Consider the following 72,089-nt stretch of genomic DNA (forward strand, 5'->3'; position numbering starts at 1 on the left):
AGAGGTGTAGTACTCATTGGAGAGTACCGGCACTTCTTAGCAGAGGTGTAGTACTCATTGGAGAGTACCTGCACTTCTCAGCAGAGTTGTAGTATTCAAGGGAGAGTACCAGCACGTCTCAGCAGAGGTGTAGTACTCATTTGAGAGTACCGGCACTTCTTAGCAGGGGTGTAGTACTCAAGGGAGAGTACTGGCACTTCTCATCAGACGTGTAGTACTAATTGGAGAGTACCTGCACTTCTCAGCAGAGGTGTAGTACTCAAGGGAGAGTACCTGCACTTCTCAGCAGAGTTGTAGTACTCAAAGGAGAGTACTGGCATTTCTCATCAGAGGTGTAGTACTCATTGAAGCGTACCTGCACTTCTCAGCAGAGGTGTAGTACTCAAGGGAGAGTACCTGCAGTTCTCAGCGGAGGTGTAGTACTCATTGGATAGTACCTGCACTTCTCAGCAGAGGTGTAGTACTCAAGGGAGAGTACCTGCACTTCTCAGCAGAGGTGTAGTACTCATAAGAGAGTACCTGCACTTCTCAGCAGAGGTGTAGTGCTCATAAGAGAGTGCCTGCACTTCTCAGCAGAGGTGTAGTACTGATGGGAGAGTACCTGCACTTCTCAGCAGAGGTGTAGTACTCAAGGGAGAGTACCTGCACTTCTCAGCAGAGGTGTAGTACTCAATGGAGAGTACTGGCAGTTCTCAGCAGAGGTGTAGTACTCATTGGAGAGAGAGTACCTGCACTTCTCAGCTGTCGTGATGTTAGTGACTATGACCAAGGAACTGTCACTAACCTCGGAAAGAAGCTGTCGGGAGCGATGGGGCGCGGCTGATCCCCCCTCTACCCTGAGGCGCAGACTCTCGCAGAGGGATGGAGACACTACTGCTTGAGAAAGCCCCCCGGGGAAAAGGGAAGTGGATAAAATAAGAAACGCTGCTCTGCCGTGGTGTGTCTCTGGTCCTGCGCTGGTAGTGGGTCAGGATTATGGCCAAGGCACTCTCCCAAGGTAAACTATAGAGGGAACACAAGAAGCAGAGAGTAAGTACGCGCCTTCCACCCGCCACGTATCACAGGCACTCCAGGCTAGAACCTTCACCCTGCCACCCCGGATACTTACAAGAGAGTTTAGCAGCTGGCGTGGTACTGATATCAAGTGAAGGGTCCTAGGAGCATGACGTGGTGTCTAAAGTGGGAGACACTCTTCTTCTCCTCTCGGTTTGGTCAGAGCTTGGGCGTTGCCAAGGTCACGAAGGCTCCCCGCTAGATGACAGGCTGAGCGGGAGCGAAGATTCGTGCAAATAGCTTCAATGAGCGTTCATAACACTCAGTGTCTGGCAATATCAAAATGTACACTGAGCTGCAGTGTTGAGCGCGTTTCCTGGCATTGACGAACGTTTTACGCGCCAGGAGTAGATCGGAGTGGGCAAACGGGAATTCAGAGTTCCCAGAGGGTTTGCTACTCACGCTTTCGAGGTTTCAGAAGACTTATCGGGTGGCGGTGTTCTTGGCAGCTTGCTTCGGGAACGGTTAGGCAGCAGAGTCCTCAATACTGCCTCAGGGCTGTGAATCTGCAGGGATGTCCGCAAAAAGGCTAAATGCTCCAGGGTCCGTCGTGATGAGAGGTATCCCGCGGGGAATACCATCCGCGGCTGTAGTTTCCATCTGGATTGTCAAGCCCCGATCCTTGACAAAGGGGAGGGCTTTATCGGGATGTCGGCGGAACTGCCGGGGACCACTTCCGGGTCGCCGGCCGCAGGCATGACGGGAGTCGTAGTCCCGGTCCTTTGCGCCACCCGCGGCCTCCCTTCACGCGCCAGCCATACCTTGCTGCGCGCTGGATGGAGGAGGCACTGGGGGAGTGGTGAGTGTAGCGCGCAGCTCCCTGGCCTTGTGAGGTGCAAATCGCGACAGAGCCCCCTCGCAAGGACTGCCTTCCCGGCGGTCGACCTGGCTTTCCGGGGTTCCGCTCGTGAAATTGCGCTGCGAGAAGAGGGCAATGAAGATTACCCGCGGGTTCCCAAGTACGGTCTTCCACTCCGTAACCCTCCCAATCTATCAGGTACTGTACTCGCCCTCTGACTAACCGGGAGTCTAATACTTTTCGGACAACGTACTCTTCCTGTCCCTCTATTTCAATAGGGGCTTGCCTAGGGGGAAGTCGCATAGAATCAGGACAATTCTTCAACAGGGACACATGGAATACTGGATGTACATGCCAGGTTTGGGGCAGAGATAGTTTTAGGGCAACAGGGTTAATGATTTCGACCACTTTGTAGGGTCCTATGTGTTTGGGCGAAAGTTTACCCCCTCCTTTCAAATGTAGGTTTTTTGTGGCGAGCCGCACCCAGTCCCCTACCTGATAGACAGGTTCAGGATTTCTTTTCTTGTCTGCGAAGCGTTTGTGGGTGTTGTGGGCTTTTAGCAGCTGTGTCTAGGAGTCTTTTAACACGATCCGAAGGTGGGCATGATGTTCTTGAATCGTGGGATGTTTGGAAGTTACGGGCCAATCGAAGGGAAGCATATTCGGATGAAACCCCAACAGACAGAAGAAGGGGGAACATCCTAAGGTGGAGTGCTCTGCGTTATTGTACGCGAATTCTGCTGCCCAAAGCAAGGGATACCAATCAGTGGAGTTTTGCAGTGTGAAGCAACGAAGGTATTGCTCCAAGGATTGGTTTAAACGTTCCGTCTTGCCGTCTGTTTGAGGGTGGTAGCTGGTGGATAATCGGGCGTCTATCTTCATTGCTGAGCAAAGCGCTGTCCAGAACCAAGAGGTGAACTGAGTACCACGGTCTGTGATGAGGACCCTGGGGATGCCATGAACACACACCACGTGTTGCAAGAACGTGACCGCTAGCTCGGAGGACGTGGGAAGTCTTTTCAAAGGTACAAAGTGGCCCATCTTTGTTAAATGGTCTATGATCACGAGAATGGTGGTATATCCTTCACAGGGGGGCATCTCGACTATAAAGTCCATGGAGACTGTATGCCAGGGGAGCGGAGGAATAGGAATGGGCCTTAAGAGGCCTGTGGGCTTGGAATGACTTGCCTTGCTTTGCGCACACACCGCACAAGTACGTAGGTATTCTCGAGTGTCTTTACGCAGTGTGGGCCACCAGAAGGATCTTTCTATTATTGCGATGGTTTTATGCTCTCCAAGATGTCCTCCGAGGGTAGAATCGTGGGCCCAGGCCAACACCTGTCTTTGGAGGGTAACCAAGGGAACATACAAGGTATGGTGATGATACGCCAGGTTTTCACTGGTGAGGCGATTTTCGGGGTCTTCGTCTAGCCACTGTTGGATGTCCAGGAGGGTCATGGCTGTCTTAACGTCTGCAAGAAAGGTAGGTTTCATCAGCAGCGCTACGGTATTTCCAGAAAAGGCACTGTTGGGCAAGATGGAAGGTACGTCCGTTGTTTCGTCTGTCAGTGACTCTGCTGTTTCATCTTTTCTCGATAGAGCGTCAGCTTTACCGTTCTGGAGACCTGGCTTATATTTAATGATAAAATCATAATCTGAAAAGAAAAGAGACCACCGAAGTTGTTGTGGTGTCAGTGCCTTGGCGGTTTTAAGGAATAGCAGGTTTCTGTGATCCGTATAGATCTCCACGGTATGGTGAGCTCCCATGATCTTCGCAGGACCTTTTTATTGCTAACAGTTCTTTGTCCGAGATCGAATAATTCACCTCACTGGGGGAGAGTTTGTTAGAATAGAAGGCGACTGGGTGAATTTGTCCGGTGGTCGGATGCCGTTGAGACAACACCCCTCCCAAGGCATGTTGTGAGGCATCTGTTTCAAGAATGAAGGGCAAGCGAGGATCCGGGTGACGCAAGATGGGGGCGTGGGTAAATTGGTGTTTCAGTTCCTCAAAGGCTTGGTTCGCCTCGTCGTTCCACAAGAAGGGGACATTCTTTCTGAGGAGACGGGTTATGGGATGGATAATTTTAGATAAATCTTTGATGAATCGCCGATAATAGTTGGTGAAGCCAAGGAAACTCTGCACGGATTTTACGCTGAAAGGCGCCCTCTATTGCGTTATCGCTGAGACCTTTTCTGAATCCATTTGGAAGCCTTGTGCGTTGATTACATAACCCAAGAAGGCAATTTCCTGTGCGTGAAAAGTGCATTTCTCTAGTTTGGCGTAGAGAGAATGTTTTTGCAAGCGTTCCAAGACTGTTCTTACATGGGTGATATGATCGAGGAAGTTTGCGGAATAGATGAGAATGTCATCAATGTAGACGATGCAGATGGAATCCAACAATCCGCGCAACACCTCGTCCATAAAAAACTGGAACGCTGCTGGGGTTTGCACAATCCGAAGGGCATCACTTGGTACTCGAAGAGCCCGTACTTCGTTCGAAAAGCGGGCTTCCATTCATCTCCGGTTCGAACCCGTACCAAGTGATAAGCCCCTCGGAGGTCCAGTTTGGTGTAGACCTGAGCCCCTTTTACTTGATCTAATAATATCGGAATCAAGGGTAGCGGGTATCTGTTTTTAATAGTGATTTTGTTGAGGGCTCTATAGTCTATACACGTCCTCAACTCGTCACAATCCTTCTTGGTGATAAAAAAAAGAGGGGACGAAGCGGGAGATGAGGAGTGTCGGATGAAGCCGGACTCTAGGTTTTCGTCCAAGTATTTCTTTAGGTACTGGTTTTCAGGTTCAGTAAGGGCGTACACCCGACTACAGGGTATGTCAGCACCAGGCATTAAATCAATACGACAATCGTATGGCCTATGTGGAGGTAGTTGGGTCGCATTTTTTTTATCAAAGACCGACAAAAAGGGTAGGTATTCTTCCGGCAGCTGGGTTGAACAACACAGGTCGATGACTTCCACTCCAGACGCGAGGAACGCGGCTTGAGTATGAATGGCTGGTTCCTGGAGTATGGATTGTTTCATGCAATGGTGTCTGCAGAACTCAGAGGACAAAGATATAGTACGAAGCGCCCATTGTATCTCAGGGTCATGCAACGTCAGCCAGGGCATACCCAGAATCAGGCGAAAATGAGGGGCGTCGATGAGATCAAAACTGATGGTCTCATAATGTTCCTCGGTGGTTTTCATAACCAAGGGACTGGTCTGGTATCCAACAGGCCCTGAAGTCAGTGCCTTCTCGTCTACTGCCCCTACCAGGGTAGGAGTTGTCTTCTGGACGCAGGGAACACCGATGTTCCTAGCGTATTGTTGATCGATGAAGTTACCTGTTGCTCCTGAATCGAGCAGAGCGGGCACTCGCATGGGAGAGTCAGAGGTTATCCAAAGTGTGACTTCAACGTTCAGGTGGGCTACAGAGGGTTGAATAGTGTTCGCCAACACAAAAGGGATCGTGTGTTTTTCAGAACCCAAGTCGGAGACCCCGTCCTGACTTGGGTTTAGTAGTTTTCTGCTTCTTGTTGAGTAACTGCTTGGGTCCTAAGACTGGATCCCCTCTCGGGGCCCTTAGTTCTGGCTCTGCATTCCCGTATGAAATGTCCCCCTTTTCCGCAGTATAAGCAGAGTTTTTGTTGCCGTCGTTTCTCTTTTTCCTCTGCTGTAAGAGGACCACGGAGCCCTCCTATTTGCATAGGTTCTGCTCCGTCTGTCCCCTTGGAGCGGTCGTCGACAGTCGGTCGGGGACGTGGCAAGATCAGACGAGTTTCACCTCTGCTCTTATCCCCTTTCCTTTCTTGCAAACGATGATCTAGTTGCACGGTTAGTTCAATGAGTTCTTCACAAGTTTGCGGCAGCTGGACGACTTAAGAAAGAAAGTCCTTCAATTCTCCCCGAAGACCTTGGTAGAAAAATGAGGTACGTTTTTCTTGGGCCAGGTTGTTTCCACTAGGAGTCGATTAAAGGTGGTTATGTATGTAAGGAGATCCTCTGACCCCTGCCGTAGTGTCATAAGTTCCCGATCCAGGGAAAGCATGTGGGTTTTTCTATCAAACAGTTTTCGCAATTCCCCACAAAAGTCTTGGAAATTGTGGAGCACTGGATCGTTCCTTTCCATTAAGGGGATGGTCCAGTTGGAAGCATTGCCTCCCATATAGGACATCATAAAGGAAGTCTTGGAAGCCTCTTCTTGGAACACAGCGGGTTTGCAAAGAAAATGGAGTCGACATTGGTGTAGAAAGGTTTCAAATTTTTTCGGATCCCCATAGAATCGTTCTGGGGGGGCTAGTGGAATGCCAGGGTTCTGTATAACATGGACCGTAGGGATAAGCCCCGCAGCTGGCGAAGGGGTTGCTGGGGTTGAAAAGAAACCGGGTCCCTTGGGCAGTGTCGCCTAGGGATGTAACGGGAGGTGGTAATGTCCAATCTTTAATATAGGAGCTCCTCCCAGTAGTCACGGGGGTGCTAGTTCTAGAGTGTCCTGCAACTTCCCTACGTTTGGTTCCCATTTCGTTCCTGAGCTCTTGGGTCTCTCTACGGGAGGTCTGCACTTCCTGTTGGAGAGCATTGATGCTCTCCAACAGTGTGGACAGGACCGCTGCGGTGTCCATCGCTCAGGCCAGCTGATTCCGTGGGCTTGACAATCTGTATGACTCAAAGGAGAGTACTGGCACTTCTCATCAGAGGTGTAGTACTCATTGGAGAGTACCTGCACTTCTCAGCAGAGGTGTAGTACTCAAGGGAGAGTACCTGCACTTCTCAGCAGAGGTGCAGTACTCAAGGGAGAGTACCTGCAGTTCTCAGCGGAGGTGTAGTACTCATTGGATAGTACCTGCACTTCTCAGCAGAGGTGTAGTACTCAAGGGAGAGTACCTGCACTTCTCAGCAGAGGTGTAGTACTCATTGGAGAGTACCTGCACTTCTCAGCAGAGGTGTAGTACTCAAGGGAGAGTACCTGCACTTCTCAGCAGAGGTGTAGTACTCATTGGAGAGTACCTGCACTTCTCAGCAGAGGTGTAGTACTCAAGGGAGAGTACCTGCACTTCTCAGCAGAGGTGTAGTACTCATTGGAGAGTACCTGCACTTCTCAGAAGAGGTGTAGTAATCAAGGGAGAGTACCTGCACTTCTCAGCAGAGGTGTAGTACTCAAGGGAGAGTACCTGCACTTCTCAGCAGAGGTGTAGTACTCATTGGAGTGTACCTGCACTTCTCAGCAGAGGTGTAGTACTCAAGGGAGAGTACCTGCACTTCTCAGCGGAGGTGTAGTGCTCATTGGAGGTTATACTCAAGGGAGAGTACCTGCACTTCCCAGCAGAGGTGTAGTACTCAAGGGAGAGTACCTGCACTTCTCAGCAGAGTTGTAGTACTCAAGGGAGAGTACTGGCACTTCTCATCAGAGGTGTAGTACTCAATGGAGAGTACCGGCACTTCTCAGCAGAGGTGTAGTACTCATTGGAGTGTACCAGCACTTCTCAGCAGAGGTGTAGTACTCAAGGGAGAGTACCTGCACTTCTCAGCAGAGTTGTAGTACTCAAGGGAGAGTACTGGCACTTCTCATCAGAGGTGTAGTACTCAATGGAGAGTACCGGCACTTCTCAGCAGAGGTGTAGTACTCATTGGAGTGTACCTGCACTTCTCAGCAGAGGTGTAGTACTCAAGGGAGAGTACCTGCACTTCTCAGCAGAGGTGTAGTACTCATTGGAGAGTACCTGCACTTCTCAGCAGAGGTGTAGTACTCAAGGGAGAGTACCTGCACTTCTCAGCAGAGGTGTAGTACTCAAGGGAGAGTACCTGGATGCAGTCCAATCTGTCCCAGATCTCTCCCTCTATACGTGGGGCCCTCAGCAGCGAGTCTCGCTGTGCCTCTCCGGTAGGATCCACCCTCCGTAATCCAGCGAGGGAATTCTCAGCTTGAGTCAAGTCTCTCTCTAATTGTCTCCTCAGGCTCCTAGTCTCGAGCAGCTCTCCCCATGTGTCACTACCTTTAGCTTCCCATTCATGCCTCCTGCTATCAGTGGATCCCCAGTTAACATCAAAGCATGCATTGGTCACTCCCCTTATATCCCCTCTGAATGTGTCATCTTTTAGTGTGCCCGGCTGAAGTCGCCACAGTGTGACCCCGGGGTGGCGAAGCCTACACACTAACCTTTAATGTCAGAAAGAGATACCCATCTAGTGGCTCAGTTGTACAGTTTGAAACTGGAAAATCTGAGATCAATCCTGGCTTCTCTGCTTTACCAAATTGTGTGATCGCAGGCAAATGCTTTATTTCACTAAACCTCCTTTAGTTCTTTATCACACATGAAAGCAACTTCAAATATGTGAATTCAGGATACGGGGTATATACAAAATCCTCTCTGGTGTTGGATCTAATAGCCTACAGCACTGCTTTAGTCTACACAACAAGTAGCGTACATATACATGCCAACCTTTTGAATCAAGAAAGAGGTCTATTTGAAAAAGAAGTCTAGGGGCTTCATTGTCCCCATTGATGTGCAATCAAGCGAAGTCAGTTTTAGCGGGAAAATAGCTAAATTAAAGCCTTTTCTGGGTTTAAAAAAGGAGTTTCTAGCCCGAATACGATCTGTTGGCAAATATGGGCACACATGTCCTTTGAGTTGCCTCTTAGTTCACTAATAGCATTGTCATCAGGGCAGGCGCAGGAATGTTTCTCAATTCACGTTTAAAAACTCTCATTTCTAACAAATGATTTTCAGATAATCTGATGTATTATGATGAAACCCTTCTGTGTGTTTAAGAAATACACTTTTTGAATTTTGAAGTCACTTTTTCACATTTTAGCATAATCTTTGTTGGATGATTTACATGGCCAATATTTTCATAGCTGGGCTCCTGTACGGGCTCTCACAGACAGAGCCGACCTGCGCTCAGCTCTGGCTCGGCTCTCCTGGTCATTTATTGGCTCACCCACAGTGATGGAGAGTAGGTGAATCCCACCAGATCCCAGTTCCAGCAGCTGTTTGTGGGCCAGATCTTGGATCTGGCCCATGCAGGAAAACATGCTGAATTTGTCCTGGTGTTGTTTTCTGACACGGTACATGATTCAGCAGTGCCCTCCCATACTCTGCATTCCTTCAAGCAGTGAGGGGGCTTTCCTATTTTCGCTTGCAGCCTTCCCAATACAAAGGCCTGATTTAAAGGGCCATCAGCCATTCTTTTGTTCAAGCATCTCCCTGGCTGGGCTCTATCTGGAGTCTGTTACCTAGATGACTAATGCAATGAAAGAAAACAAAGGCACATAGCTAATCATTTCACAAGTACTTTAGAGAAGCTATGACTTGGAGGCAGGTTTTTGACTTTGTTCAACCCTCCCCCACACATGAAAGAGATGTGCATGCACTGCAAGAATGAAAGATTGATCTATGTGTATGTGTAATTACCCCAAAAAATATTTAAATGGCACCTACAATTTTTTTCTTAATTTTACAGCATAACACATCCCAGTGTAGATTGTCAGAGAACTTTACATTCCACACAGAGGCGATGTGAGAGGATGTGGGCTGCGGAGCTCCGTCTGCCGCCTATCCCTAAAAACATCACTCCTGAGCCCCGGGGGTAGGCATGACTGACGATGTACGCACCGGAGAGCCCGGGGCGGCAGGAGGAGTGCCATATACTGCCCCCGGAGAAGTCCGGCTGGGGGAATTGCGGCATGGCCCAGCAGGACTACGAAGACACCAAGAAGGTACCCGCCAGTATCTGAGGCGGTCGTGGGGGATCCGGCACCGGACACAAGCACTGATCTGCACATCAGAGAGCCCTGAGAGCCCAGGAGGTAGGGAGAGTGCTGCATATTGCCACAGGAGGGGTCCGGTTGAGGGAGCTGCGGTGCCGCCCTGTGAGCCCACAGAGACATCAAGTTGGCGTCCGCCGGCGCTTAAGCCCGCCGAGGGGATTTCAGCGCACACAAGCGCTGATCTGAGTCGATCTGAGCGCCGGAGAGCCCCTGAGAGTCTGGGGTGGCAGGGGGAGTGCCACATATTACCCCCAGAGAGGTCCGATTATGTGGAGCTGCGTCACAGCCCGGTGAGGCCACAGAGACACCAAAATGGCACCCGCAGGTACCTGGGCTTGCCGAGGGGATTTCAGCGCAAGTGCCGACCTGTGCCGATCTGCGCACCGAAGGGCCCTGAAAGCCTGGGGCGACAGGGGGAGTGCCATATATTGCCCCCGGAGAGGTCCGGTTGAGTGAACTCCAGAGTTGGCTGAGACTGTCTGAAGCCACGGAGGACTGAGTCTGCATTATGGCAGAGGACTGGGTGCTGAACTGCTGTGCCCTGGCGGGTGCGTACAGTGTCTCAGCGACCCAGACGAGAAGCAAAACGGCGGCCGCAGTGAGTATTCAGCGACTGCTCCCGCTAGTATATACAGATCAGGAACTTTAATAAAGACGCGCTCGGAGGGCGCAAACAGGATAGAGCGCTGTGGAAGGAGAGGGCACGGCAAGGGTTGCCATAATTGTGAGCTGCCGGTCGAAGTCAGGTGGAGGACCCGGGGAAGAGAGCTGACCGCCTACTGGTGCCCTTGTGGAATGACAGAATACCGGTTTCAGGACTTGTTTAAACCGGAGTATTGCCCCAGCGGACACACAGTGAGCCTTCACTAAGGTATACTTGAGGGGCCCTGATATGGCTAAAAAATAGCACAACTACCACATAGGGGGCTGCCCCAAAGGTTTATCGAACCAATGCAAATAATGAGGACAGTCTGATGATCGTTTCCGGTGCCACTGCTGGAGGTGCCTGCCTGTGGAATTACTGAGGACTTGTTATGAAAGCTGAACCCAGTCACTCCGTGGGGACTTTTGTTGGGAGAGTATTTTTGCACATGGAGGTGGGGTGGTCTGCAGCTTGAGGACGCGATTGAGGACCACAGGGCCTACTAAGAAGTTTTCAGCACTGACGAGGAGGGGCTGGTGTGGAGGCCAGGTTTCTAAAATCTCTGTGTCAAAGGTTAGGGGTAGTGACAGGAGTCCTGAGGCAAGTAATGCTATGAGGTCGGGAAAGTAAATGTCATCCACCATGGCCGCCGGATGGTGAGGAGCTCCAGGAGGGAGCTCCGAGGCTGAGGATTGCTCAAGCGAGCTGTAATCCTTGTTTGGCCTCGCATCCCTTACATCGGACCCCCGAGCCGATATCAGAACATTCGACCCATGCTGGGGAACCTATCTGAATGAGGACTCATTGCCAGTGGCCGGGACGCTTCAAGAAGGGACAGGAGAGGTACCCCGGCATGTCGTTGTTTTTTCGCCACATCCCTGGATCGATGGTGGTGACTGCGGCTCAAGGTGAGGCTGGGACTTTGTTTTCGAGTGTGGCCCAGGTGGCACTGCCAATGGGTGAGGGCTCGGCTGGCTGGGGTGCCCGACGAGACTTGGTCCAGGTGTGGACCTGGAGTTCGCTTGATGTTCTCGCCCTGGCTTGAGAGGCTGGGGCCTACACTGCACCCTCACCCGCCTGAAGGCACAGCAGATACTGTAAAAACATGGTTGGTGGGGCCCTGACCCCTTGTGATTTAGGAGATACACTGCTATAAATGTTTTACAGTGCAGTTAATATGGCACTTTAAAGTTTAGTGTATATACTGCATACAATTGTATGATAACTACCACCCTGCCTTATGCTTGATTCCGGACTGTGCCTCGGCATTTCTTCTTCGGCCTGCGTCCTGATTGTATCTCTGAATTTCTACCGTTCAACCATGCGCCCACCTTACCCCACCCGGAATTCGAATCTTGTGTGCTACGGACCCAACTCCTGGTCCATTAACTACCCAGACAAAATGACCAGTAATGCAAAAAAGAACTTCAAGCATAGTACTCTAAAACAACACCCGGAAACACTCATTGTAGATAACTACCACACAGCGTCCAACGGCAACACGACAACTAACTTCATTTTCTACACAAATCGCCCGGCTAAATGGAAAACCACCTTCACTCTTCACCTTCAAGTCGCCAAGTCAGTAATCATTCCCTATGGTGAAAAAATCTCCACTACCATCTTCCCGACCTTCAAAGGGGAACTCACCATCTCCATCTACAGAACTGGAACCATTCTCATACAGGCCACCGACCCGCACCTCACCACTTTTGACCGTCACTTCCCCACACTTCTTTCCTCGTTAACTCAACTGAGCCGTCAAACCATATCTCCCCAACCCACCATCACCCTTACTAATAACGTTGTTGTAAATTAAAACAACGATGTGATTAAGCATTTACTAAAGACATTAGTTCCCTTACTTTAGAGCATGCTTTCTCTGTTATGTTGACCGAAGTTCGGACTCCATTTTGTATTGTCATGCCTCCACGTGTTCACCACGAGAAGAGTCCAACCTCTGTGTTAGTTGCTCTTGTAATCTGCCCAGTAACAGTCTATAAATAGCTCCTTTGTCCATCTGGCGCATGCCCAGACTTGACCACATCTGTTATCAGTTAGCCTTGCTTGACCATGTTTTCACGGGCTCAAGGAGTGTGTTAGCTCCGCCCACATATTGATTCAGTATCGAAAATGACCATAAATGGTAATGTTCTTCGACCTCATGTTGTATCCACCCACTTATGAGCCCCTCTATTGTGTATAAAAGGGGACCATGTACGTAAGTTCTGTGTGCTACTCTATGCAATACTGAAGAGTGTTGTATGGATTGTAGGACCACCCTTAAGGGTTAATAAATGCTGTCTTTGTACTTTGCAGTTTCCGTGCCAACTTCCTTATAGATTCCATTACAGGAGAGCGAACCCTTGTGTCCTGCGGGCCTAGCTGGGGCCTGTATTCATCAATTGGCGCCCGTCACGTGGGGCTCATCGGCGACTCGGATGCTCGAAGGACTGGTCGCGACGAAGGTGAGGAATTTGGCCGGGCACGTTATCACTGCCAGCGGCGTCTTAGCCCTGGCATCCCGAGGTTTTTCTTCCTTCCCTTCCGAGCTGACCGTCTGGGTGGCACCGGTCCTCGACTGAGACCTCTTCTGTCGGTCCTGCCGTGAGAGCCGTTTGGGCGATTTTGGAGCTTGGCAGTTGGAATCTGGACTCTTGATTGGTAAGAACCGTTGTACGGTACTTGCTCCGAGTTTTTGAAGCCTGGTCTGGCTATTTGAGTTTGGTTTGTGATGACTAGTCATATTTTGTATTTGTCTTTGTGAAAATATATGCGTTGCAACACATATAGGCAGGTAATGTGGAGAGATTTCTCCGGAGCTGTGTAACTTTGAACGGCGCAACGATTAAGTGCCATTTTCTCTATAATATTGCATATTTTGCATTATTTCTGAGCATGCCTGCTTTTAGCGCACTCCGTAAGTGGTGTTGCTGCTTTGGAAACCGGTTGAACCTCGAGGAATCTGCTCCGGCTCCCCCAGAGGGGACTCCTAATAGGGATATGTACATGAAGCATGGTCTTTCTTCCATAATGTACAGCACTGTATGGAGGAAATATACGAAAAAAGATCCTGAGTTACGATGGCCTTTGTATGGATCGTTTGATATACGCAAGATTGAGTATGTGGAACAGTGTATGTGTAAGCGGCGTGCTCGGCAGGATATGTTTGAGTGTGTGCGGTTGTGGGTGAAGGAAGTGCGTGAGCGAGAGAAGCGTGAGAAAGCGCTGTTTGATAAAGAACAACGGAAGAATGATCATGTGCGAGCCCAGGAAGCGAAGCGTCGGGAGGACAGAGAGCAGACGGACAGACAAGAGAAAGAGCGTAGGCTGCAAGTTTCGGGTCAATACGCTGTTCGACAGCCACTTTATCCTGTCCTTAATAATCTTGATGATGATTTTTATTTACTAGATCGCTCTCCGCCCCCTTATGTTGGCGCATCTGCTCCGAGGCCACAAGATTCCGACCCGGCTTCGGGTAAGGTAGATACGCGGTCCATGCTGTCAGCCGAGCAAATGGCTGAGCTTCGGCAATTTTCCTTCCGTGCACTTAAGGGCAAGCTATCCGTGGATGACTTATTCCATACTTGGTGGCCGTGGCAGGAGAGAGATAAATTGTATTTTCTGGGTCATTTCGCGGAGGAAGTGATTGATGCTTTCCGGAAACGTTCTGGTGTTTTTGAGCCTGACGAAGTGTCATTGGATGTTAAAGCATTGCGTAATGGTGTTTTTTCTTCTTCTAAGGCTCCTGATACGGCTCGGCGGCTGTTCGCCTTGCGGGACGAGGTGCTGGCCTTTAAAGAGAAAGCGCGCCAGCGAGCAGGGGAGGAGAAGCAGTCGGATTCATGCACAGCAGAGGGCCACTCATCCACCTCCCAGTCAGATAAGGATGACATAGTGCATGTTAAACCAATGCGAGAGGCGGCGCCTTTGTATGTTCCTCCTAAAGGAGCGGGGACTAGCTCGGACACCTCCTCTGCCGATGCGAAGGGATATTTTGTGTATAATTGGGTTTATACTCCTTGGCATAGGGCTGATGTTATGGCGTTGAAGAATGCATTGCCCGATCCCCGCAAGAATCCAGCGGCCTTCTACGAAGAAGTCGAGGGGGCCTTGAATTCTTGCGTTATGACCTTAGCAGATATAGACCTGTTCTTTGGCCTTATCCTACCACCGGATATGTGGCGATCTGTCCGAAAGGTAGATGATATAGTTGCCTTTAAGGCTCGATGGTCTGACCTTGAGGATGAAGATAGGGAACGGAAGCCCGCACAGAAACCACCCCAGAGTATTTTAGATCTCCCTGCTGCTATTGTGGCTAAGTTGAAAACAATTATCCCCCCTAAAAAGATTGACTGGAATATGTTAGCTGCATGTAAACAGAAAGTTGACGAGTCAGTTGCAGACTTCTTCACGCGCTTTGAAGAAACGTTTCATGACTTTAGTGGCCAGTCGCTTACTGACGAAACGGGCCGCCACCTTTTCGCGGATAAATATGTGGCCAATTTGCTGCCGGCGGTTGCGGCCCGTTTAAAAGCGAGTGAGAGTTCTTGGTCCTCCGCGACCCCAACGGCTCTCCTGACTATCGCTCAGTATTATGAGCGTCAGGAGCAAGAAGCAAAGGGCCAGGAGGATAAGAAATCGAAAGATCTCAAGACGAAGGTGATGTTGGCACAAGTATATGGCCCGCCCCGACGGGGTGTTAACAGAGGTAGGGGAGGATCTTATGGTCCTCCCTCGGGCCGCTCTGATTTGAATAGGAACCAGTGTGCGTATTGTAAGCAATCGGGCCATTGGGCCAGGGATTGCCCAGTGTTGCGTGCTTCGCGTCAGGGACATATTTCGGGTGGCCCGAGAGGTAGAGGGGGTTTCTCGAACTTTAGAGGGAACTCTAACGATAATGCTCGTTTCGATACTGCTGGGCAGCACCGAGATAGATCAAATGTTTTCGATCGCCAGCATCAGTATCACGTGTCGGAGATTGACCGATCGGGGTATCATGATTCTCAGCATGCATAGGAATGCGTTGGATGGGGGTTCGAATCAGTTGAGGTGCCGGTCGATCAGACGGGTCCTTATGTATCGGCTGAGGTTTTAGGCTCTACTGATCAGTTCCTAGTGGATACAGGAGCGACACGTAGTGCGCTGTCTAAGCAATTGGTTCCGGGGGCTCCCCCATCCGGCTTAATAGTTACATCGGTAGGGTTTGACGGTACACTCTCCCGAAGCCCTCTTTCACAGCCCCTCACATTTAAGGTTGGTTCTTTTTCTGCGCCCTGTCCGTTTCTGCTTGCCCCGTACACACCGGACAACATTATGGGCCTTGATATGTTAAAGCATTTTAGGGCTACGATCCGCTGCTCTCCTGCTGGTGTGCGGGTAATATTGAATGACAACTACCCCCGGTCTGAGCGGATGTGTGCGATATCAGAGGATGCGCTGTTAGCTACCCTCCCTCGTGCTTTGTGGGCAACTTCGGATACTGACGTAGGACGAATGGTGATCCCACCGGTCCACATTAGTGTCCAGGAGGGGGCGGTGTTACCACGCCTCCCACAGTACCGTATTTCCCAGGAGGGCGAGGAGGCTCTCATACAGATTGTGCAAGATTTGATTGCAGTGGGGGTAGTGGAGGAAGTTCCCTATAATATCTGTAACAGTCCGATTCTCCCCATTCTGAAAAAGGACACGGATGCTAAGGTTTATCGGTTTATAATTGATTTACGAGAAGTGAACAAGATAGTGATACCTCAGTACCCAGTGGTTTCCGATATCACGACGTTGCTTACCTTGGTCCCGCCTACGGCGACCATGTTCTCAGTGATTGATTTGAAAAATGCCTTCTTTTCCATTCCCATTCACCCCGATAGTCGATATCTTTTTGGGTTCACTTTAAATAATAGATCTTATCGTTTTTGTAGGATCCCCCAGGGCTACACAGAAAGCCCTAGTATTTACAGTCAGGCTTTGAAAAGGCAGTTGGATTCCTTTGTTCTGCTCGAGGGGGTCGCCCTCATTCAATATGTCGATGACATCTTGCTGGCGGCTGACACTCAGGAGTTGTGTGAAAAAAGTACGGTATCCTTACTTTCCTTTTTAGCATCCCACAATCATAAGGTATTGAAGAAGAAATTGCAATTCTGTAGACCAAAGGTGACTTATTTGGGTCACCTTTTGTCTAAGGAGGGGCGTGCACTCACACCGGATCGTATCCAAGTAATCTTGGACACACCGAGACCGTCCACGCAGAAGGATGTGCGTGCATTTTTGGGTCTTGTTTCTTTTTGTAGGCAGTGGATATTGGGGTTTTCACACATAGCTAAGCCATTGTTAGCTCTCTTGACAAAAGACACGCCCATCCCGATCCCCTGGTCAGATGAGTGTGACGCTGCTTTTCAGCAACTACGACAGGCCCTTTGTTCAGCACCAGTGTTAGGGACCCCTGATTATGCAAAACCCTTTTCGTTGTATGTGCATGAGAAAGATGGATGTGCATTATCAGTTTTAGTGCAGATGCACGGCGATAAGCAGCGCCCTTGTGCATATTTTTCGGCTGTACTTGATCCTGTCGCCCGAGCATTACCAGGGTGTTTTCGCTCGGTTGCGGCGACAGCTGTGTCAATACGGCAAAGTGAAGGAATTGTGTTATCCCATAAGCTGTTGGTATTAGTCCCCCATGCTGTTGATGCCCTGCTTAATCAAACGAAGACACAGCATTTGACCAGTGCCCGTTTAACGGGATATGAGTTGACGCTCTTGGCTCCTCATATTACGTTGAAAAGGTGCGTAACGTTAAACCCGGCCACATTGTTGCCATACCCTGAGACCCAGCCTGAGGCGCGGAAAGCGCATGATTGTATTCTTGTGACTGAGGAACAAACAAAGGGTCGTATTGATCTCCAGGATACGCCCTTTCCAGATGTAGATGGAGAACTGTGGGTGGACGGATCATGCCTGAAGCTACCAGATGGTATGACTTCAGCAGCGTATGCAATTACCACGTTACAAACGATAGTGGAGACAGCACACATACCACAGAAATCAGCTCAAGCAGCGGAACTGATAGCATTAACACGAGCATGTGAGCTCAGTACAGGATTATGTGTGAATGTCTATACAGATAGCCGCTATGCCTTCGGGGTAGCGCATGACTTCGGCCTGCTCTGGAAGGAGAGAGGGTTTTTAACGTCACATGGAGTACAGATAATGCATGGAGAGTTAGTTCACAATCTTTTAACTGCACTGACATATCCAAAGAAAATTGCCATCGTTAAATGTAGTGCCCATAGGAGAGTAGTTGATAAAGTTGGGGAAGGGAATACGTTAGCGGACCGAGTAGCACGGGAGACTGCGATGCAGCCCGGTGCTACTGCCATGTATGTAGTAAAGTCACAGGTGGAAAGATGGCATGATGCGAAGGTGGAAGTGCGAGAAATGCAAAGGACCGCTTCTGACAAAGAGCGGGAACAATGGGCTAGAGAGGGGGAACTGGATGACGAGGGCTGCTGGAGAAATAAGCAGATGGATAGATGGAAATTACCCACGGCTTTTGTACAGCCTATGGTTCAGATGGCACATGGGCTAGCACATGTTGGAGCTTCCGCAATTGTAAAATTGCTTACCCAAGTCTGGGAGCATCCAGAGATTGCTAGCACGGCAAAGAGGGTGGTGCAGACCTGTATGATCTGCTTGAGGTATAACCCAGGAAAGGGTACTCGAACTTGAGCGCTGTAACAATTTGAAGTATGTTCTAGTAGTGGTTTGCGCCTTCAGTAAATGGGTTGAGGCGTACCCTACGAAAGACAATACTGCAATGACTACTGCGAAGCTGCTGTTGAAGGAGTTCTTCCCTCGATATGGCGTTTGTAGGCTTCTGTGGAGTGATAATGGGCCTCACTTTGTAGCGGATGTTATAAAGTATGTCTTGAAGGGCCTAGGCATCACTCAGAAGTTCCACGCCGTGTTTCACCCTCAGTCTGCAGGACTAGTCGAGAAGTATAATGGTACACTGAAGCTTAAGATCGCCAAAATTCAAGCTTCGACGTCTTTGACTTGGCCCGATGCTCTACCGCTGGCGTTATTGTCAATTAGATCAGTGCCACACTCTCGAACTGGCCTCACACCGTATGAGATTGTCTTCGGACGCCCAATGAATATTTGGGGTCCACCAAAACCTAAGGCTGTGTACGATGTACCTTGTGTAATGATGAACGATTATCTGGCACAGTTAACGGATAACCTGATTTCTATTCATCAACAGGTCCGAGAGGCGCTCCCTGATCGGTCTACCGGTGAAGGACATGGTCTCCGGCCTGGTGACCATGTCATGGTGAAAGTCTTCGACAGAACGAACAGTTTGGAGCCGAGATGGGTGGGCCCTGAGCAAGTCCTCCTCGCAACGAGGACGGCTGTGCGAGTCTCAAACAGAAAGAATTGGATCCATTCTCTGCACTGCCGAAAGGTACCGCCCGGATTGGTGGAGCCTGCCGTGCTGACCGATCAACGAGAAATCCTGGCTGCAGAGACAGGCCGTGCTGCGGAGCCAAACGTCACTGAGGAGCTCTTTCCGGACCACGCGACTCCTGGAGGAAGGCGATATCATCTTCGACCAAGGAAGTGAGTTTTCCAGTACCGGGACATACTGTCAGAACGGCCCTTGGGTTAGTGAGACGGAGAGCCGATGAGGCAAGGGGGGGGGATCAGCCCTGCATTAGTGTAGCGACACCCGTCTTGGCCCGCTGGTGAAGAAATCGACCGCTGCCCAAGGGGAAGAGTTCTGACAGACTTTTAGTTTCAGGAAGATATCAGGGTTTTATTTTTTTTGACATGGAGAAGAAGAAAATCCTTTGTGCATCAGGGTTCATGCTGACAGTAGCTATTGTGGGGATAACCACATGGTTTGTGGAGGAGGTAACTCCTGCTCGGAAAACACTTGTGTTGACGACTCCGGTGCCTGCGGAGCACTACTTTTATACATTACCGTATCAGGAGTTGAAGCATCGACAGTCTTATTTGAATAACACTTTCATCCAGATGCTGCATCATACCCACGTTGCTACGAACGCTACGAACTGTTGGATATGTGGGATGATGCCGGCCCATCAGAAGAAAGGAGGAACGCCATTCATACCACTTCCTTTCTCTCATAATGGCTCTTGTAGAGCATGGTACACTTTGCTTTTTGCCACCCGGAAGCCGACAGTGGGACGATTACTATTCAGACTTAATAAAGAATGTCACCAGGATAAAAATGGGTATCCGCAAGCGAATGGGACAATTTGGGAATGGGAAGAGTACCGACCAGACAATGAATCCATTCCCTATATCTTCACGAACACTAGAGACACTGTGGGGAAGGACAAATTTGTGATTCAAGTGGCACAAGCTCAAGCGGACCTGTGTGTCCAGAGTGTGGGTTTTATTCCTGTTGGTGTCAGTGATTGCATCACCGTCCTGAACATTGATGGATTGAATAATAGTACCTTCCTAGCGTCCCATAATACCTACTTTGTGTGTGGAAATAAAGGTTATTACCGTTTGCCGGCTGGGTGGTCTGGGGTATGCTATGTATCATTCCTATTACCTCCTGTATTCCTAGCACCAGCATCTTATCATAAAGATTTGAAATTGTTGAATAATGTGACTGTAAATAGGTATAAACGTACTCTATCAATTGATGATGTGGATCAGACTGATACCAGCTTGCAACAGTATATTGATTTTAACTTAGGACTGTTTTTCTTTGTTGGGGCCGCTTTGAATAGCAGGAAGATCCGAAGATTAACAAGAGTGGTAGAAGCTGTGACAAACCAAACTGCTGCCGCTCTTGGGAATCTTACGGAAGAATTGCAAATTACTAGAATTGTTGCATTGCAGAATCGTATTGTATTAGATGTCATGTTAGCCGATCGAGGTGGAGCTTGTAAAATTATTGGAAGTAGCTGTTGTGTGTTTATCCCTGATCATACGCCATCAGTTTATAATGCCATTAATAAACTACACAAAATTGCAGCTGAAATCCATACAGAAAACGGCACTTGGTCCTTTTCTGGATGGTTTTGAGCATTGGTTACTGCCTGGGGATGGAAGGTCTTAACTGGTCTCTGTATCATTATAGCAATTCTGTTCTTTTGCTGTATCTGTGTTCAATGTGGTCCATTGCTCTGTTCCTTATGTGTATCGTTCTGTATCCCTGATAAGAAAACTATTGCCGATGTTGCTCATCAGAAACGTTTAGCTAAAGAAGTCGAAGAAATGATGACAATTGACATATATGATGATTATCCTAACAAACCGGATGTCTTCAGTAAATGCTGAAAGGGTCGTCTGTTGTAAATTAAAAAACGATGTGATTAAGCATTTACTAAAGACATTAGTTCCCTTACTTTAGAGCATGCTTTCTCTGTTATGTTGACCGAAGTTCGGACTCCATTTTGTATTGTCATGCCTCCACGTGTTCACCACGAGAAGAGTCCAACCTCTGTGTTAGTTGCTCTTGTAATCTGCCCAGTAACAGTCTATAAATAGCTCCTTTGTCCATCTGGCGCATGCCCAGACTTGACCACATCTGTTATCAGTTAGCCTTGCTTGACCATGTTTTCACGGGCTCAAGGAGTGTGTTAGCTCCGCCCACATATTGATTCAGTATCGAAAATGACCATAAATGGTAATGTTCTTCGACCTCATGTTGTATCCACCCACTTATGAGCCCCTCTATTGTGTATAAAAGGGGACCATGTACGTAAGTTCTGTGTGCTACTCTATGCAATACTGAAGAGTGTTGTATGGATTGTAGGACCACCCTTAAGGGTTAATAAATGCTGTCTTTGTACTTTGCAGTTTCCGTGCCAACTTCCTTATAGATTCCATTACAGGAGAGCGAACCCTTGTGTCCTGCGGGCCTAGCTGGGGCCTGTATTCATCAACGTGGAACTGATCCAATCTCCCTGCCCTGAAGAACCTCTCTTCAACTCATGGACATCCACCATCACTCACTATAATCACACTACCCCTATCAATACTCTCCGCCGCCAAACACCCACAACTATTACATCTACTGAGTACACCAAGAACAACAAACTCACAATCAACAAACACCACAAGACCGATCTAGATCTTGACAGCTCGGACTCTAACCTCTGCCCTCCCGCGACCGAAATCCCCACAGGCACTCTCCGCTCGACCCCTGATAATCTGAACCCTCCCTCACAAACTACCTCTTCCTCCAACACAGACCCTTTACCCCCGACCCTTACTTCCCCCATGTCCAACGTCATCTCCAATCCAGTGGTCACTCTCCCCCCTACTACCACTGCACACTCCCTCGCCGATGTCCCACATCCACAGACACAACCGGTCTCCACCGATTACCTCACTGACAACCCCCGTGACATCCCCATGGCCAACGTCGTCACCAATCCTATAAACTCGTTCCCCCCTATTATCACTACACGCTCCCCCTCCGTCATCGCACACCCACATACACAACCTGCCTCCACCGCTAATCTCATTGACATTCCCCTGAACTCTGACTTCTTACCCAGAACTTCTCTCCCTCCTCACTTGGACAGTAGACCCTCTACTCCTCCTTTGAACCCCTTGAATGGGAGCATTACTAATCCGGCTCCCCGCGTCCACTGATTCCGTCCAATCCCCGACCCCTGTTCACTCTCCCTCCAAAGACCCAAGTCATTCTCGGCCCCTGCCTAAAACCTTGAACTTGTTCAGCTCAATAGCACAGCAACTGAACAGAATGGAGCTGAAAATTAACTCCCTTGCTGCTGATTTCCTATACTTACAACAAGATCTTCTCAACAGGACCAAGCCGCCGTGCTCCCTCCCCACGGGTAGATTTCCTGCCACCCCACTCAATACCGCTCCCTTGGCCCCACAGTGCACCCCTCGTCTCTCCAGTCCGTCAGCGAGTCAGGCTCTTCGACCCAACCGAGATCGCCAACCCTTTTCGATACCGAAACCTAATGAGATCAACGACTCTTACCTCGCTTTGAGCCAGAAGTCAGCCCCTTTCCCCATTCCTGTTATTATCAGCGCTAACAGAATCCCTAAAAATGTCCACTCGCCTAGACCTCCTGCTCAATACTCCTCTATCCACCTTAATCCCCCCATCATCGAGGCTCCCCGTCCCCTCTCTTGCATGCTCCTCAACTGCAGATCAGCAGTACAACACGCCACAGACTCCCCCCATCATCAAGGCTCCCCGTCCTCTCTCTTGCATGCTCCTCAACTGCAGATCAGCAGTACAACACGCCACCGACTCCCCCCTACATCGAGGCTCCCCGTCCTCTCTCTTGCCTGCTCCTCAACTGCAGATCAGCAGTACAACACGCCACGGACATTGCTGAAGCTCTACTCGCTGAAGAAATTGAAATCGCTTTCCTCACTGAAGCCTGGCTCAATGTCCACTCCACATCCATTCTTGACATTCTCACCCCTCCAGGGTACACCATCATCAGACAAGACAGACCGATCAAAACGGGGGGAGGACTAGCCATCATCCACAAGGCAGGAATACAGATTACCAAACTTAAACCTGCAGAATACCTATCGTTTGAATGCCTGGGTGTCGAACTCACTGCCAAGGGCACCTCACCCATCAAATTCCACACCATCTACCATCCTCCTGGAGAGCGTACCCTTTTCCCTGAAAAACTAACAGACCTAATATCGCGGTTCTCCATGACAGACACTAAAGACGTGTTCCTGGGTGACCTCAATATGCACTGGAATGACCCAGAAGACTCCACTGCCCAGAACCTATCCAACCTACTTGAAATATATAACCTCAAACAACTCGGCAATAAAGCAACTCACATCAAAGGTGCAACACTGGATGCGATCATTACCAACAATGATCTGGTCTCTCTGAGAGCGATTTCTCCCATTGACTGGTCCGACCACCACCTCATTCTGTTCAAGATTGATGCACTTGTCTTCCACCAACCTATTCGCGATGACAAACCTAAACACTGGACCAGAAATATCAAAGCAATCCCTTTATCCGAACTTGAATCCAGGATTCATGCCCATCTTCAACTCCAACCCTCATCATCGACGGCCGATGACCTCACTACACACTTTAACTAAAAAATGACAGAGGTTCTAGACCAAGTAGCTCCTCTCAAACTCAAACAATTGAGGCGAACCAAGTCTAAACCCTGGTTTAACGTGGATCTGAATGAGGAAAGGCGCCAACTCAGACAAACGGAAAGGTCTTGGAGACTAAATCCCTCGACCTTACACCTAGCGCAACTTAGATCTGCTCGGCAAGCATACAAAAAACACATTTTCAGTGAAAAGGCGTCTTTCTTCCGCGGCCAACTAGATCTGGCAAAAAACAGACCGAGAGAACTCTTCAACATTGTCAAAAGCCAAACTAACTGCACTCCCTCTCAAGAAATCAAAGCCACCAATGAGCGTTGTGAAGAAATTGACACCTTCTTCACTAATAAAGTCTCGAAAATTGATCAATCCTTCATCCAAACCTCTAACCCTCCTTCCCTCTTAACCTGCCCCACTCTAACCACCCCTGATCATTCAGAAAGAGTTCCTACCAAGGACAATCAGGTCTGCCTCCAGCTAAAAAACAATGCGCATTGGTCCGACTTTGAGCTAATGTCGGATAATGAGGTTTTCAGTATAATTTCTAACCTAAAACCTTCCTCCCACACTATGGACCCCATCCCATCCACAATCATAAAAGAAATCAACCACACCATTTCCCCTTTCTGGACAAAAATCATCAACGCCTCTCTCACCTCAGGCTGTGTCCCAGACTCCCTTCAACTTGGACAAATCACACCCATTCTAAAAAAACCAGGGGCCGACCCTAATGATCTCAACAACCTCAGACCTATCTCCAACCTCCCATTCCTTGCAAAAAACATTGGAGAAATGCATTCTCCACCAACTCAACAAACACATTGATGAGTTCAACCTCCTCTACACCTTTCAATCAGGATTCAGAAAAGGCTGTAGCACGGACACAGCTATGCTCAACGTCTCTGAAAATATTCACAAGGCTTTAGATGAAGGTGATGCCTGCCTACTCATCCTTATTGACCTATCTGCGGCTTTCGACACAGTAAATCATCCAGCGCTTCTGGAGACCTTGTCGAATCGCTCCAGCATCAATGGCACAGTACTAAAATGGTTCACCTCCTTCCTTCAACACCGCTCGCAACAAATTAAAATCAACTCCTGTCTCTCGAAGCCACCAAAAGTCACACTTGGGGTCCCGCAAGGCTCGATCCTCTCCCCGGCCCTCTTCAATCTTTTCATGGAGCCCCTCACAATCATCTTGAAAAAAGCTGGAGTGAATTACCACCTTTACGCTGATGACACCCAAATCTATTTCAAAATCAAGTCTCCCAGCGACACCCAACACCTCAATGCCACTCTAACCGAGATCCAAACTTGGTTCAACGCTAACCACTTAAAGCTCAATCCAGATAAAACAGAACTAATCCTATTATCTCCAAAAAGCAACCATTGTCCAATCCAAGAGTGGCTCAAGAATCTGGTCGCCCTAAACTGCCCCATCGTCCTATCCGACTCAGTTAAGTCTCTAGGTATCACCCTTGACAAGAACTTATCTTTGGAGACCCACATCAAAGACTCTGCAAAAAGTGCTCTTTTCTCTCAAAAACACCTCAAGAAATTGAAACCTTTTCTTCCCCATGATGACTTTAAGACTGTAGTCCAATCCCTAGTTCTCTCTAAAATCGACTACGGGAACGCCATCCTAAAAGGGACTCCAAAAGCTCACCTAGCCCCTCTAAGGGCAGTGTTGAACATGGCCGCTCGACTCCTATCTGGAGTAAAAAGATTTGAACACATCACTCCAGCTCTCAACTCCCTCAACTGGCTTCCCATGGAAGGGAGGTGTATTTACAAACTGGCCTGCATCACACACAAAACCCTTCACTCTCCAGCCCCTAACTACCTGAACACCAAACTGGTAAGAGCAGGTCAATCCAGAACGCTGAGAATCTCCAACTCACTCCTTCTTATTCCTCCGAAACTGAAAAAGAAGACCACACAATACCCCCAGGATGTGGAACGCGCTCCCTAGAGTCCTCAGATGCAACCCCTCCTTCTCCTGTTTAAAAAGGGACCTGAAAATCCATCTCCTTCACAAATTCTTTCCTGACCAACGTCAACTAACCTAGACTTCAATATCCGAGTTTACTCCTCTCTCTTGACATTCAAGGATAGTTGGTGACCGGACTGTGTTAACCACCTTATCTTCCATGCTGTATTTTTTCTATCCCTGGTTTTGCTTCCTTACTGCCTTCCTGCTATGTAATGCAATTTCCGTCTGTTTTTTTTCTTTACAGTATGTATGTAAAGCGCTCTGATACCTACGGGTCAAGCTAGCGCTATATAAAACTTTTAAAATAATACAAGTGTGTACACCACTGTAGAGGACATTTTACAAAAGATAATAAAGCTATTAGTGGAAAATCACATAACATCATATGTTAAGAGTGAATGGTCGTGAGAAACAGAAAGTCAGGCTATAAAGCAAACCACGTGATTGTGGTTGTCTGTACGTACAAGACTTTATTACTTCCCAAAGGAACCATTCTTTGCTTGAGGAAAAAACAATCCGAGCCTAACCCCAGGACTTACAGCGTGCATGCAGTCCCTGATGCCGGTAAACAGAGCACGGCGATGCATTAGAAAGATTGAAACATATATACTGAAGGCGACACATAATCTCCGTTTCAAAGGCAGTAGCCCACTTATCTATCCACATAAAATACAAGCCTGTGATCTGCATGTTACATGATGTGCTTTTGCAGCAGGCACATTCACCCTCTATGCTACTTTATGAGTCAAAACTATGATTGGACAAAACACAGAGCCCTCCCAGAACTGTGTTAAGCACCAGAGTTTTCTTGCTGCTATTCTAATCCCCACAAACTTGCAGGGTACCCAAAGACCTCTGCAGCAGGTGTCTCAACCCTGTAAGCTATTTCAAAAGGCAGCCTCTTTGTGTCCAATTAAGTAATCTAGAACATAAATCCTTGTTTCTGTGCAGCAGATTTTAGTAGCAGAGTTTTTGTTGTTGTTCTTAAATGTATAAGTTCACTGTCAGACTCTGCTTTTCAAGCTCGCGACCCCGCCCCCTTACCTCTGTTAAACTGAACCCCCAAATGATTGTTTCTGGTGTAAATGTTTCAAAATTGAGCACTGCTCAGGGTCGGATTGGTAAAGTGGGCACTCTGGCAAAGGGCGATGGGGTGGTATAGGAGCTGCAAGCTGTGGGCCGCCTTTTTGCCCAGCGTGCTGGCGAATGTGGGCTGTGTCTGTGCTGTTCAGGTGCCGCAAGGGGCCCAGGGGCATCAGCGGCCTTTCTCGAGGCAGATGGGCCTCTATTACCTCACTTTAACCAACAGGCGGAGGTGTCACGCCCAGTCCCCCGCTGGGCCGCCCATTAATGTATTGCTTTGCTTATATTTAGGTGTGGTTCACCTGAACTCATCCGTGCACAGAGTTCTGTCAGCATTTACATTTATTTTCCTCAGTTTAGTTAAAAAAACATCCCTCTTTTAGAGAACCCCCACCACCCTCATTGTCATAATACTTAAACTGAAGCAGTGGTTTGTGAAAGGTGCAATCTGCAAACGTGGGGCTCTTTTCTAGGGTTCCCGGCCTATTTTTGTTATCCCATATCCACCCTGGCATTGCTCGCCCACCTCTACCGATATATGGGGTAACCAGCAACCCCGGTCCACGCTGACTGCAGGAATGTTCCAGAAGGTGCAGAAGATCGGCTATGTGAGGGTCACACCTCCATGCACCATGCAGGTACGAGATGTCGCAAGGCGCCGGTTTCCTCCATCACACCTCTTTGACGTGAGCGACCTCTGGCGGCAAATAACGGAAAAACACCACCTTTGTTGTAAAGACGTGCGGATTTATAACACTCTCACCATCAATAAATGTTCTGTCATACTTGCCAACTCACACGATCAGATATCACCGTGTGACACACGATATCGGCTCCCATCACACTGTCTCCCGGTGAGGAGCCGATATCACACAGTCGCAGGGAATACGAGCTGAAAACCTTTATAAACAGTGGTTTTCCAGCTCGTTTTCCAAGGCTTTGAACAGCTGAAGTCCATTAAGGGGTGTGAAAAAAAACACCCCAGGATGTGGGTACCAGCCTCAACTAGCTTTTTTTATTTTTGGGAGGAGGGGGTTGGGTGTGGGGTGGGGTCCAAAGTGCCCTGTGGGTACTTCTCTGCACTTCACTGTGAGGTTGTTCTTCAAGTTGGGAGGTATGTTCAGTAGGAAAGATTAATTATCTATGACAATGTGTACACGTGCACTGCACAGCCCCTGCTACTGTGGGATGTATGCCTGATTCAACGTCGACGGACACGGCAGCTGCCGAGTCACCCCATGACATGCCATAGAGAACCCCCAAGATACTCCTGTCCATGCGTGGGCAGGTCGTGGTTCTAGGCACTATCTTTAAAATCTGGGACTTGTAGTTCTGATTTTATAATGGGTTAAACAGGACTACAAATTCCAGCATGCATCAAAAAAATATGGATTGGTTGTGTGCCCAGGCATGGAACAGCAACACTCGCGAGCTCTTCTGGGCGTCACCTACAGACACATGCCACTATTGGGAAGCACGAAAGAGAAAGACTGCGAAAAATAAATTGGAATGTATTTTACACCTTGATTTGGGATTAAGTGTAGGCAAATTTAGCATTCACACCTTTAGCCAGTTCTGACTTTTTAGCCGAGCTTCCCATGCACGCTGGGATTTTTGAGTCTGTACATACAAAACTACCAATCCCAGAATACAGTACGCGGTTAGCAAAAAGTCAAAAGCAATTTGAAGATGTAATCCGACACAGGGTGACTGTGCCCAGCTATGCAGGGAAGGAGGGCAGTTGGGCATTGGGCCAAGGGCCGGTGCCTCATGGTGAGCTGTGGGCGGGCACTGGCCGATGGGCCGGTGCCTCATGGTGAGCTGTGGGCGGGCATTGGCCGTTGGGCTGGTGCCTCAGGGTGAGCTGAGGGTGGGCATCGGGCGATGGGCCGGTGCCTCAGGGTGAGTTGTGGGCGGGCATTGGGCGATGGCCCGGTGCCTCAGGGTGAGCTGTGGGCAGGCATTGGGCGATGGGCTGGTGCCTCAGGGTGAACTGTGGGCGGGCGATGGGCCGGTGCCTCAGGGTTAGCTGTGGGCAGGCATTGGCCGTTGGGCTGGTGCCTCAGGGTGAGCTGAGGGTGGGCATCGGGCGATGGGCCGGTGCCTCAGGGTGAGCTGTGGGCGGGCATTGGGCGATGGGCCGGTGCCTCAGTGAGAGCTGTGGGCAGGCATTGGGCAATGGGCCGGTGCCTCAGGGTGAGCTGTGGGCGGGCATTGGGCGATGGGCCGGTGCCTCAGGGTGAGCTGTGGGCGGGCATTGGGCGATGGGCCTTTGCCTCAGGGTGAGCTGTGGGTGGGCATTGGGCGATGGGCCGGTGCCTCAGGGTGAGCTGTGGGCGGGCATTGGCCGATAGGCCGGTGCGTCAGGAAGAGCTGTGGTCGGGCATTGGCCGATGGGCCGGTGCCTCAGGGTGAGCTGTGTGCGGGCATTGGGTGATGGGCCGGTGCCTCAGGGTGAGCTGTGGGCGGGCATTGGGCGATGGGTCGGTGCCTCAGGGTGAGCTGTGGCGGGCATTGGGCGATGGGCCGGTGCCTCAGGGTGAGCTGTGGGCGGGCATTGGGCGATGGGCTGGTGCTCAGGGTGAGCTGTGGGCGGGCATTGGGCGATGGGCCGGTGCCTCAGGGTGAGCTGTGGGCGGGCATTGGGCGATGGGCTGGTGCTTCAGGGTGAGCTGTGGGCGGGCATTGGGCGATGGGCCGGTGCCTCAGGGTGAGCTGTGGGCGGGCATTGGCCGATAGGCCGGTGCGTCAGGAAGAGCTGTGGGCGGGCATTGGGTGATGGGCCGGTGCCTCAGGGTGAGCTGTGGGCGGGCATTGGGTGATGGGCCGGTGCCTCAGGGTGAGCTGTGGGCCAGTAAACCCACCCACAGGTACTTGCTGCCTTACAGACCTGCCAGGCCACTGTAATGTGGTGCCAGCATCAAGGGCACTCCCCTGCTATGCTGTAAATTGAAGCTGGGGGACGGGTTTTGATCTGTCCCCCATCTTCCGGCCTTTGGGACATTCTCACCTTGCCACACAGCATTCTGCAGCATGCTTTCATTGCTGCTCTCACTGCAGCCACAAAATGGCGCTCTTGTACTCAGTAAATTCATGGTAACCCCGATATCATGACATTATTCACAAATAAAACAGAAATTTCTTATTGGATTGCTTTGTGTAAGTGTGTAATTTATAGAGTGCAAAACAACGGTCTTAATTATCACTGGCGTATGTTTCCAATGATCCTAAATTTGGTAATTTTACGACGTGTTGGAACAAGGAGGGGTTTCTTCCATTAGGGGTCCCCCATATTCCCAAACAATGGAATCAATGTCTGTATTCAGCGGTCTGCGCCTGCAAGGTAACTCAGCCGCTTAAGGCTCGCTGCGGGGACCTGTGTGTGAGCTGTAGGTTGGGGTGTGGTTCGGGGGACAGGGTGGACTGTCAGGGACAGTGAGATGCCTTTAAGTTTGCATTTCTAACATGCTGCGTGCCAGCGCTGGGCACGGCGAAGAGCTGGAAACACAAGCACTCCTGTGCCTATGGAGTGCTCCACTTGAGCAAAGGAGCGTCGCCCCACTGAAATGGTCGGCTGTCTTGCAACGGCCAGCCACAGATGCTAACTTTAAAAAAAAGTATTTTTATTGAACAAGTAACAACCTTCAGATAAACATCATGCCGACATTATCCAGTCGCTTAAGTATACATGCGTCCCCTATGTATCCTGTTACATCATACAGTGTCCTTCACAGTGCCGCAGCTGCCAACAATGCTGTCTCAAGGGGTATCTCTCAGCCTTTTGGTCTAAGGACGCTTGTACGTGGCCCTCACTACTCATCCCATAGGCCCCTGTATTGTGCTCATGCACCCCATATCCTCTACCATTTGCGTGGGCAGCCCCTGCTTTGGTAAACTGATTGGCCCGCCCTGTAGCACTAATCCATATCTTTTTTCCAAGCTTTAACTGATGGGGCATCACCCGTCCCCCATGCACGGGCAATGTTTCATTTGGCCACCCCCCTGCCTGTGCGAGCCAGGTCTTAGCCCATTGCGGCCATGTTGTCTCCCCAGTGACGCCTAAAATTTGCCACCTGGGCTCCATCAATACTGGTTCTCCCACTACTTCAGCCATTACTCGGGACAAGCTCTCCCAGTACTTTTGGATTATGGGGCAGTCCCACAAAATGTGGAAGAATGTTCCCTTTTCTCCACATCCCTTCGTACACTCCTCAGACTTACAATTTCCAATATGGAATTGGACCATTCATGAGGCATAGGATCGATGGAGAATGCAGAGTTGGACCAGGCGGAAGCGTGCCCTGATAGCTATTTCCCTATGGCTCTGTAAGGCCCCCCTCCAGTCATCCTCCTCGAGGAGACCCATATCAGATTCCCAGGCTTCCCTCGGAGGTCCCATATAATCCGGAGAATTATTAACTAGCTTCCGATATGTGAGGAATATTGCCTTATCAATCATAGGATCTAAGAGAAGTCTGTCCTCGAGCGGTGAATACTGCGGCATCGAGGTTCCTTCTGGGAGATGACAGTGTAGTGCATGTCTTAGTTGGTGATAGTGGAGATATTCCCCTGCACCCATCTGAAACTCCTGCCACAATCTATCGAACTCAACCATTTTGCCTCCCTTCCAGACGTCTCCCAGTGAGTCAATTCCTATCAGGCTCCATTTCTGGAAGCCCTCTAAGCGCGTCAGCTCTTTCAGTTGGTCCCCCACCCACAGAGGTGTCTGTAAGTTTATTCTACCAGCCCGTCATTCTAGTAGCCTTATACCATATTTCGACCACCGTCCTTGTGTGCACTGGGAGGTGTCTAAAATTTCTCCTTTTCCGGTATAGCTCTGACAGGTAGCTACCCGAGCTCATTGCTAATCGGTCAACCCTATAAGCCGGTTCCTCAAGCGGGGAAAACACCCAGCCATTAATGTTTACAAGTTGGGAGGGCCAGAAGTATTTTCACAGATCCGGAACGGCTAATCCTCTGTTGTACACACCTTTCTGCAATTTCTTAAGTGCGATTCTGGGGTTACCACCCCCCATGACAGTAGTCTCTGCTCAGCCTCTATCCCCTAAAAGAAATTTCTCCTGTATTAGATATCGAGTATTTTGAACCACATACAATATGCGTGGGAGTGCCATCATTTTAAAAAGAACTGCTCTGCCCATAAGGGAGACAGGTAGTCGCCTCCAATGTGCCGTGTCTTCCCTCAGCCTGTCTAGTTGTTCATAGAGGTTCAGTCATAGGAACTCGCTCTCAGACCTCGTAATCCTTATGCCCAAATGCTTAAACGTCTCTTCCCTTGCTAACTGGGAACAAACAGATGTCAAGGTTGGTAGCTCTCCCGCTAGAGAGAAGACCAGGGATTTATCCCAATGTCAGCCCTGTCAACATATGGTTTTAGTCTATTGGCATGGAGCACCCTGTGGGGGCTCCTGGGAGTTCCAAGGTCTACCAAGTAGGTAACCTCTCCCTTTTGTTCAATTATGGTATGGGGGCCACTCCACTTATCTTGGAGGGCTGCTGGGGCCACAGGCTCCAACACCTATACTTTATGCCCTAGCTGGAAAACAGTCAGCACAGCCTGTTGGTCATGCCAGGCCTTTTGTAATTCCTGGCTAACCTCAAGGTTGTTAGTTGCCTTCTTCATGTACTCAGCCATCCTGGAACAGAGACCAAGTACATAGTCCACATTATCCTGTTTAGGGGGTTTGAGAGGTAACTCCCATCCCTCCTTCACTAGACACAATGGACCCCTAACTGGATGTCCAAACAGAAGCTCAAATGGGCTGTAACCAACCCCCTTCTGTGGAACCTCTCTGTAGGCAAAGAGAAGGCAGAGCAGAAGTATGTCCCATCTGCGCCTAAGCTTTTCTGGGAGACCTTTGATCATGCCCTTTAGGGTTTTGTTGAACGTTTCAACTAACCTATTGCATTATGGGTGATAAGGGGTGGTAAATTTGTAATTTACCCCATACTCCTTCCACATAGCAGTTAAGTAACTAGACATAAAGTTTGTTTCTCTGTCTGGTACTACCTCCTTAGGGAAACCCACTCTGGAAAAGATTCCAAGTAGGGCCCTCTCCACCACAGGAGCTGTAGTGGTCCTACAGGGAATGGCTTCTGGGTACCTAGTTGCATGGTCCACCACCACCAGTATAAATCTGTGCCCAGATGCTGTCTGAGGATCCATGGTACCAACTATGTCAATCCAAACCCTCTCAAAGGGAACCCCCACCACAGGTAGTGGTATCAGGGGGCCTTTGTTGTACCACCTGCCTTTTCACTGGCTTGACAGGTGACACAGGAGCGACAAAACTCCTTGGTATCTTCAGACATGTGTGGCCAATGAAAGTAAGGGACAATTCTGCCCCAAGTCTTGTTTTGGCTTGGTATCCTGCCAAGGTAATCTGTTGGGCTAGTGTCAATAGAAAGCCCCTGAACTTCAGAGATATAACCATCCTCCTGGTGGCACCAGACTTGGGGTCTCTACTCTCTGAGTACAGGAGTCCATCATCCCAATATATCTTATGGGTTCCACTAGCATTCCCAGCAGCCTCATCAGCAGCTTGCTTTCTGAGGGGTTCAAGAGAAGGGCAGCCCAGCTGCTCCTGGCTCAGATCTGCCCTGGAAGGGCCCCCTGTCCCCAAGAACTCAACCTGGTCGTGTTCAAGCTCATCTGGGACAGTTCCTTCTTCAGGCTAAAGATCATCTCCCTCAAGAGACTGATCTGCTTCCTGAGTCAGGGGGGAAGACGCTGCCTTACCCCTGCTGCTTCTTTTCTTGGGAGGCACCTGGTCCATTCTTCCAGGATCCAGGGCCTGTTCAGTTTTTGACATTTGTGACTGTGACCTGGTCACAGCAAACACATGTGCAGGGATTCCCAACATTTCTGCCCAAGCTGAAGTTTCCAAATCATTGCCAAGCAAGCATTCAACAGGTAGGTCTGCACTTACCACAACTTTCTTAAGGCCAGTTACCCCTCCCCAGGAGAAATTAACAACTGCCAAGGAATGGTCTGTGTTAGAATTGAGGATCTCTGGTTGGCACAGGTTGGTACTTGTGTCAAGCAGGGATCCTCTCCTCTAGTCAGGGTAAGGGGTTACACTCCTAACACAACCCCTGCTCACCCTCTAGGTAGCCCGGCGCGAGCAGACAAGGCTTATCTCAGGGCGCAATGGTTAAGCATTTGTGACCACACACAGTAATTCAATGGCAACCCCACAAATGGACTCCACACTGGGTTTATCAAAAATAATTATTTTATATATAGGCAGATTTAGCACAAGACCAAATAACGGTCCAAAGTCCCACAATACTCTTGGCAATAAGCAGTTCTTAATTCAAGCGTCTTTTACAGTTCTGTGCGGTTCGTTCTTCTTCGTACGGTTCGTACGGGATGAAAGATGCTTACGAGCGGGGCTCACAAGCGTTGCAGACGCTCCGGTGCGAAGCGTACACCCTGCGGTGCTTACGAACGAGGCTCACAAACGCTGCAGACGCTCCGGACGAAGCGTACACACTGAGGTGCTTACGAACGGTGCTCACAAACGCTGCAGACGCTCCGATGCGGAGCGTACACCTTACGGTGCGAAGCGGACACTGTACCTTTATCTTGCAGAGTTCGTCACGGATGATGCGATGACAACAAGCGCGTTGTACGTTGCGATGTCCTCCTGTTACGGTGCGAGCTACGGCTCATAGGGGGCCTCAGTCACGTTGTTCGAAGGGACGGTGCGTAGATACGGTGCTCTTGATGTTCGTGCGGCGTAGGAGCCGTACCTTGAGATCGGCGCCTTTTCTTTCAGCGCGGTGCGAAGCAGGCAGTACGCTCCGATGGTGAGCGACGTACCAACCACTCTACGCGCCGCAGCCTGCCCACAACAGGGGTAGGGGGGCACGCCAGAGCAGGGTGATTCGAAGAGGGGAAACAAAAGTGCGGCATGAAGTCCTTCCTTCATGGTGCGAGCTACGGCTCGTAGGGGGCCTTAGTCACGTTGTTTGGGCCGGACAGCTGGGCACAGGCTTTCCAGTGTGCGCGCCGATATAGGCGGCGCACGCTTTCCTCGGCTTCGGGTTTGCGGTGAGAACGACAGTTCTCGGCGGCGATTCTCAAGGGGGGTGAAGTCCACTAGCCCTGGGACTTCGTTCAGGGGGCAAGATCAGTCACAAGCCCTTGGAGATCACAGAAGCACAAGTTGAAATAAGGTTTCTTTTAGCAATCTTTCTCCTCTCCTTCAGCAGCAAGGCCACCACTGCAGGCCAATCCCCCAGGTCAGGGACAGTACTCCTCCTACAGATTTCCCGGTTCCTTCTCCTCAGGCAGAGGTTCGTCTTGTCAGCAGGATCTGATTTCTTGGGAGCAGGGTCCCAATACTTATAGTGCGATTCTTTTGTTCTCGCAGGCCAGGGGGTCTCTTGCCTAGTTCGGTCCGGTTTCTGAGCACTTTGTTGACATGATGCAGGCTTCTGTTTTAAGTGTGCATGGCAGAGACATCAGACGCTCCACAGGAGGTGGAGCCAGCATTGTGGGGGCAGAGCACAGCCCTATTCAGAGTCCAGGTGTACTCCTCCCACCCATCCTGGTGTAATCTTCCTATTCACCACCTGGCTGCCCAGACTGTCTCTTGGAATTCTCCAGCCCTGTCACTCACACAAACCATACAGCAGATACACATCAGCGCAGAGGCGGGCTGAAATGGTTAGGCAAACAAATGCCAACTTTCTAAAAGTGGCATTTGCAAACACAGAACATTAAAATAAACTTTGCTAAAAGATGTATTTTATTATTCTAAGTTCAGGCATACTAAACTCGATTTTCTACCATGTTCCCTGGGTCTGTTAGGATCATAGGATGTAACAATTCCAACAGCCCATTCTGGCCTATGGAGAACAGGTAGCCTTACAAAAGTGAAAAACGAAAATGGCTGTAATTCACTATTAGGACATGCCACACACATCAGGGCTTGTCCTACCTTATGCTTACAACGCACCTTGCCCTTGGGCCTACCATAGGGGTGACTCACATGAAGTAAAGGGAAGGTTTAGAGACTGGCAAGTGGGTGCACTTGCCAGTCAGCATGACAATACCAGACTGCACACAGGTTCTGCAATGGCAGACCTTAGACACATTTTACCAGGCCGCTTCTGTGGGTGGCACAACCAGTGCTGCAAGCCCACCAGCAGCATTTGTATTTACAAGCTCTGGGCACTCCTGGTGCACTTTACTGGGGTCTGATAGTAAACCAAATAAGCCAATCATGGAATCCAACCAACATATACATTTTATATAGGGAGCACTTGCACTGTGGCACTGGTTGGCAGTGGCACAGTGCTCTGAGCAGCTAACACCAGCAAAAACACATGAGGCACAGCAACAAAAAGTGGAAGGGAGACTCACGCCAAGGTGCCAGGTCTAACACTCTGTCCTAACATTGCTAGCATTGGTCACCTGGTACATTGGAGCCACAAAATCTGTTGTCACCATTGTGACACTTGCTCCTGTGTCCCTGGATGCCAAAGCCTCTTTTCCATTACTTAAAGGCTGCTGTCTGTATTTGCCCAGATTACTGGGACTCACAAAGGAGGCCATATCCATGCCTCCATCACAGATCAGGACAGCCTGAGTTGGAACTCTGACTAGGCCAGAGTCCACCTCAGAACCCAGGGTTAACCCTACCACACCCTTATTCTGAATACCACCACTTGGAGCTGAACTAGGGGGAACAGTTGCCTTAGGGGCTATGGTGGCTGGAGTTCAGTCTTTGGACTTGGTACAATCACTTGTCCAATGGGTTTTCTGTTTACAGATTTTACACCATGGTTTCTTTTGGCCTTTTCCTTTGTTAGATTGGGACTCCCCACCAGATGCAGATTTTTGGGGCCCTTGAGAAGACTTCTGGTCTTTCCCCTTATCAGAGTTTTTGGAATCCTGCTTCTTGGAGTCACCACCTTGGTTCTGAACCTTTTGCCTCACCCTGGTTCTGACCCATTTGTCTGTCTTCTTTCCCAATTCTTGGGGAGAGGTCATATCAGAGTCCAGGTACTGATGCAACAGCTGATTTTGACAATTATTAAGGATCTGCTCCCTCATAATTAAGTTGTACAATCCTTTAAAATCACACACTTTACTGCCAAGTAACCAGCCTTCCAGAGCCTTAGTAGCACAATCTACAAAGTCCGCCCAGTCTTGATTCTGTGCCTTCTGGGTATCTCTGAACTTCAACCTGTACTGTTCAGTGGTTAGGCCAAACCCATCAATCAGTGCACTCTTCAAGACTTTGTAATTGTCAGCATCCTCTTCTCTAACAGTGAGGAGCTTGTCTCTACCTTAGTCTACAAAGGAGAGCCACAAGATTGCTGCCCACTGCTCCTGAGGGACCCTGTGTACTTTCCAGGCCCTTTCCAGTGCAGTTATCCATTTGTGGATGTCATCCGCACTCTGGTAGGGATGGACAATCTTGTTCAGGTTCCTATGGTCATGAGTGTGTTCTCTACCTCTAGGGACACTGTTGCTGCCACCATGGGCCTCTAGCCCCCATCTTTGTGAAGCTCTCTGGAGCTCCAGGGATTCCCTATCTAGGGCCAACTGCTCTCTCTTGATCCTAAGCTTAGCTTTCTCAAACTCAAGCAGTCTGCACTTTCTCTAATAGGACTCCCTCTGGTGAGGGGGAGTAGTCCTATGAGAGAGAGAGGTCCCTAAAGATGTACCAGAATGATTAGATTCCTGAGAAGGAGATCTGGATCTTCTTGCTATACTGTTAACCCTTTCGGGTGGAGTGAAAATGGCCCCCTGGGCCCTTCTTCCTCACCTTCAGGAAAGATTGGATTTTCCAGGTTAGAATCATCTTGATCCCCCTGGTCAGCTTCAGATTCTAGGTCATAGGTGTTGTCACCTTTTGGCCTTTCCTCTTCTGCTGCCCCACCCACTCTGCCTACCTCATCAGACCCTGGGTTCTTTCTGAGTTCTTCTGCAAGCAACTACTTTATGAGATGTTGTGTGGTTGGGCTTTTCGCTGTCTTCAATTTCCTTGAGGCACACATAGTCCTCAATTCTTGGTATGTAACATTCATTGTCATACTTAGTTGGGAGAGGCCCACTGGCTTCTGCCCTTGAAGACTTGACTAGTGTGGTGTGGTGAATGCACCTACCTACTCTAGTGGGGCCTACTAAACTCTCTGGAATTGTAGAAAGGGTGTGCTAAGCCCTTGACACACAACTCTAAGTTCAGTAGAGCTTACTGTATTCTAGACTTGATTTACATGTACCTATAGTGGTTTTCAGTTAGTCACTCAAAGAGATTATCTGGTAAAGCAATAGCAAGCTTGAATCCCACCGCTGCACACCAGTGTGAGAAGTTGGCCTGGTATATGCTGTCCACTAGTTATAGTGGGCACCTTGTACCAGTCCAAACAACCCTTATTGATGAATAGGTTTAAAGACAACCTTTATTGAAAGCTATCCTAGTGGTAGCTATCGAGAACAGCCTTCAGGCTAAGTCTTGAAGGAGTGTAAAGCAGCTTGGTTTACCAGATTATAACCTCTTGAATCACTAAATGAAAGGAGAACCACACAAGGTATATATAAAATATATGTATTTATTTCTAAACACTCACTACTAATCTCTTTATGAGATTAGAGTCCAAGATATACAATAATACAGTTCTAAAACGACAGTAAATAGCACAATATACAATGGGCCCCAGGGGCGGACCAAACCATATCTTAAGAAAGTGGTATAATAAACCACAAATTGACTAGACACAGTGCCTAGAGCACGTAAAATCGCTGGGACCCCAAGGAACCACCCAAGGTAGTGACACAGGAGACCCACGGGGGACGCGTGCAGTGTGAGAACACAGGCGCGAGCCCCGAACTATTCTATGGGAAAGTCGCGGTTTAGAAGTTAAGGACACTTAGGAGAGGACTTTGAGCACACCTCTTTAGACTTAGGGGGTTCTAGGGCAAGCACCCACAGGAGCACCGGAGCACTCGAGTTACCTGACCCAGGGAAGCCGGGTGCATAGGTGTCAAATGGTGTCGGGAATCGTCGTTGATTTCAATGGCGATCTGCTGCAAAGAGCTGCTGCCGGGAAGAAGAAAAGTGTCCGGTGTGATCCAAGCCTGGATCAAAAATCAGAATAACCTGAAAGCAGAGGGGACAGAGTCTGTCTCACTTGCCAGTGACCAGGGGCACGATAGATGAATGCCCACAGATGTCGGGTGTTTCAGGTGCGAAGAGGTGAAGCTTTACTCTGCAGCCACGAGGACCAGGAGGCGTCGAGGATGACCAGGAGCTGGGTTCGAGCTGTCCCACAAAGGATGTCGAGTCCTGCTGTGTCGGTGCTTGGATTGAACACAACAAGCCTTGGCAACAGCAACCCAAGAGAAAAGATGCTTTGGTGCGGACCAGCAAGGTCCTGGGGACTCCCCAAGTGATGGAGAGTCAGGGCACATCTGCGGCAACCAAGTAAGCCCAATTAAAGTTAGAGTTGCCTTCCCAGGGCCCCACCAGTCGACGGACCAGGGGTCGCGAAGGGACCTCGAGAGGAATCACACAATACCAGCCCACGGGACACTCGTTGAGTAGAGGCCAGTAAACGTCGGTGGAGACCCTGCTCGGGGTGTGGACTACAAGTAGCCCAAAGCACAGCCTCAAGGATTGACGAGAAGCATATGCACTTGCAAATGTGCACGGTGTCCAGGGGTTCCGGTTGCACGGTCCCCACGAGGGCTACGGGTCTCAGCTTTACTGGGTGCTTGGGTCAGGCTCTGGGAAGTCTGGGAACCCACCTCCTGTGTTGCAAATTCTTCTGCGGGAGCTTCGGAGATGCAAACCGGTCAGATGCGTCTTAGGTGCCTTCTTTGCAGTGGAGTAACTCCTTTACTCCGAGGGAGATTCTTCAGTCATCTAGCGCCTTGTAGATCATCGAAGTTCCAGGATTCTGTTTCAGAGTTTTGTCCAGGTGTAATCTAAAGTCCTGTAGCCAGGGGTTCCTATCTTATACCCAAGGAAGGGGTGGGACACACTCTAGGGACCCACCAATGGGAGGGTCAGGAAAGAGGGGTGGCTACACCCATTTCCTTTGTCCAGTTTCGCGCCAGAGCAGGGGCTGGTAGCCCCTGAAACCGGTTTGAGCTGGACTATGCACAGGGACACAAAATGTGCCCCAAGTGCAGACTTCAAAGCACTCTTGGAGTGCACCCACCCAGCCCCAATACACTACAGCCTGTCTGGGAGGTGGTGACACCTCCCTGTGACAGGAAACCTATTGTCCAGGCCTCCCCTCCCGGAGTTTCGTCCAGCAGCAGGAGGGCAGACTCATGTCTGTGGTTGGCAGGATCCATTTTGTGATGCCAGGGTCTGTTAAGCTGGTACCGGGTATACCGGTGCTGTCATGTCTCTCCCTCTAGAAGGGTGGGATCATGCGTATGATTCCAAGGTGTTCGACACCAAACACAACATGTTTCCATGCAGCCAATCCAAAGTTAGCATTTACCGTTCGGTTATAATGCACTTAAGAGTATATGGTCTGGCTGCATCACAAACAACCCTGGAATAAAGGTTCCGAAAGCTGCAGAGGGGCTCTGCTCATGCATGGGCACCCTCTCACATGAAACCCAGCACCCTGCCTTCAGGATTGTTAAGGCCTGCCATAGGGGTGACTGATAGGTTTACATGTGCAGTGATATGGAGAGATGAAGTGAACCTATATCTCAGTAAGGGGTGCATGCACCACCTTACCCAGGCTGCAGTAGCAGACCTTTGGTGTCATTTTGGAAGGCTTCCCAGGGGTGGCATAAATCATGCTGCAGCCCCTGGTAGGCCTTTGGGGTACCTATGCCCTAAGTCTATAGTATACCATATACTAGAGACTTATAAGGGCACCCCATAATCCAATCTGTGGGGTACCTAAAGTACTGGTAATCAATTTAGAGAGGAAGCAGCTAGGCTGGGGTCCTGGTTAGCAGGGCCCCAGCCAGACTAAAGTCGAAAAACAGTGAAACATCAGCAAAAAGTGGGGGTAACCATAAGAAGCAGATCCTTCTCTCCTACACAGACCACAACATAACAGTCCACAATGGCCTTGAGCTCATGCCATTCACCATGTCGTACTTTCGGGCACAAATACTGTTGCACATTGGTGTCAGATGTCTAGTCCTCACAGTTCTGAGGCCAGGCAATGCACACATTGATGAAAGCACACTATGGAGGATGCACACTGCCGTTCCGTTCCATGGGATGTCCCTGACTACCCCAATGCAGATGATGCCAGAAGCCCACGACTCAGAATGCAATGTCAAGGCCCATTACTCTAATGACATGAGAAAGTACAGGTAGGCAACATGCATTACAGCTGCACCCAACACAGAGGCCACTTACAAGCCACTGCATCACACTACCAACACCACAGAGCCCAGCGCTGGCCCAGGCTGTGAACACATGCAGCCACTCACAACCAAAGTCACCCTTCCCAGAATACTCACTCCCAGCTTGCTGCTGATAATCCTTCAAATGTACATCCAGCTCAGGCTGTGTCACAGCTAAGATGCGGGCCATTAGTGGTGTCATACTCCTGCGCGTCAACCTGCCAGTCTGAGGGAGCAGCCCCAGCGTCATCTCTGCCACGTTCTTGCTCAGCTTGAAGAATGTGATCCCACCTCTTGTGACAGTGTGTGCGCCATCGGCTGGAGACACCCAGAGTCCACACCTTGCATGCAATGGCCCTCCACATGGCCTTACGCTGGTGGACTTTGAGCTACAGGTATGGGAGACAAGAGGGTGAAAAAATCAGTGACACAGTGTTATGTACCACCATCTCTCAGTACAAGAGCATGATACTAACTCATCCCAACTTCACGATATGTCTAGCAGGGACAATAATGCATCTCACATGGTATATCAGCATGGGAGAATCATACGAAAATGCATGCAGGTTTCAGGGCGGACACAGTACCTGCCCTCTCATACACATGCGGGATGCCAGCACAGAAAGCTATGTGTAGGCTGCCCACATCTACTGTCCATTTTGAGGGTGAGCAAGTCATACATTACATTTCAAGATATGTTCGGGGGAAGACTCACTGTGTCCAACACTGGACAGCCCTCAATGTCCCTGCCCTGTGAATGGCTCACTGTGTCATGGAGGTCACATTAAGGGACACGATCTGACAAACCAAACCCACACCCTTCTCACAAGGCCTGTTGTGTGCAATCTACAAGGCTGAGATGGCTCATTGATGGAGAATCCAGCAAGAAACAAACATGTAACACTCTGTACATTCAGTGATGTGTCCTTGTCAGGTGGGCAGTGACTTTGCAGGCCAGGTGGGGTCACACTGAGGTCCAACGTGGGGCATCAGAAATGTCACATGAAGGGACAATTTGAGAGCGTAAACAGTGCCTACACATGCGAGTCTGTACACATGCTGGTGGAAATGGAAGGGGCTGAGCACAATGGTACGGCAATCTGCTGTGTCATAGGTGAATGACCACCAAGAGTGTCACCCTTGGGTGTTGAAGTCCTGAGCAAACTGCTGAACTGGAGATGAGGCACATTTTGAGTTAGACACACAATTCCATCACTACCCTCTGGACGTAAACCCTTGCTAAGGCCACAGATGGGCCTGTGAAGGACATCAGGGACCCACACAGCCATTCACACAAGCAATTACTATCCTGACTCCTACATTACCAACTTGCTGCATCACTGCATGGCTGACAAGACAATACATGTCCATCCAATCTTGATGTGCAGGCAGGGAAACGTGTGAAATAGGCGACACCCCCCCTTTCCCCTGGAGACAGCATGTTAGGCAGTGCATGACACAACCACACACTCTCAGGCACATACTGCACCACTCCCACTACTTGTGTGCCCCCCCTGCACTCTCACTCCCACTCTGGAAGACTTACCACTACATTTGGAGAACCATATAGCCTCCGATACTGTGTGAGCACCTCGTCCACCAGGACCTCCAGCTCCTCAGTGGTGAAGAGACTGGCCCAGATCTTCTCAGTCCTCGCCATTACTGTGGCTAGGAGACAGCAGCAGCAGTTGGTGGTGAGAGATGGCAGGCAGCAGACCCTGGAGACAGCAGCAGCAGCAGTTGGTGTTGAGGGGTGGCAGGCAGCAGGCCCTGGAGACAGCAGCAGCAGCAGTTGGTGGTGAGGGTTGGCAGGAAGCAGGCCCTGGAGACAGCAGCAGCAGCAGTTGGTGGTGAGGGTTGGCAGGAAGCAGGCCCTGGAGACAGCAGCAGCAGCAGTTGGTGGTGAGGGTTGGCAGGAAGCAGGCCCTGGAGACAGCAGCAGCAGCAGTTGGTGGTGAGGGGTGGCAGGCAGCAGGCTCTGTGAGCTGTGGTAATGTGAGGCTCTCTCCCACACATATATAGCCCCCTGGGGTCGTTTCAGTGGTTCTGAGCCACTGCAATTGGTGCTCCAGGTCAGCATTTTTCAAATGACTGGCTCCACGGTGGTGGAGCACGCCTAAAAATTGCATTAGCCTACCGCGATTGCAGTTCCCATTGGCTGTAGGGGCATGGTCCATGGCGGTGACACAACGCAGGGGCCAGGCGGTCGCTACCGCGGTGGTGCATCTTTCAATTGCATCCAATGACCGGCCCGCGGTGGTAGAGCACGACTTCCATAATTTTCAAAATTGCATTAGGCTACCGCGATTGCGCTTTCCATTGGCTGTACGGGCATAGTCCATGGCTGTGACACACCACATGGGCCAGGCGGTAGCTACAGCGATATGTGTGCCATACATTGCTTGAATGACGGTGATGTGGGTGGCGGAGCATGCCAACCCCCATTTGACCATGTGTATATACCTATCACTACCGCAATTGTGTTTTGTGCATTGGCGGTTACACACCGCAGGGGCCAGGCGGTAGCTATGGCGATATGTGTGCCATACATTGCTTGAATGACCATGATTTGGTTGGCGGAGCATGCCAACCGCCATTTGACCATGTGTATAGGCCTATCACTACCGCGATTGTGGTATGTGCATTGGCAGTGACACACTGCAGGGGTCCGGCAGTAGCTCCCGTGAAATGTGTGCCATACATTGCTATGACTGACCGTGATTTGGGTGGCGGAGCACATTGACAGCACCTATGCTGTGTGAATGGCCAATGGGCAGTTCTCCACAGTGCCCAGTGGCCACATGATTGATGGCACATGAATGTGCACACAATGCCAATGCTACATTCACCCCACTGCAGACTACACATGCTTGTGTTTATGATTTTGAACATTGCATGTACTCCCTCACATGTCACTTGTGATATTGCTGGGGATGCCCTCAGAACAGTGTTGCGATGGACCCTCCAATGGGTACACATGGCATTGCGTGTAAGTGCTGAGCAACTCACAGTGATGAATGTCTTACTGAACAATGTGCTGATTTGACTGTCTACTTTTCTAGGCTCATGCACACACTTGTTGTTTTTGCACAGACTGTGCTCATTGTGTGGTTGATGTGGTTGATGTGTGCCCTGTTCAACTTACGCCTGAAGGTTGGCAGGTACTGCAGCTAGGTATGAGACAGTCGTATGCTGTGTGAGATACTCTCAGGGCTGCTCATGCAAGATGTGGCCATATCCCTTTGGGCATTCTCATAGTCAGATATTTTTTGGAGGTACTTGCTGTGTGAAAAGTGGACAAGTGTACGAGTAGTGTAGCTGAAGGTGTCCCTACATGTAAGGTGTGCTGTAATCTTAACTGTGGTGACAGTTGGCATTGTGTCAGTCAAAACGTAAGATGTTGTACACATCTCATGGTGTATTGCATTGACATGTGTCCCCTTTCATCTCACCTAGGAGGAGACCAAATGAGCATCGTCCCTTCACAGTGCTGGCAGACATGGAGGATGAGGAGGTCATACGGAAATTCCGTCTGGATAGTGATACCCTACAAGACCTATGTGCCATGTTGGAGCCTCACCTGCAGCCTCGCAGGACATCTCCGACTGCTTTCACCCCAACTTCAGTGCAGGTGGGATGTCGCAACCTATGTTCAGCATGGTGCTACTGGATGTCCTATCCGCTATGATGATAGACAAGGACAGATATATCCATTTCCCCAGGAGGCATGAATTGGTGGGTGTTAAGGGTGATTTTTATGCCCTTGGGCACATCCCCCATCTTGTTGGTGCCATTGATTGCACACATGTTGCACACATGTTGGGCTCGTTCCACCACCTGCACGAGAACACATCTACAGGAATCAGAAACATTTCCACTACTTAAATGGAAGACGTTACATCAGAGCATGAACTGGTCATTGTTATCCCAGGCATACCTTTGTCATGTCATGTGCAAATCTCAATTTCTACTACCGAACATGCTTGCTTTGTTTTCATATGGTCCTTGCTGCTCTGGCCCCATGGCACTTACACATGGCATTCAGTGGTGTGCATGATTGTGCACAGACTTTCTTCAACATGTGAATTGGTGTGTCACACTTTGATTTCTGTAACAGTCACATTCGCTTAGCTGTCTGCACACTGTAAGTGGCAATAGGATCTGTGTGTATTTTTATGTGATGAGAGGACTGGTGTTGTCATATGGCACCATGCTTTTTGAGAGGGATGGCTGGGTGTATGTACTGTCTACTTACCTGTTCTGTTTTCACATTTGGGTGGAATTTGTGTGTGTGTGTGTGGTGGAGGGCTCCATCATGCTCAGGGGTGGGACACGAGAGCATAACATGGCTACCTACTTGTTAGTTTGAAGTGTAGGTGGGGAGAGCTACATCCTGCTCAGGTGTGGGACAGGGGGCCTGGTGGGAGTTGAAGTGCAGGCCTCCCACACACAAACAGGACAACCTTGGTAAATGTCTACCTACCTGTTAGTTTGAAGTGTACAATGCAATGGCTGACACATGCATCTGGGTGGGAGGAAGTGCTCCATCTCGATGAGCTGGGGAGCAAGGGGGCATGGTGGGAGTAGTAGTGCATGCCTCCCATACAGCCCTCCCTGGGAAGATGGCTACCTATCTGATAGGTGAGGGTGAACCTTACAATGGCTTCCAACTGCTTCTGGGTGAGGGAGAGTGCTACATACTGCTCAGGTGTGGGACAGGGGGCCTGGTGGGAATTGTAGTGCAGGCCTCCCACACACAAACACCCCTCCCTGTTAAGATAGCTACCTACCTGTTAGTTTGTTTGTGGTGATACAATGGATGCCACATGCTTCTGGGTGGGTTTGGAGTGCTGCATCCTGGTCCAGGGTGGGACAGGGTTGCCTGGTGTGGGTTGTTGTGCAGGCCTCCCACCCTCAAACAGCCCTCCCTGGGAAGATGGCTACCTACCTGTTAGGTGAGGGTGAACCATACAATGGCTGCCACATGCTTCTGTGTGGGTGTGGAGTGCTGCATCCTGCTCCGGGGTGGGACAGTGTTGCCTGGTGTGGGTTGTTGTGCAGGCCTCCCACCCCCAAACAGCCCTCCCTGAGAATATGCCTACCTACCTGTTAGGTGGGGTGAACCATACAATGGCTGCCACATGCTTCTGGGTGGGTTTGGAGTGCTGCATCCTCCTCAGGGGTGGGACAGGGTTGCCTGGTGTGGGTTGTTGTGCAGGCCTCCCACCCCCAAACAGCCTGGGAAGATGGCCACCTACTTGTTAGGTGAGGGTGAATCATACAATGACTGCCACATGCTTCTGGGGGGGGGGGAGAGTGCTACATCCTGGTCATGTGTGGGACAGGGGGCCTGGTAGGAGTTGTAGTGCAGGCCTCCCACACACAAACACCCCTCCCTGTGAAGATGGCTACCTGCCTGTTAGTTTGTTTGTGGTGATACAATGGCTGCCACATGCTTCTGGTTGGGTGTGGAGCACTGCATCCTGCTCAGGGGTGGGACAGGGGGCCTGGTGGGAGTTGTAGTGCTGGTTGCCTGGACACATACAACCCTGTAAATGTTGGCTACTTTTGGGGTGATTTAGATGGAGTGCATGTTACATCTGTGGGACCTGTGTTGGGTATTGTGGTGCATATGAAAGCACTTGGGCCTAGAATGTGTAGCTTTGTAGTTGTGCAAGACAGTACATGGCAGTGAAATGGTTTGTCCTTACCAGCCTGCACTCCCCTGGCTATTCCTATGAGACTCTCTGTATGCAGTATGGCAAGCACCTTCTCCTCCCATGCAGTGAATGTTTTGGGTGCAATGGGAGGGCCATCGCCAGTCCTCTGATCCAGCTCACGGTTCTTGTTCCTCTTTTCTTTCACAACCCTCTTCAGGTCATGCCACGCTTCATGATTTCATTTTTTGAGTGCGGGGTGGTCCCTACTGCATTGACCTTGTTGACTATCCTTGCCGACATTTGTGCTCTTGTGGCTAATGGTGTCTGTTGGACCAGGCTACCAAACACTTGTGGTTCTACTTTGATTATCTTATCTACCATGACTGACAACTCACTCTCTGTGAATTTGGGCATTTTCTGTGGTGCCATGGTGTGTGATGTTCTAATGTTTTGGGGTGCAGTTGTGGGGTGGTGGGGGTGGTGTAGGTGGTGTGTGTGTGTGTTGTTGTGCTGGTGTGATGTGGGCAGGTTTGTATCTCCTTTGTGCTCTGGTGTTGGGCCCTTCAGGTGTGGAGTATTGCAAAGGATTGTGGTCAGGGAAGGTGCTGGTTTTATGCTCAGCTATGTGGGTGTGTCAAGATGGGGTATTACTGCTTTGCCATGGTGGTGTGTCTTTGGGATGTGTTGGGTGTTTCTGGGGGCACGACTAGTTTGCTGTGTGCACTTGGTGGCTTGTTGTGTTTTTTTTTAGTCGACCGCCATTTTTTCCATGGAGCGTCCACAGCCATGGCTATGCCCTTACACCGGATCTCCCATTCATCACTGTTTGTGACCGCAGTGGTCGGAAACAGCAGACCGTACCCTGGTCACATCGAGGATATCCTAATTTTCCGTGCGGTGTCTCCGCTGTCCTGGCGGTGGTTTGGTGTATTTCCGCCGCAAATGCGACCGCCGCGGATGGATTTTTGCCTTCTCCGCCCGCTACGGGTGGTTTTTCGTGGCCTTGTTCCGCCGCGGTCGGACTTTTTGGGCGGTTGATCCTAATTGTACCGCTGGTTTTGCCACAGAACCGGCTGGCGGTTGATTTCCGTTACCATGGCGGTCAGGGTTGTTTTCCGACCGCCATCCTAATAAACCCCTAAGTCCTTAGTCTGCTTTCTTAGTCCTGGCCACCAATAGCGTTGTTTCAGTGGCGAAACAGCCGCATGTGTGGAGCCTATACCTTTGTGTGCTGCTAGAATTAATCCTCACCTGCGAACCATATTTGGGATCACCCTATCCCCCACTCCAAGAATTTGAGCAAATGGAACATTGTTTGCATCTAACTTGTAGGAGTACTTGAGTGGAAATCTTTTCGGTACTGCAGAATTATTGCATGTGGCAATAATCGCACATCTATTCTCGTTTTTGAACGAGTTGGTATGCAGACATAATATCGATGTCTAAATATCGATATACCATTATATCGATGTTTAAATATCAATATGACAGAATATTGACCATCAAGAATATCGTCGACCAGAATATCGACATGCAGGTAAAAAATATTGTTTTAATAAATATTGATGTTATTAATATCGTTAGTAAAAATATCGTTGTTAATAATATCAATTTTTTTAGTGTTTTGTATTTTAGTATATGTGTTAAAGGTATAGCTTATTTAAGTAATTAATTTTATGTTAATTAATTTTTGCGTATTTTAATTTATAGCGGGTTGTGGGTTTATAGGGGAATAGGGTGGGAACTAGTTTAATTTTAATATATTTAATAATAATATTTTAGAAGTTTTTAATTTAAAAAAACCATAAATGTTGCGTTTTAGTTCTGTAGCGGGTTTGTGGGTTTATAGGGGAATAGGGTGGGAGATGAATTAATTTACATTAATTAATTAACAATTTGAATAATTAATATTTTTATAATGAATAATTTATATTGTTAATTGTGTTATTTAATTTGTTATTAATTAATAATTAATTGGTTAATAATAATTAATTGGTAAATATGTGAATTGTGTAATTTTTTGAGGAGTGGGTTGTGGTGTTATAGGGGAGTAGGGTGGGAAGTAATGTGATGATACTTAATTATTAATAATTGTATTATTTAATCTGTATCTAATTAATATTTTCTATTGTTAATTGTGTTAAAAAAATTGATAAATTAGTTATTAATTAGATATTAATTATTAATAATTATTTGGTAAATATGTTAATTGTGTAATATTTTTATGAGTTGGTTGTGGGGTGATAGGGGAGTAGGGTGGGAAGTAATTTAATTTTAAGAAAATGTTAATAATTTTTTTAAATACAATATTTATTTAAAGTTATTTTATAGTATTAATTGGGTAAACTAATTTATTTTTTATTGTTTTTAATTTGCTTGTTAATTGTTATTAGTTAATTAATTGTTAAATAATGATGTTAATTGTGTTGTATTTTACAATATTGGTGGCGACGTTTATCAGGAAATATAGTGGGAGGGAAAATATTTTTTAAAAATTAATTATTTGTTAATTAATGCTAATTATTTAGCAGGACTGGGAATACTAAATTCTTCCCCTCCGCTATCCAACACTTTCCCTACTGTTACACTTGGTGGAGTGGGAATAGTAATTTTTACCCACCCGCTATCCAACACTTTCCCTACTGTTGCAGTCACTGGAGTGGGAATAGTACTTTTTACATACCCGCCATCCAACACTTTCCCTACTGTTACACTTGGTGGAGTGGGAATAGTAAATTATTCCCACCTGCTATCCAACACTTTCCCTACTGTTGCACTCACTGGAGTAGGAATAGTAAATTATTCTCCTTCGCAATCCAACACTTACCCTACTGTTACAGTTGGTGGAGTGGGATTAGTAAATTATTCCCACTCGCTATCCAGCACTTTCCCTACTGTTGCACTCGCGGGAGTGGGAATAGTCATTTTTACCCATCTGCTATCGAACACTTTCCCTACTGCTGCACTCACTGGAGTGGGAATAGTAAATTATTCTTCTCCGCTATCCAACACTTTCCCTACTGTTGCACTTTCTGTAATGGGAATACTTTTATTGTTAATGTAGTGTAAAATATTGTTATTTAAATACATTTTAATATTTTAATTTATTATATATATATATTTTATATTTTATATTTATATTACAGGTTTCTGTATATATATATATATATATGTATAACTTTTCTTATGTTTCTTACATTTTATAATTAAATAAAATAATTATTTATTAGTATTATTAAGTTTATATATATATATTTTTAAATATGTATGTTTATTTTTTTACTATACATTTATTATTTATCATTTTTAAATGATTGTAACAATGTTTTTATTAATTAGATTTATTATTGAATGATTTTTATATTATTTTTAAGACATTTAAAGAAAAATATTTTAAACAACGATATTTTGATTTCGATATTTTTGTACTTATTGTAGAGATAGGCTGTCGATATTCTGTCCATCGATATTGTAGCTCGATATTCTGTCCGTCGATATTCTGTCAGTGATCCGAACGAGTTATTGCAGCTACGGAAGCCGTGCGTACAGCCCCCTTTGCGGCTTCGTCAACCAATTAATTCACTTCAACGTGAACGCCATCACGTTGATGACTCAGTGTGTGTATCACATGAGCCCTTGGTAGTTCGTTTTTCAACTCCACTACCTGTTCCCAGAGTGTTATGTGCTTAATTGTGCAACCTTTTGCATCTTTAAACCCATTCTGTCTCCAGTGATATACGTATTCATTGTATTATTTCACACAGTAAAAGGAATCACACATGATTGGTGTGGGAAATTCTCGATCCGTATTTACCAGTGCCATAAATAGTGCTTTTAATTCTGCCAGCTGTGCCATGCAGTCTCCTAGAGACTGTGTTTTTGTACAGCTCGGATTAAACTTTCCATCCTGCATGCGTCCTTTAACGATAGCACACGTGGCGCTGTATTGCTGTTTACTCCCTATGGCCGGTTGAGCAGAACCATCAGTGTAAATTATATATTCATACTGATCTATAGGGAATTGTTTCATTTATTCTTGTTCGTATTGCAGGAATGCTTGTGTTTTTAAACTTGGGTCGTACCTGTATTTTACATCAGTTGCAGTACGAGAATTAGCCCATTGTATCCATCTTGGATGTAAGGTTTTAGCGTTGGGAATGCTTGCCTTTGTTGCAGCCTCTAAGGCTGGAACTGGAGTCACGACTATTATGCGTTTCCCTTGAGCCAGGGCTCTTTCTCTGACTATAGCAGTCTGTACAGCTGTGAGAATGTTTTCAGTTGATGCAAAGCGCATCTCCGCATTTGTGTACACATGTGATTTGTATGCTATTGTCTCACCTTCATTATATCAGATAAGTGTACCCTGATTGACCCGCAACTATTTGGATCACCAGGTTTAGTACATTTACGCGGGTCTGTAAGTGTTTTGAAGCTATCATGTCAGCTTGTAAGGAATGAAGTGTATCTGTCTGTTCCTGTGTCTACTTTTTAACTGAAAAGTCAGGTTTTGATAAATCGTAGAAAGGTTTTACTCTTTCTGCGTAATCCAAATGTATGTTCTGCCAGAATTCAGGAATCCCAGGAATGCTTGTAATTTTTTTAAATGATTTTAGAGGTTGGAGCAGCGCACATTTTTCTAAAAAGTTAGCAACTAGGCTTTTTCCTTCACTTGAAAGCTCATATTCTAGAAACAGGACGCTGAGGTAGGCTATTTTTGATTTTTTAAAGTTGAATTTGTAGCCCCCAGCGGCAAATCCCAAAATTATGGTATTCACTCTGTTCAAGTGTTCCTCCAGGTCATCATCCATTAGATAAATATCATCCACATACGACAATGCCTCTTCATCCAGATTTTGAAGTAATTTGGTTACTCTGGCGAAAATAACCCCGGGCTGTTCTTATACCCCTGGGGGAGTAGACAAAATTGACGCTGGGACCCTAGCGCTGAGACTGCTGTCAAATATCTGCTCTCAGGCGTTATATTTTGGCAAATATAAACCATTTGAGATATCTAGTGTTGTTTTGTAATTTTTGCGCACAATCTTATTCATTAATGTGGCACTGTGTTAATTTTATACTGCAAATGTTTTAGTGCAAGTATTTAAATGTCTGTAATCCACAACTAGACGGTATGAATTATCCGGTTTTGATAAGAGAAACAAATGGTTATTTATTTGAGAGGTGCAGGTTTCAATCACTCTTTGCTTTGGTATTCAAGTTGGATCTAAGACCTCCCTGACCTGTTTTTTTTAGCTTCTTCCTTTATTGGATACTGCCTTTGTGCAGTTAGAGTATTTTTTAATGGAATTATGAGGTGGGTTGAATCCTCATCCCATCCAACATCTTTTTTGTATAATGCTGGGGCTTGGGCTACTGCCCACTCCCACGCATATATCTTCTTGTCTGTCTGACCATCCTTCTCTCTCTGAGTTTTTCGTTGAACCCTGAAAGGAACGAGAGGAACGTGTATCAGTATCCTGCTACCTGTCAGGTTTCCTAATATTGTCCCTATTCCTAGAGTTATACCTCCTTTCGGAGGACTCCTGTGGAGGAGATCTACCTCTGGGTGGAGATCTGTCTTCTTTTACTTTTTGTTTTTGGCTACATCTTTTTAGAAGAAGCCGGTGTCTGCTTGAAGGTCTCCTTTTCGGGATTACCCATCAGTTGTGGTTTTAATGCTTTTCCACCCAAACCGATCCTACCTCATCCTGCATGTGCAGTTCCAATTATTTTATGTAGTTCATGCTCCTGTTGTAAAGGACTAAACTCCCTTAGGCATTGGTGGATAGCCACTGATGCTGCCTCCCCTTTAATATTTGCTAATATCATGGCTGATACCTGGACATATTTACCCAGTAATTTCATCCCTAAGTTCAGAGCAGGCTCTGCTCCGTACTCATTTAGTATTTGTCTTAATACATCTAGTATTACTGCTAATGACGGGATACCATGAGTTCTGGTATATATGGCAGCAAACACTGTACCCCAAGAGGTACAATCCTCTATCTGTGGTGTTATCCCTATGGGCAAGCAGATTGTCAGCCTCCTGTGTTTTTCATACGGCTAGTATTCGGAAATACTGCTTCTAGCTGTGTTATTTTTAGAGCTATGCAGAATGGCATTTGTTCACGTTTTGCGGTCATTTTACCCATTACTGAGTGTAACCTTTGTGGTGTAATTTTAGTTGCTGTATTTCGAACTGCAGTTGTATTTGTTGTAACCATTGCCGGCTGGACTGTAAGTGTCATGACGAATTGCGTCATGCTTCTGTAAGGTTTTATTAATTCTTTGTGAAGTATGAGTAAGTCTCTTCCTGGCATTGTTTTGCTGTCAAGATGTGGTGTGTAGGCTGCTAATATTGATTATGTTGCTCCCTCTCTTCCGAGCGGACCAAAGCTTACTCTACTTCTTGTATGGGGGAGGGCACCTTTAAACCAGTAAAAGTGTTCCTGGTACATAAGTGGAACGTAAATGTCCTCATATGGACAATATTCCGCTGGTGGTTCATCTTCAGTGTAGAAATGAAATGTTTTTGTTCTTGCATTTGCTGCTGGGAATGTAACCCACAAATAAAATACCTCTGTTCTGTATGATTCATGTGCCTCCATTACGAAATCTACCACGCCACCCCTAGGTGTTAAACCATGTGCAAGCAGTTTCAGGGTGACTGCATTTCTAACATTTTCTGCAATCTGAATTGCATCTGCATTTTCTTCTTCATCTGAGAGGTGCAAATACTACACGACTCTCTCCGCGTTGTCTGCAACTTCAGTCGTTGTTTTTAGTGAAGAAGGAACTAAGATAAGGTGTTTGCACAGTTTTTAGGAACACCATGTCCGTCAAGCTTGATTAACCAACAGCCAATAAATAGGATAGTTTGCCTACTCAGCTGTGGCAGAGTTTTGCCCACCCACTCCAGACGTCTCTGGGGTTTTCTGAGTAGGGATTTCTGAGAATAGCACAACTGAACTACTCAGATTCTACTGTTTAATAAGTACCCAACCAACGTTGGCGGTGCCATGTCATGTAGCTGCTATAAAAATATACAGGATCTGCGTGTTTAGACAACATACACTGTAGGACTAGTGTCAGACTGATTCTGGACACCTCCACCCGGTATGATGGCCTCTTGTACCAGCTAGCTCACAATGCCACTAAAGTCTCCTCTTTCCAAGGAGAGAATAGTTCTTGGCAACTATTGAACATGACAACCCTGATCCCTCAGGACCGTGGAAACAATATACTACCTTTCGCTCAGTCACTCGTGCTCACTTATTCTGTCTCAGAGAGATACACAGAATAAACAGGCTGGGCGTTTTCAATAAGAATTTATTGAACAGTCGTTAATCTGGTGTATAATATATGAGCTGCAACAGCCATTAGACAGTATAAGATATTAATGATTAGCACTACTATAAAAGTAAATGGATGGTATACTTCTACCATCTTACAATAAGCATGAATACATATGAGTATATAAAACACATGATAAAATCTGCCTACTCCTATGATGTCTCCCTAACTAGATGTACCTAAATGTACCGAGCATGTGTATAGGTGTTAAGCCAAGAATCCCTCTAAGTTTTAGTCAACCCCATTACCTGAAGTGAGAGACTATGGGACCCCAGCCTGGTCTCGAGTTGGACACCCGCGAGAGATGTTAGACCACTGCGAGCTGGAGTGTCTGCATGCAGAAACCTCAGCGTTTCTGGTCAGTGTGCTGACCGGGAAGTCTCGGTCTCCTCTGTCTCTCTTAGCAAGGTCTCTCCAGGGGTCCTACCTTGCCATATTACTATGTTGGCCTAAGGATGACGTCGGGCATGAACTTTATACATAGATTTTATACAGGAGTTGGTAGTCTTGCTGTGCTCCTGCATAATGTATGAGATTTTGAACTAGGAAAAACCCGCGTTCTGAGAACAGTGCCGTATCTCGGTAAAAGATCAGTCCCTGTAAACTGTGACAAGTGTAATGTAGGGAAGGATATAGGTGACAGGTAATGAAATTACAGAGGCCTATATTATGGTACCTACATGGAATATAACAAGTTTATGCATCTTGGCACCTGTCTCGCCGTCATTTCCATGCTTGCCATCTGTGAGCTTACGCATTCTGACAAGTCTTGCCTTCATTTCCATGTCTGCCACTGCTGAGTTTAAGCATCCTGACAGGGGCTGCTCCTCCATTAGGGCGAAGGAGTGTCGCTCCACTATTTTCTCGCAGTGCGAGAAAGCAGAAACATAAAATGGTATTTTAAATACCATTTTATGTTTCTCGTGCTGCAAGAAAGCAGAAGGCAGGTTATGCCTGGTTGGGGGCGTGCGAAAGGGTTTGCCTGGTTGGGGGTAGGTCCGGGAGGAGTGTCTTGCCCACTGTTGTGGGCCCTGACTGTTTGGTCGGCCCTCTGGGACCGACCAAACCAGTCATGCGCACTCTCAATATTCTCTATGTAGCCTATATAGAGAAAATGACCTCCCTACAGGCGCCAGGCTGGGTGCTGTTCGCGCCAATCACTACGCTGCCATTGCAGCATTGTGATTGGCTTAGGGGAGGTGAGGAAGGATGCCTGTTCCTGGAAAGTAGCAGGAAAACGCCAAACACAGACCCGTACAAGAGCGAAGACGGCGCATGAGCCGGCAAGGTACGTTTTGTTTTCATTTTTGTAACCACCCTCCCCGCGCGATCCCCCACGCGGCCACTCCTAAGTGAGTCATGCGAGCCACGACTGCATCCTAACACATCTTGCCTTCATTTCTTTGTTTGCCATCGCTGAGTTTGCGCATCCGGTCACATCTTGCCTTCATTTCCATGTTTGCCACCGCTGAGTTTACGCATCCTGGCACCTGTCTTGCCGTCATTTCCATGTTTGCCACTTCTGAGTTTATGCATCATGGCGCCTGTCTCGTCGACATTTCAATGTTTGCCACCTCTGATTTTATGCATCCTAGTGCTTGTCTTGCTGTCATCTCCATGTTTGCCACCGCTGAGTTTATGCATCCTGGTGCCTGTCTCGCTGTCATTTCACTGTTTTCCACCCCTGAGTTTACGCATCCGGACACATCTTGCCTTCATTTCCATGTTTGACACCGCTGAGATTACACATCCTAACACATCTTGCATTCATTTCTATGTTTGCAACCGCTGAGTTTACGCATCCTGGCGCCTGTCTCGCTGTCATTTCCATGTTTGTCACAGGTGAGTTTACGCATCCTGGCGCCTGTCTCGCCGTCATTTCCATGTTTGCCACCTCTGAGTTTATGCATCCTGGCGCCTGTCTCGCCGTCATTTCCATGTTTGCCACCCTGAGATTCTAAATATTGGCGCCTGTCTCGTCGTCTTTTTCATGTTTGCCAATGCTGAGTTTATGCATCCTGGCACCCGTCTCCTCGTCATTTTCCTGTTTGGCACCTGTGAGTTTACGCATCCTGGCGCCTGTCCCCCCTAAATTTCCATGTTTGCCACCACTGAGTTTACACATCCTGACACATCTTGCCTTCATTTCCATGTTTGCCACCACTGAGTTTACACATCCTGACACATCTTGCCTTCATTTCCATATTTGCCACCGCTGAGTTTACGCATCCTGGCACCTGTCTGGCCGTCATTTCCATGTTTGCCACTTCTGAGTTTATACATCCTGGTGCCTGTCTCACCGTCATTTCCATGTGTGCCACCGCTGAGTTTACGCATCCTGGCGCCTGTCTTGCCGTCATTTCCATTTTTGCTACCTCTGAGTTTATGCATCATGGCGCCTGTCTCGTCGACATTTCAATGTTTGCCACCTCTGATTTTATGCATCCTAGTGCTTGTCTTGCTGTCATCTCCATGTTTGCCACCGCTGAGTTTATGCATCCTGGTGCCTGTCTCGCTGTCATTTCACTGTTTTCCACCCCTGAGTTTACGCATCCGGACACATCTTGCCTTCATTTCCATGTTTGACACCGCTGAGATTACACATCCTGACACATCTTGCCTTCATTTCTATGTTTGCAACCGCTGAGTTTACGCATCCTGGCGCCTGTCTCGCTGTCATTTCCATGTTTGTCACAGGTGAGTTTACGCATCCTGGCGCCTGTCTTGCTGTCATTTCCATGTTTGCCACCTCTGAGTTTATGCATCCTGGCGCCTGTCTTGCCGTCATTTCCATGTTTGCCACCCTGAGATTCTAAATATTGGCGCCTGTCTCGTCGTCTTTTTCATGTTTGCCAATGCTGAGTTTATGCATCCTGGCACCCGTCTCCTCGTCATTTTCCTGTTTGGCACCTGTGAGTTTACGCATCCTGGCGCCTGTCCCCCCTAAATTTCCATGTTTGCCACCACTGAGTTTACACATCCTGACACATCTTGCCTTCATTTCCATGTTTGCCACCACTGAGTTTACACATCCTGACACATCTTGCCTTCATTTCCATATTTGCCACCGCTGAGTTTACGCATCCTGGCACCTGTCTGGCCGTCATTTCCATGTTTGCCACTTCTGAGTTTATACATCCTGGTGCCTGTCTCACCGTCATTTCCATGTGTGCCACCGCTGAGTTTACGCATCCTGGCGCCTGTCTTGCCGTCATTTCCATTTTTGCTACCTCTGAGTTTATGCATCATGGCGCCTGTCTCGTCGACATTTCAATGTTTGCCACCTCTGATTTTATGCATCCTAGTGCTTGTCTTGCTGTCATCTCCATGTTTGCCACCGCTGAGTTTATGCATCCTGGTGCCTGTCTCGCTGTCATTTCACTGTTTTCCACCCCTGAGTTTACGCATCCGGACACATCTTGCCTTCATTTCCATGTTTGACACCGCTGAGATTACACATCCTGACACATCTTGCCTTCATTTCTATGTTTGCAACCGCTGAGTTTACGCATCCTGGCGCCTGTCTCGCTGTCATTTCCATGTTTGTCACAGGTGAGTTTACGCATCCTGGCGCCTGTCTTGCTGTCATTTCCATGTTTGCCACCTCTGAGTTTATGCATCCTGGCGCCTGTCTTGCCGTCATTTCCATGTTTGCCACCCTGAGATTCTAAATATCGGCGCCTGTCTCGTCGTCTTTTTCATGTTTGCCAATGCTGAGTTTATGCATCCTGGCACCCGTCTCCTCGTCATTTTCATGTTTGGCACCTGTGAGTTTACGCATCCTGGCGCCTGTCCCCCCTAAATTTCCATGTTTGCCACCACTGAGTTTACACATCCTGACACATCTTGCCTTCATTTCCATGTTTGCCACCACTGAGTTTACACATCCTGACACATCTTGCCTTCATTTCTATGTTTGCAACCGCTGAGTTGACTCATCCTGACGCCTGTCTCGCCGTCATTTTCATGTTTGCCACAGGTGAGTTTACGCATCCTGGTGCCTGTCTCGTCGTCATTTTCATGTTTGCCACCTGTAAGTTTACGCATCCTGACGCCTGTCTCCCATAAATTTCCATGTTTGCCACCACTGAGTTTACGCATCCTGACACATCTTGCCCTCATTTCTATGTTTGCATCCGCTGGCTTTACGCATCCTGATGCCTGTCTCACCATCATTTTCATGTTTGACACAGGTGAGTTTACGCATCCTGGCACCTTTCTCACTGTTATTTCTATGTTTGCCACCTCTGTGTTTATGCATCCTGGCGCCTGTCTCGCCGTCATTTCCATGTTTGCCACCTCTGAGATTAGGCATCATGGTGCCTGTCTCGTCGTCATTTTCATGTTTGCCACCTGTAAGTTTACGCATCCTAACGCCTGTCTCCCCTAAATTTCCATATTTGCCACCACTGAGTTTACACATCCTGACACATCTTGCCTTCATTTCTATGTTTGCAACCGCTGAGTTTACGCATCCTGGCGCCTGTCTCGCTGTCTTTTCCATGTTTGTCACAGGTGAGTTTATGCATCCTGGCGCCTGTCTTGCTGTCATTTCCATGTTTGCCACCTCTGAGTTTATGCATCCTGGCGCCTGTCTTGCCGTCATTTCCATGTTTGCCACCCTGAGATTCTAAATATTGGCGCCTGTCTCGTCGTCTTTTTCATGTTTGCCAATGCTGAGTTTATGCATCCTGGCACCCGTCTCCTCGTCATTTTCATGTTTGGCACCTGTGAGTTTACGCATCCTGGCGCCTGTCCCCCCTAAATTTCCATGTTTGCCACCACTGAGTTTACACATCCTGACACATCTTGCCTTCATTTCCATGTTTGCCACCACTGAGTTTACACATCCTGACACATCTTGCCTTCATTTCTATGTTTGCAACCGCTGAGTTGACTCATCCTGACGCCTGTCTCGCCGTCATTTTCATGTTTGCCACAGGTGAGTTTACGCATCCTGGCGCCTGTCTCGCCGTTATTTCCATGTTTGCCACCTCTGAGATTATGCATCCTGGTGCCTGTCTCGTCGTCATTTTCATGTTTGCCACCTGTAAGTTTACGCATCCTGACGCCTGTCTCCCATAAATTTCCATGTTTGCCACCACTGAGTTTACGCATCCTGACACATCTTGCCCTCATTTCTATGTTTGCATCCGCTGGCTTTACGCATCCTGATGCCTGTCTCACGATCATTTTCATGTTTGACACAGGTGAGTTTACGCATCCTGGCACCTTTCTCACTGTTATTTCTATGTTTGCCACCTCTGTGTTTATGCATCCTGGCGCCTGTCTCGCCGTCATTTCCATGTTTGCCACCTCTGAGATTAGGCATCATGGTGCCTGTCTCGTCGTCATTTTCATGTTTGCCACCTGTAAGTTTACGCATCCTAACGCCTGTCTCCCCTAAATTTCCATATTTGCCACCGCTGAGTTTACACATCCTGACACATCTTGCCTTCACTTCTATGATTGCAACCGCTGAGTTTATGCATCCTGGCGCCTGTCTCGCTGTCATTTCCATGTTTGCCACAGGTGAGTTTACGCATCCTGACACGTCTCGCCTTCATTTCCATGTTTGCCACCGCTGGGTTTACGCATCCTGGCACCTGTCTTGCAGTAATTTCCATGTTTGCCATTTCTGACTTTATTCATCCTGGCGCCTGTCTTCCTGTCATTTCCATATTTGCCACCGCTGAGTTTACGCATCCTGACACCTGTCTCGCAGTCATTTCCATGTTCGCCACCACTGAGTTAATGCATCCTGGTGCCTGTCTCACAGTCATTTTCATGTTTGCCACAGGTGAGTTTACGCATCCTGGCACCTGTCTTGCCGTTATTTCTATGTTTGTCACCCCTGAGTTTATGCATCCTGGTGCCTGTCTCGCCGTCATTTCCATCTTTGCCACCCCTGAGATTATGCATCCTGGTGCCTGTCTCGTCGTCATTTTCCTGATTCCCACCACTGACTTTATGCATCCTGGCGCCTGCCTCATTATCATTTTCATGTTTGGCACCACTAAGTTTACGCATCCGGACACATCTTGCCTTCATTTCCATGTTTGACACCGCTGAGATTACACATCCTGACACATCTTGCCTTCATTTCTATGTTTGCAACCGCTGAGTTTACGCATCCTGGCGCCTGTCTCGCCGTCATTTCCATGTTTGCCGCAGGTGAGTTTACGCATTCTGGTGCCTGTCTCGCCGTCATTTCCATGTTTGCCACCTCTGAGATTATGCATCCTGGTGCCTGTCTCGCCGTCATTTCCATGTTTGCCACCCTGAGAGTATGCATCCTGGTGCCTGTCTCGCCGTCATTTCCATGTTTGCCACCCTGAGATTATGCATCCTGGTGCCTGTCTCGCCGTCATTTCCATGTTTGCCACCCTGAGATTATGCATCCTGGTGCCTGTCTCACCGTCATTTCCATGTTTGCCACCCTGAGATTATGCATCCTGGCGCCTGTCTTGCCGTCATTTCCATGTTTGCCACATGTGTGTTTACGCATCCTGACACATGTCACCTTCAATTCCATGTTTGCCCTGAGCTGCCTCTCGGCGAGCTGGCCGAGCAGTGCAAACAGATACTTTACTCTGGCATGCCTAATTGGCAAGCTGTACTGCTGCACTCCTGCATGTTTGGCACAGCACATTGACCGCTTCTTGTCCCACAGCCTCCCTCTAATGTGAGGAGGCCCGCGCCCACCGGTATTGTGAATCGCGACTGCGTGGTGATACTCTGAGTGAGGCTGTGGGCTTCCCAGCTGAACGGCCATGTCATTGCGCACCATGAGTTCCTTAGTTCACCCCAATACCCCTGCTCCCTGCCTCATCTGTAAGTACAGTGCTTGTTTGGACCGCACCGATGGCGCCCTCCAGTTCAACATGCCAGTGAAGTCCGCGCGGCAGCTGTGCACATTGCCAGGTTGTGCCCTGCCTCCCTGTGAGCCTGATGTGATGGTGCCCCCTTCTTATCTTGCCTGTCAGTTGGGCCAGGAGCTCGGCAATTCCTTGCCACCTGGAATGTCTCCCCCTTCAACATAGGAGTTACCCCACAGCTCATGCACCGCTCGCAGTGGGACCTGTGCTGAGTTCTTGTGTGCTAAAGTCTTGGATGCTAAATTAAACTGTTACACAAAGTTAAAATCATTTCCCTACCTACTTCCCAAAACAAAACTATTTAAACACCCTCTGAGCCCGGTGAAGTGCTTTGCACAAATCCTTTAGATTGCTGTGGGGGAGTCTGCTGAACCCCAGATCCGACTGCAGTTCTATCCCCAGGAATGTCGTCTGGTTGTGGGTGATGCTGTTTTGTCCTATGCCAATGGCGCCCTCAATGCCTAGGCTACCTCCGGACGAGCACAGGCATGGAAGTAGGTAACAAAGAGGCCTGTCATCCTTTATGACTGTGTGACTACGGGGACATGCTTTCCTGCCCCTCTTGTGGCAGGATTATAATTTCAAAAGGGGAACCGAGAGCCTACCATTAGGCGACTAAAAACCTCCCTTTGCACGCGATTCAGCATTGTATGCCCTCTTTGAAGTGAAGGATTGTGTTACTGCGGCAAATGATAGACAAACGTCCTGTCGAAGGCCTTGGACCCGAGAGACCTCAGTATAGGGGCTGAAACATGCTAACAGCAATTTTAGGGTCATAGGACCATGACATCCTTACTCCCCTTTGGGATCATTTTAATCAATTTCCCTTTCAAACCCAGGTCTGGTTGAGGTATTTTAACGACTCTAAGTACCCCGGTCACGGCAAAATCTAAAGTGCTCCCTGGAACATGGTCGAGCAGGTGGTCTTATGGACCAGGATGAGACTGGATGATGAAGCATGCCCCTTCCAGAGTGGGTGAGGGTCTCACAAAAAGAAAAAGATGTATTTTCTTGACTAATAAACAACAGGGTATCTAATTGGGGCAGGACTCTTTTCAGGGTAGGCAAGGAATGCCCTGTGTTGGATTCAGCTCCAGGAATGCCCTGAGTAAGGCCCTTCACTGTTTGACGTCCAGTGCCTTACAAAGCAGAAGTCATCCAAGTGGTGCAGCTGGCCCTCATCTGGGTGTGTCGTGTGCAGTGCCCACTTGACAAATGTACTGAAACATCTCGAAGTGCATGAGATGTGTAGGCCTTTATCAAAGGAAACCTGGCCCTCAAATTGAAAACCCGATAGGCTAAAGCTGTCCGCTTGCACTATCAATGGGTGGAATTCTGACTCGATGTCTGCTTTTGCCATCAATGCCCTTTTCTCGCCAACTTCACCAGGTCAGTGGCTTTGTCCAGGGTGGCATACGCCACTTCGCAGTGCCCCAGATTGATGCCATCATTCACTGAGTTGCCTTCAGGATATGACAGAGGATGAATGAGCCTGGATTGGCCCGGATCCTTCTTCAGTGCCACTCCGATTGGTGCAATCATGAGTCCTGGCATCGGGGACTCTTGGAATGCCTTCCAACCAACCTCAATATTTAAGAGTTTTTTTTTATAGCGCAAACTAGCCCTGAAGGTATCAGAGCGCTTTACATGAGCACCAGTTTCGCTACAGATGGACGCATTCATTTTTGTTAGGCACGGGGAGATTAAGTGATTTACCCAGAATCACAGGATGTTGAGCGTCGTTGCCGAGACTCGAACCCGGTTCCCCAGCTTCGAGATCGACCGCTCTAGCCGTAAGGCTACTTCCTCCCCCCAATGTCTTGGCAATCTTGTCTGTTAGAGCTACTGGGCGCTCTGCTAATGACCTTAGGTTCCACATGTTCTTGCGTCCTTCCACCGATTTTATGGGAATTGGAAGTGCTCCTCAAAGTTCTTCACCAACTTCTGCACCTCCGATCCAGTGGTAGCTGTTTAACAGTCTCCTCAGTGACCCCATGACTATCGGCATTGTGGCCCACTAAAGGAGCCGCTTGCCGACCACCTCACAGCTGCCTCAAGGCTGCAAACCGGTCTGCACCAGCCCCCCGGCTGGGCCTTAATGTCTGGGCCTTAGCCTATCTACACAGTTTATTTGGCAGCATCGCTCCTCGCCATTGTTCCTTGGGAATTCCATGTTTGTTTCCTGGGTGGCCTCCTCTACATGTGCTGCAGAGGATGTATGACATAACCATGCATGCTTTTACCACGCATACCTTTACAAAGCGGTCTTTACAAAGCATGTATCTTTACCATGCATGCCTTCACAATGTGGCCTATACAATGCATGCCATTTTACTATGCATGCTTTACAATGCGGTCTTTACAATGCATGCATCTTTACTACACATGTCTTCACAATGCAGTCTTTACAACCCTTGCCATGTGTAGCCCCCTTTCAGCATAGGTCCGGCCCCTCCTATGGGGCCCTTGTAGCCTTGGTGCACCTTTGCCTTGGCTTCTCTCTATCACCTCTCCTGGGTACCTTTGATGAGTAGTTGGTGAAAGGACTCACTCTGGTTCACCTCTTTTCCAGCTCCCACCATCGTGTGCATGTAAAATTCCAGGTCCTTGTTATCCCATTCCATGTTGGACCATGCGCTTGATTCCTTGATGGTACTGTAGCCACGCTTTGACACATTTTGTGTGCCTCATGTATCCGTGACACATTTTGTGTGCCTCATGTGTCTTTGACACATCTTGTGTACCTCATGTGTGGAATTCCGACCCATATATCTCCGCAAGTCTTCACTAAATAAAAGAGCTAGGGTATAGGAACGCAGTTTCATAATCAAAGGAAGTACTAGAGGGATAGTGGGACCTACGACTGAGATAATGAATTCCTAATTTGTTCCTTATGAATCTTATAAATGTGCTTGGCAAACCATACTAATTTCCTTCACATCAAGACCATGCTACTACATGTGAATTAATGGGAAAATGGAAACTGAGAACCCTCATTGGAGGAAACCAAATCATGGAAATACTATTTTAAAGAAAGACAATTTTAACGAAATTAAAATAAATAGAAAATTAAAGGAAACATTTTAAAGGAAAGATAATTTTGAAGAAATATCTAAAATCACACACTTGAGTAATGATTAAGGGCAATGAGAGTTGTTTGGGTTCAGAGATGGGTGGAGTTTAGGGTGGTAAGGGTTTTTTAAGGTTCAAGGATGAGTGGAGTTTAGGCGTGGTGAGGAGTTTTTGGCGTACCAGGATAGGTGGCATGTAGGAGAATTGAGTCTTTTTAGTTTTTATTTGATTAGGGCTGATGAGTGTTTTTAACGGTCCATAATGAGTAGAGTTTTAGGGTGGTGAAGAGTTTTTTAGTGTTCGGCAATCATTAGAGTTTAGGGTGGTGTTGGGTTTTCAGGGTTCATGGATAGATCGAAGTTTATATAAAAAAGGTTTTTTAGGGTTTAGGGGTGGGAAAGTTTAGGAGGGGTGAGGGTTTTTTGAGGATCATGAATATGTGATTTTCAGGGATGGTGAGGTTATTTTTAGGGTTTAGGAATGAGTACAGTTTAAGAGTGGGTTGGGAATTTTAGGTATCAGGGATGGGTGGAGTTTTTATCCATAGCAAGGAGTTTTAAGGGTTCAGGACAGGGTAGAGTTTTGGGGTAGTGAAGGAACTTTAGGTTAAGAGGTAGGTAGAGTTTAGAAGTAGAAAGGGCATTAAGGATTCAGAGACTGGTGGAGTTTAGGGGTCAGAAACTGGTGGAGCTTAGGGGTCAGAGATGGGTTGAATTCTCGTCTGGTGGGGGTTGTTACGGTTCAGGAATAGGTGAAGTTTAGTGTTAGAAAGGGCTTTTAGGGTTCAAAGATTGGTGGAGTTTAGATGACAGGGATGGGTGGTATTTAGGGCTGGTAACGGTTCAGCAAATTAAAAGCATCTAAAGTAAATGTTTGACAATGTAAAAGATTTAAATCAGAAAAAATGACCCGACGTAACGGATTGAAATAACTACGTTCCACAAAATTATTTCTGAAAGTAAGACCTGCAACCATTTCATATACGATTTGGGAAAAAGGGGGTGGTGATGGACAGAGTTTCTGAATGATGCAGAATACTCTTACCAAGTCAAGAGATCATGGTTTTAATCCATCACCGTTTTTTAGCTCACTGCACCATCCCAGCTCAGAACCTGGCTACATGCAAATTAGTCTGTACCTGTCCCAGTGCATGATGGGAACAGGGCAAACCAAACTACCAAGCCAATTCTTATACTGGGAAGGAAACAAGCTTCCGGGGACCGGTTTCTGGCATCACTGCCTTCGTCGGCCCGGCTTGCCTGAATCCTGATGGTGCAATGAGCAAGGGACTCACGTCTGAGCATACCCTCCCACACTGAGTGTGGATAAAATCGATTTGGGAAAAAGGGGGTGGTGATGGACAGAGTTTCTGAATGATGCAGAATACTCTTACCAAGTCAAGAGATCATGGTTTTAATCCATCACCGTTTTTTAGCTCACTGCACCATCCCAGCTCAGAACCTGGCTACATGCAAATTAGTCTGTACCTGTCCCAGTGCATGATGGGAACAGGGCAAACCAAACTACCAAACCAATTCTTATACTGGGAAGGAAACAAGCTTCCGGGGACCGGTTTCTGGCATCACAGCCTTCGTCGGCCCGGCTTGCCTGAATCCTGATGGTGCAATGAGCAAGGGACTCACGTCTGAGCATACCCTCCCACACTGAGTGTGGATAAAATCGATTTGGGAAAAAGGGGGTGGTGATGGACAGAGTTTCTGAATGATGCAGAATACTCTTACCAAGTCAAGAGATCATGGTTTTAATCCATCACCGTTTTTTAGCTCACTGCACCATCCCAGCTCAGAACCTGGCTACATGCAAATTAGTCTGTACCTGTCCCAGTGCATGATGGGAACAGGGCAAACCAAACTACCAAGCCAATTCTTATACTGGGAAGGAAACAAGCTTCCGGGGACCGGTTTCTGGCATCACAGCCTTCGTCGGCCCGGCTTGCCTGAATCCTGATGGTGCAATGAGCAAGGGACTCACGTCTGAGCATACCCTCCCACACTGAGTGTGGATAAAATCGATTAGGGAAAAAGGGGGTGGTGATGGACAGAGTTTCTGAATGATGCAGAATACTCTTACCAAGTCAAGAGATCATGGTTTTAATCCATCACCGTTTTTTAGCTCACTGCACCATCCCAGCTCAGAACCTGGCTACATGCAAATTAGTCTGTACCTGTCCCAGTGCATGATGGGAACAGGGCAAACCAAACTACCAAGCCAATTCTTATACTGGGAAGGAAACAAGCTTCCGGGGACCGGTTTCTGGCATCACAGCCTTCGTCGGCCCGGCTTGCCTGAATCCTGATGGTGCAATGAGCAAGGGACTCACGTCTGAGCATACCCTCCCACACTGAGTGTGGATAAAATCGATTTGGGAAAAAGGGGGTGGTGATGGACAGAGTTTCTGAATGATGCAGAATACTCTTACCAAGTCAAGAGATCATGGTTTTAATCCATCACCGTTTTTTAGCTCACTGCACCATCCCAGCTCAGAACCTGGCTACATGCAAATTAGTCTGTACCTGTCCCAGTGCATGATGGGAACAGGGCAAACCAAACTACCAAGCCAATTCTTATACTGGGAAGGAAACAAGCTTCCGGGGACCGGTTTCTGGCATCACAGCCTTCGTCGGCCCGGCTTGCCTGAATCCTGATGGTGCAATGAGCAAGGGACTCACGTCTGAGCATACCCTCCCACACTGAGTGTGGATAAAATCGATTAGGGAAAAAGGGGGTGGTGATGGACAGAGTTTCTGAATGATGCAGAATACTCTTACCAAGTCAAGAGATCATGGTTTTAATCCATCACCGTTTTTTAGCTCACTGCACCATCCCAGCTCAGAACCTGGCTACATGCAAATTAGTCTGTACCTGTCCCAGTGCATGATGGGAACAGGGCAAACCAAACTACCAAGCCAATTCTTATACTGGGAAGGAAACAAGCTGCCGGGGACCGGTTTCTGGCATCTCAGCCTTCGTCGGCCCGGCTTGCCTGAATCCTGATGGTGCAATGAGCAAGGGACTCACGTCTGAGCATACCCTCCCACACTGAGTGTGGATAAAATCGATTTGGGAAAAAGGGGGTGGTGATGGACAGAGTTTCTGAATGATGCAGAATACTCTTACCAAGTCAAGAGATCATGGTTTTAATCCATCACCGTTTTTTAGCTCACTGCACCATCCCAGCTCAGAACCTGGCTACATGCAAATTAGTCTGTACCTGTCCCAGTGCATGATGGGAACAGGGCAAACCAAACTACCAAGCCAATTCTTATACTGGGAAGGAAACAAGCTTCCGGGGACCGGTTTCTGGCATCACAGCCTTCGTCGGCCCGGCTTGCCTGAATCCTGATGGTGCAATGAGCAAGGGACTCACGTCTGAGCATACCCTCCCACACTGAGTGTGGATAAAATCGATTTGGGAAAAACGGGGTGGTGATGGACAGAGTTTCTGAATGATGCAGAATACTCTTACCAAGTCAAGAGATCATGGTTTTAATCCATCACCGTTTTTTAGCTCACTGCACCATCCCAGCTCAGAACCTGGCTACATGCAAATTAGTCTGTACCTGTCCCAGTGCATGATGGGAACAGGGCAAACCAAACTACCAAGCCAATTCTTATACTGGGAAGGAAACAAGCTTCCGGGGACCGGTTTCTGGCATCACAGCCTTCGTCGGCCCGGCTTGCCTGAATCCTGATGGTGCAATGAGCAAGGGACTCACGTCTGAGCATACCCTCCCACACTGAGTGTGGATAAAATCGATTTGGGAAAAAGGGGGTGGTGATGGACAGAGTTTCTGAATGATGCAGAATACTCTTACCAAGTCAAGAGATCATGGTTTTAATCCATCACCGTTTTTTAGCTCACTGCACAATCCCAGCTCAGAACCTGGCTACATGCAAATTAGTCTGTACCTGTCCCAGTGCATGATGGGAACAGGGCAAACCAAACTACCAAGCCAATTCTTATACTGGGAAGGAAACAAGCTTCCGGGGACCGGTTTCTGGCATCACAGCCTTCGTCGGCCCGGCTTGCCTGAATCCTGATGGTGCAATGAGCAAGGGACTCACGTCTGAGCATACCCTCCCACACTGAGTGTGGATAAAATCGATTAGGGAAAAAGGGGGTGGTGATGGACAGAGTTTCTGAATGATGCAGAATACTCTTACCAAGTCAAGAGATCATGGTTTTAATCCATCACCGTTTTTTAGCTCACTGCACCATCCCAGCTCAGAACCTGGCTACATGCAAATTAGTCTGTACCTGTCCCAGTGCATGATGGGAACAGGGCAAACCAAACTACCAAGCCAATTCTTATACTGGGAAGGAAACAAGTTTCCGGGGACCGGTTTCTGGCATCACAGCCTTCGTCGGCCCGGCCTGCCTGAATCCTGATGGTGCAATGAGCAAGGGACTCACTGCCCTGTTCCAATCATGCACTGGGACAGGTACAGACTAATTTGCATTTAGCCAGGTTCTGAGCTGGGTTGGTGCAGTGAGCTAAAAAACGGTGATGGATTAAAACCATGATCTCTTGACTTGGTAAGAGTATTCTGCATCATTCAGAAACTCTGTCCATCACCACCCCCTTTTTCCCAAAACCATTTCATATACACCTTAAAAATAAGTATGCAGAAGTCTGCTGTGAAAAATAGACATTCTATGGATTCAATTCAATTCAATTAATTTGTTTTGCTTGATTATTTAAAATCTTACAATACATAAAAACAATAATTCATGTTGTAATAAATATGATAATAAAATCTGTCTTAGGGATAATAAAAACATACATAATAAGTTAATCAAGATCAACCATCCAGAAGATATAGCGACATTTAATAACGCAGACCTCATAATACAAATATAGTTAATATATACATCCTATGTTATCTCATAGGTTTATTTATTAATTTATTTGAGTTTTATATAGCGCTAGCTAGACCGGGAGGTATCAGATCGCTTTACATAAGGAAACAGCGAGTTACAGGTTACCACATATTCACATAAATTACAGAATGATTATATAGTTGAGACAAGTGTTACTAACGAACATAAAATCAGGGCCCAAGAAGACCAACGAGAGCTGGAAGTCCACTGGGAGGAGACAGCAGCAGAGAAAACAATGAGACAAATATCCGAAGTCCGTCTGAGTAGGTGACGGCCATAGCGGTGTGCCGGAGCAAATCTCCCCTATAGCTGTCGGTGCACCTCCCCTGGGAATCAGCCATGTGGTTCGCCGGGATAGAAAAGAGATCATGAAGTGACCGAAGGTCTTAAATCCAGAGATGGGCGAGTGGAGCAAACGAGGATGGCAGGATAAGAAAGGGTACATAGCTTGGCTGCCATCTTACAGTCAGACAGTTGAGTCTGTTTGACCCCGAGACTGCAGCTGGGCTTGCCTCTAATTCAGTGGTTCAAATTGATCAGGTATGCTAATTATCCAGATGGGACACCGGGACCTCCTTGACTGCTCGGTCATCCTCACTCTACGGTGATTTGTCCCTGGCGGGCGCCATTTTGAGGACAGGCGCGGCTTATCCCACTTGAAAATGCTATCAGAGTTTATTTTTTTGCGGGCTTAATTCAGGTACCCTCTGTTCCTCTGAACTCCCATTCAGATCACCGGATGTTAATTCTGCTCCCCCACTCACCGCCTCACAGTCCCTTCTGCTCGTCAGCTGTTAAGTGCGGGACACTTTCCTCATCGGAGCCGTCACCCGCGAGCACCCGGCGGGTTCACCTGGTGAGGCTGAGTCTGAATAATGTTGTCACTCCGCAGGTAGCGGGGGATCGTTGGGTAATTCTTAGGTTGCAAGCAGAGAGGGCCATTTGCAGCTAGTCAGGCGCCCCCGGCCGGGTAAGCCTACAGTAGAGTTCCGGTGGAGAGGGGCCGCAGCCCGGAGCCTGAGTGTTTGCTATTCCGACTCGCTTCCCCGTAGTTGCGGTTGTCACCGAAGGGCTCAGATTGTTCGCAGTACACCCGGGGGGAAGGGGGTGCTTCCAGCCATGATTTTGTGGGCAGCTGGCAGTTTTTCGGCAGCCAGATGCAGGATATTTGTTGGTCGTGGTGGGGTGCTCTAGAGACACGTCCGCTCACGCCGCCATCTTGCACAGGTCTACTTTCTTTCTTATTATGAATAACATTTTTACAAAAGCTGAATTTAGAGCTATATCGTCTGATTGTAGACATTCTATTGATTGGTTTCATTGAAATAGTAAATGCCATTCATCGTGAAAATTATATTAAACTGTTTACATTCATTGGTTTATCAATAATGGTATTCCACTAAATTGTTTTTCCATGAAATCACTTAAAACGAGACCAAGCATGATTCTTCAAGAACGTAGAAACAAAGAGACAAACATATAGAGACTAGTTTGAGTTTGTTTTTTATTTTTTCCATTCATCAATGGTATAATACTTACAAAGGCTATTTTTGTGTTCTTTTTCCCCGAGATAACCACCGGCCAGCCATTCTTCATCATCAGTGAGAAAAAAGAGCATCCTTGATCCTCAGCGAGAAAGAAAGAGCATTCTTGATCATCAACAAGAAATAAAGAGCATCCTTGATCATCAACGAGACAGAAAGAGCATCATTTATCATGGACGAGAAAGAAAGAGCATCCTTGATCACCACCAAGAAAGAAAGAGTATCCTTGATCATCAACGAGAAAGAAAGAGCATCCTTAATCACCAACAAAAAAGAAAGAGCATCCTTGATTATTTAGAGAATGAAAGAGCATCCTTGATCATCAACTAGAAAGAGAGAGCATCCTTGATCATCAACGAGAAAGAAAGAGCATCCTTGATCATCATCGAGAAAGCGAGAGCAGCTTTGATCACCTACAAGAAAGAAAGAGAATCCTTGATAACCAACAAAAAAGAAAGAGAATCCTTGATCATCAACGAGAAAGAAAGAGGATCCTTGATCATCAACGAGAGAGAAAGAGCAACCTTGATCACTAACGAGAAAGAAAAAGCATCCTTGATCACCAACGAGAAAGAAAGAGCATCCTTGATCATCAACAAGAAAGAACAAGCATCCATGATCACCAACAAGGAAGTAAGAGCATCCTTGATTATCATCGAGAAAGAAACCGCTTCCTTGATCATCAAGACGAAAGAAAGAGCATTCTTGATCATCAAGACGAAAGAAAGAGCATACTTGATCATCAACGAGAAAGAAAGAGCATCCTTGATCACCAACAAGAAAGAAAGAGCATCCTTGATCATCTAGAGGAAGAAAGAGCATTCTTGATCATCAATGAGAAAGAAAGAGCATCCTTGATCATCAACGAGATAGAAAGGTCATCTTTGATCATCAGTGAGAAAGAAAGAGCATCCTTGATCATCAGCAAGAAAGAAACAACATCCTTGATCACCAACAAGAAGGAAAGAGCATCCTTGAACACCAACAAGAAAGAAAGAGCATCCTTGATCATTAACGAGAATGAAAGAGCATCCTTGATCATCAATTTGAATTTGAATTTAAAATTTCTTATAAAGCGCACGTATACCTGCGGTTTCTTGGCGCTGTTACTAACCGGATCCTAAATTAAAAAGCTGGGGGGACAGGAAAGTTATTATTCGAAATATTTTGTGAACAGGTAGGTTTTAAGTTGGTTACGGAATTGTGGGTAGAGAGAAATGGTACGGAGTTCAAGGGGAAGGGAGTTCCAGAGGGTAGGGGCGAGAGTAGCAAATTTGGAGCCTCCCCACTTCTTTCTCCGGAAGCGTGGGATGGTGAGGAGGGACTGGGAGGATGAACGAAGTTCCCTGGTGGGAACATAGGAAACAATCTCGGAGGAGATGAACGCAGGTGCGAGTCCGTGTCGGGCCCGGAAAGTGATGGAAGCAAGCTTGAATTGAATTCTGGCTCGCACAGGGAGCCAGTGAAGTGATTTTAGGAGCGGGGTAGAGTGGTGAAATTTGGGGAGTTTGAAAACCAGGCGGGCCGCCTGGTTTTGGATCTGTTGTAGGCGACGCAAACTGTAGGCGGGGATGCCGGCATACAGGGCGTTGCCATAATCCAGGCGGGATACCACCATGGCCAAGATGATGAGCTTTAGAGCAGAGAAAGTGAAGAAACGGGACACCCTGCGTATAGTGCGCAGTGAAAGAAAGGAAGAAGACACCACAGAGCTAACCTGGGAGTGAAGAGTGAGTTGGGAATTAAGTTTTATACCAAGTGTTTTGACTGAGGAAGCGGGGGTAGGAGGGGGGCCAAGAGAAGGGGGCCAGAAAAGAGGGGACCAGGGGCTGGATGAACCACCCGTCAACACCAAC

Source organism: Triturus cristatus, chromosome 3_2 (genome assembly GCF_964204655.1).
Source record: "Triturus cristatus chromosome 3_2, aTriCri1.1, whole genome shotgun sequence".
NCBI classification, from domain to species: domain Eukaryota; kingdom Metazoa; phylum Chordata; class Amphibia; order Caudata; family Salamandridae; genus Triturus; species Triturus cristatus.